General features: G+C 42.5%; 9 protein-coding genes across 11 annotated transcripts; 2 read left to right on the top strand and 7 right to left on the bottom strand.

Annotated features, from left to right (window-relative positions):
* Positions 1–5,337: 5,337 nt before the first annotated feature.
* Positions 5,338–6,519, bottom strand: LOC127771038 (pEARLI1-like lipid transfer protein 3). Its single transcript, XM_052296842.1, has one exon. The coding sequence runs from the start codon at positions 6,446–6,448 to the stop codon at positions 5,840–5,842; it is 609 nt and encodes a 202-aa protein (XP_052152802.1). The 5' UTR covers positions 6,449–6,519; the 3' UTR covers positions 5,338–5,839.
* A 3,336-nt stretch (positions 6,520–9,855) lies between these two features.
* Positions 9,856–13,105, top strand: LOC127771037 (uncharacterized). Its single transcript, XM_052296841.1, has 3 exons — positions 9,856–10,708; positions 10,807–11,853; positions 12,671–13,105. Exons 1-3 carry the CDS (start codon positions 10,627–10,629, stop codon positions 12,700–12,702), a joined length of 1,161 nt encoding a protein of 386 aa, XP_052152801.1. The 5' UTR covers positions 9,856–10,626; the 3' UTR covers positions 12,703–13,105.
* Positions 13,106–13,112: 7 nt separating this feature from the next.
* Positions 13,113–20,196, bottom strand: LOC127771036 (ent-kaurene synthase-like 2). Its single transcript, XM_052296840.1, has 13 exons — positions 19,927–20,196; positions 19,072–19,452; positions 18,234–18,390; positions 15,867–16,087; positions 15,661–15,781; positions 15,473–15,570; positions 15,068–15,282; positions 14,875–14,987; positions 14,621–14,716; positions 14,316–14,531; positions 14,073–14,214; positions 13,733–13,978; positions 13,113–13,454 (listed from the first exon to the last, which is right to left on the bottom strand). Exons 1-13 carry the CDS (start codon positions 20,063–20,065, stop codon positions 13,146–13,148), a joined length of 2,454 nt encoding a protein of 817 aa, XP_052152800.1. The 5' UTR covers positions 20,066–20,196; the 3' UTR covers positions 13,113–13,145.
* A 2,876-nt stretch (positions 20,197–23,072) lies between these two features.
* Positions 23,073–27,627, bottom strand: LOC127770560 (ent-kaur-16-ene synthase, chloroplastic). 2 transcript variants are annotated; one of them, XM_052296323.1, is made up of 14 exons: positions 27,252–27,627; positions 27,009–27,067; positions 26,614–26,899; positions 26,324–26,504; positions 25,799–26,016; positions 25,592–25,712; positions 25,427–25,524; positions 25,090–25,304; positions 24,898–25,010; positions 24,723–24,818; positions 24,419–24,634; positions 24,170–24,308; positions 23,833–24,078; positions 23,073–23,560 (listed from the first exon to the last, which is right to left on the bottom strand). In XM_052296323.1, the coding sequence occupies exons 1-14, from the start codon at positions 27,364–27,366 to the stop codon at positions 23,225–23,227; spliced, it is 2,439 nt and encodes an 812-aa protein (XP_052152283.1). In that variant the 5' UTR covers positions 27,367–27,627; the 3' UTR covers positions 23,073–23,224. The 2 variants fall into 2 exon arrangements, with proteins under 2 accessions (XP_052152283.1, XP_052152284.1); XM_052296324.1 differs by having other exon boundaries at positions 26,324–26,498.
* A 2,258-nt stretch (positions 27,628–29,885) lies between these two features.
* Positions 29,886–36,025, bottom strand: LOC127770559 (ent-kaurene synthase-like 3). The gene is made up of 14 exons (XM_052296322.1): positions 35,867–36,025; positions 35,546–35,604; positions 35,127–35,454; positions 34,430–34,610; positions 32,826–33,043; positions 32,604–32,715; positions 32,420–32,517; positions 32,054–32,271; positions 31,839–31,951; positions 31,669–31,764; positions 31,367–31,582; positions 31,132–31,270; positions 30,742–30,987; positions 29,886–30,385 (listed from the first exon to the last, which is right to left on the bottom strand). Exons 1-14 carry the CDS (start codon positions 35,997–35,999, stop codon positions 30,041–30,043), a joined length of 2,502 nt encoding a protein of 833 aa, XP_052152282.1. The 5' UTR covers positions 36,000–36,025; the 3' UTR covers positions 29,886–30,040.
* Positions 36,026–40,798: 4,773 nt separating this feature from the next.
* On the top strand, positions 40,799–47,223 carry LOC127770251 (uncharacterized). Its single transcript, XM_052295914.1, has 15 exons — positions 40,799–40,916; positions 41,021–41,131; positions 41,667–41,781; positions 41,946–42,799; positions 42,910–43,041; positions 43,502–43,585; positions 43,667–43,784; positions 44,013–44,336; positions 44,535–44,599; positions 45,370–45,541; positions 45,849–45,953; positions 46,034–46,135; positions 46,231–46,401; positions 46,634–46,765; positions 46,863–47,223. Coding segments are annotated over exons 1-15 (2,652 nt in total). The 5' UTR covers positions 40,799–40,914; the 3' UTR covers positions 47,028–47,223.
* Positions 47,224–47,324: 101 nt separating this feature from the next.
* Positions 47,325–50,928, bottom strand: LOC127770252 (vacuolar-sorting receptor 7-like). 2 transcript variants are annotated; one of them, XM_052295915.1, is made up of 12 exons: positions 49,799–50,928; positions 49,624–49,712; positions 49,452–49,521; positions 49,262–49,345; positions 49,087–49,163; positions 48,903–48,984; positions 48,686–48,768; positions 48,323–48,386; positions 48,090–48,221; positions 47,879–47,982; positions 47,637–47,755; positions 47,325–47,512 (listed from the first exon to the last, which is right to left on the bottom strand). In XM_052295915.1, exons 1-11 carry the CDS (start codon positions 50,805–50,807, stop codon positions 47,645–47,647), a joined length of 1,905 nt encoding a protein of 634 aa, XP_052151875.1. In that variant the 5' UTR covers positions 50,808–50,928; the 3' UTR covers positions 47,325–47,512; positions 47,637–47,644. The 2 variants fall into 2 exon arrangements, with proteins under 2 accessions (XP_052151875.1, XP_052151876.1); XM_052295916.1 differs by having other exon boundaries at positions 47,641–47,755.
* A 2,007-nt stretch (positions 50,929–52,935) lies between these two features.
* Positions 52,936–54,565, bottom strand: LOC127770253 (uncharacterized). Its single transcript, XM_052295918.1, has 2 exons — positions 54,259–54,565; positions 52,936–53,245 (listed from the first exon to the last, which is right to left on the bottom strand). Exons 1-2 carry the CDS (start codon positions 54,467–54,469, stop codon positions 53,097–53,099), a joined length of 360 nt encoding a protein of 119 aa, XP_052151878.1. The 5' UTR covers positions 54,470–54,565; the 3' UTR covers positions 52,936–53,096.
* Positions 54,566–55,238: 673 nt separating this feature from the next.
* Positions 55,239–59,229, bottom strand: LOC127771772 (protein ECERIFERUM 26-like). Its single transcript, XM_052297706.1, has 2 exons — positions 58,655–59,229; positions 55,239–56,377 (listed from the first exon to the last, which is right to left on the bottom strand). Exons 1-2 carry the CDS (start codon positions 59,117–59,119, stop codon positions 55,523–55,525), a joined length of 1,320 nt encoding a protein of 439 aa, XP_052153666.1. The 5' UTR covers positions 59,120–59,229; the 3' UTR covers positions 55,239–55,522.
* Positions 59,230–60,948: the final 1,719 nt, after the last annotated feature.

Genomic DNA, 60,948 nt, shown 5'->3' with positions numbered 1-60,948 from the left:
TATATTTTCATAATAAATTTCTCTTGGGTTGAAAATGTTAATACTTTTTTCTATAAACTTGGCTAAACTTAAAGCAGTTTGACTTTGACAACTCAAAACGTCTTATAAGCTGAAACGAAGAGAGTAGTAGATTAATTAACCACTTATAAACACACCACTATAGTTTCAGCCCTGAGACATTTGACCTGGAATTCCTGGAATTCTGGAACATATAGAGATAGCTTGCCCCGGCCCCATGAATTTCCATGTCATGTACCAATTGTACATATAGTAGCGTGAAAGAAATAGAGGCGATTATTCGCATGGACGAACGAAGAATTAAACCAGATATATTTATACCTACGAACGGTACTATATATAGCACGATACATATTCGTGCAGTTATGAACGATATTTTTTTTGCACGCCGCGAGCTAGGGTGCCCCTTGAAAAGAGAAGAGAGACACGGATGCCAGTGGTAACTCGATTATTTCACCAAAATCCTAGCTACTGAAAACACATCCGTATATATGTGTAATGTTTATGGACACCAAAATTTAATTGCTTGATGGATAGGTGAGTCATGTATATATGAAGACGTGTGCACCCATAATTTTATTGTGGCGTGACCCCGTGCTTCCTCATTAAAAATAATATTGTACGTTTAATTATCTTCTACTTCCTCTCCATAAAAAAAAAAAACTCAACCTAGAAGCATCCCCTTCTAAGACAATGAATATGTACTACATTTTTTATATTCGTTATCTTATGAGCTCCTTCTAGATTGAATGTTTTAAAAACTGAAGAAGTACTCTTTAATAGATTGGCGCAAAAGTCTTCCGCGTACACGCGGGATTAATAGGAAAAGAACCATATTATTAGTCGTGCATTCCAAAATGTGTGGACCATGCAGGTTTGTATTGCCGGGAGGGATTCTCCTGTACGTACGTACGTGTGGGGCATAAGTAGTACATGATCAGTTCATCATGCATGTACGAGCACCTGTACAAGTACACATACTGTATAATGCATGGGAATCTACTTTCCGATCAATGCATGTACGTACGTACCGGTCTTAATTTGATTGATTGGAGAAGAAGTTAATTACTAATTACTCCCTACATCTACTTTTGATACTAGTCATATTTCATCTTGTCACACAGATCAAGAATAAATAATTTTACTTATCATCCATTTAAACATGCTACTAGTTATTCCTCGTAAACAAGCGATTCATTAATATTTACATTTCTTGATGCCCATGTAGCCAATCTTGTGTTGAATAATAGAGAGTCGCTCATTAAATCCGAAAAAATCATTAAAATGATAGGTGGTTGGATTGAAATATGCCTATCAAAAATAAATTTTTCAGATTTGACAATATGCGATCAAAAGTAGATTGAGAGAGTATTCAGCTAGAGCACACTAAATATTTATAACTAATATAAGTATTTTTAAAGTACTATTTATCCCATTGATCAATTCATATTAATTTTTTTATCTTACCTTTAATCATCCTTTTTTTAATTAAGATGAATTTTACTACAGAACATCCAAATTTTGGTAATTTACTGGAGAACCCCGTACAGGAGACGTATGCACAGGGAGTATATATTCTCACAGCTAGTACGGTATTATCATATCAATTCCACACCATGGTGCTTTTTATATTTTTTTTCTTAATAACCGTATAAAAAAAATCCTAGCCTATGCACTCTTAATAGAGTAAATTTTTCGCCGGGCCTTAATAGAGTAAATTTTACAACAAAACAAAATAGATACTTTGACTAAACTATCACAAAACTACATATTTAATAGAATATATCTACATATGTAGCATGCATCACAATTATCATGAAAATATATAGAGAAGGTACAATATCACAAAATTTCAGCTCTAGCACTAGTTACCATAAAAATATAACTTTAGTAATTCCGGAAGAATATTAGTGCAAGGAACTAAACACGAAAACAAGTCCTACTACCTCCATCCCAAATAGTTGGTTTTCTATCCATCTAGCTTCTCCCATTCAAATTTTGTACCCTCAAACAACCATTTTACTTCTAACCATACATCATACATCATTTAATTAGAATTAATAACAAGTATTTTAGGACAAAGGGAGTAGCTATGTTGAGAATTCTAATAATAAATCTATAGTTTTGTGCTACTATGCTTTAAGTCTACCATTTCGTGATAAATTTAATGATATATCTATAATTTTATAATATATAGACCTTTAAATATATATATATGTAGTTTCGTATTAGTTTAATCAAATTATATATAGTTTTACGAAATTTACTAATAAAAGTATTCCTAGGCTAGCTCTACATCATGCGACATATATACAAATAATATGCTTCCGATGATTAGACAGATGGATATACCAAACCATCCGTTAGTCAACTTGCAAGCGATCGATCAGTACATGCATGATTAATTACTGATGAACTGGTACGCGCGCAATGCATCCGATCCCCTGGCCTGGCTAGCAAGGGAACGACGTGCATGCGTATGCGCTTATAGCCCAATAGTCCATGATAGCCGATATATCGATCGATCGACACATGCACGTAACGTAACGTAACGTATGGCTTCTGCTGCCGGCGCCTCCTATTAGACCCTATGCATGCCGCCACCGTCCGTGTCCAGTGGTGAGCCAGGTAATTTACACACCGCTGTACACGGAGCACCACACTCACAACCCGTATATGTGCCCCCTAATACACACTCCAAGAGACGAATATCAGCGGCACATCCCTGATCTCGCTAAAATCCCGTTGAAAGCTCGCCTACATGTCCATAATATTCGTGGGTACAGGATTTCAACTCTAGTGGGTGGAGTTATATGTTAGAAGTATAATATGTTAGTTAGAGATAAGAGTTAAATATAAATATAGAGATAAAATATATCCTAGAGATAGACTCCTAGAGATAAGATAGAGTCCTAGAGATAGAATCCTAGAGATAAATCTACTCTTACTTGTATTGTACTCCAAGTCTCTATCCCCTATGTACTCCTATATATATCCTATGAGAGGGTCGATCCAATATATCAGAAAACATCAGAATACAACATATTAGATTTTTCAAATGGTATCTCCCTGGGGCAACGCCATTAGCTAGCCTCTTCAATCATTAGCCGAAGAAGCAAGTGCCTAATCAGCCGCCAATTCCATTAATTAGCATTAGATTAGATTAGTTTCTTCATTAGCCACATAAAAGCGATCCTCCTGAGCGGAAGCAACCATTGTCCATCAAGCTGTATAGCCAATTCAAGCGTCATATCGAGCAGCAAGAATCAGAGAGGCATCTAGTGCGTGCACACATCAGTAGCAGGCAAGCAGCAGTACGGTGCACCGAGCCCGAGGAGAATTCACATGCATGAATTTGTGGCGGCCGGCGACCGGTGGCCGCCGAGATCGACTCCCTCCGCGGCAACAACACATGTCTTCGGATCTACAACGGACAATACTCATCATCAGTTGTACGACTACATCGACTCCTATGGTCTTCATCAACATGGTAACATGCCGCCGCCAACTCGTCTACGAAGATGGACATCTCGCGTGCTCTGACAGATTAATCTGCAAGACGCTTTATCGATGATATCGACCGCGTCCTCTACGACGGCAACGACCACAACACCGACGACGGCATCGATCACGTCATCTACGATGACAATGACTGCATCAATCCGGCATCACCATTGTGATGACCGCTACATGGTGCGGAAGGACCAACCGAAGTGGTGGCCTCATCGCCAACGACGTCCTCTGACATATGCAAGACGTCTCCAATGGCATCATCTGACATCTACAAGGTGCAAGATGCTAACAATTGCAGTTTCGTCTTCACACCATGGCGTAAATATTTTTTTTCGCCTTCAGCTATTTGCGACTACATCAACTACCATGACCACCATGACCACAACTACTACATGATCAGCTACATCGACGAACGTCTACAACAAAAATCATTGACGGAAACTCTAGTCAAAGTGTCCGTGTCATCGCTATCGTCCATGACACTCCCGCTATGACTGCGGGAGGGAATAGAGGAGAGTCAAGGGACGACACAGAAGGGGACGCAGGCACCAGGTGGAGGACCGTCCATCAGAGATGCAATCGATGATGGTGAGTTAAAGAAGATGAAGAAATAGAAGATTTTAAATCCAGTCGCAATCGTTAGCTTCGCTCCCGTTACGACTGAGGGGGAATGTGAGAAGTATAATATGTTTGTTAGAGATAAGAGTCAAATACAAATATAGAGATAAGATATATCCTAGAGATAGAATCCTAGAGATAAGATAGAGTCCTATAGATAGAATCCTAGAGATAAATTTACTCTTACTTGTATTGTACTCCAAGTCTCTATCCCCTATGTACTCATATATATACCCCATGAGAGGGTCGATCCAATATATTAGAAAACATTAGAATACAACATATTAGATTTTCCATATTATACACCCACGACTCCACCACTACACGACTATTGCTTCCTCTATAAATTCAAAGGGATTTATATAGAAAATTTAAAGACTTTTAAGGTGAATCAATATGAATGTAAAAAAGTTATGAATCAGTCGACCCTACACCTTATTACCCAGGCTCCGCCGGTAAGTGCCAAGCTATCATACCACGTACATTGACTGGTACCCAAGTCAATATTGCTCTCGGTTTTAGCTAAGATGATAACTTAATTAGTCAACGTGGTACACATGTGGATCCTACATGTTATTTTACCATTGAGTAGATTTAATTTTGACTTTTCATTTTTGCAAGGATATTATAACAAACCCACTTATAACTCTCTCTTTTTTTAAAAAAGAAAAGCCAAAAATTGTTCATAGCTTACCTGACCGGCTGAACACACATGATCTGAATGAAAAATCCACAAAATTAACTCCAAAATTTAGTTTTAAAATTTAAAATTTGATTATAAGCTTAAACATAAGCGAAATAATGGGGATGTTAAAGACCATCTCAGGCCTTGAGTTGTGCGGCCTCTTGTATTTTTTTCTTTATTAACTCTGCATGTGGCAACTATCAAAATTGAGTAGCAGAGTATCTCTGTTAATTAGTCTGATCCCTTCGATCAAGATTGAAATATCCACCTTTCTTTTGCGAAGGAAATATCCACTTTGTACATATACAACTTAGTGCATGCTCCTTTAATTTGGAAGCTGGAACCCGTGAAGTTTACAGGAAATTCACTTGAATTAGTTTAATTTTCATGAAATTGTCGTAAAATTCTTCCATTCCATCGTAGCCTTGAACTTGAAAGAAACCAGACCTGCTTTTTAATATTATGCACTCCTTTTGAACAATGGATGAAAAAACACATGGAAATAGGAAACATATTCTTTTAAGTACGTTTTATATATAGGAAAGTTGACAGGCTTTGTCAACCATACACATATACATGGTACATACACATCAAACTTTGTATTTCATAGCATACATATCACACACTCTTTATTTCATTATAAATCTCCCAAACCACAACAAACCTGCAAATACCACAAACTCCACATGTATGCATGACACATATATATTATGATATATATATATATATATATATATGTCACACAAATATTATTATACATCAATTAATGCACAATCCAAGGCTCCATATGCATGCCTCCATGTCTCCATGACACAAGTCGATCAGAGCTCATGTATATATGCTACATACGTTACTATATGTATTTTATATAATTTATGCATGTATATAGTATAGCCAGGCGATAAACTATACTCATGCAGGTATTAATAGCTTAATTAATTAATTAATCCATCCATGCACGCATGCATGCAGAGATGGTGTGTGTGATTAATTATTTGAGATGATTTATATGTACGGTGGATCAGTGGATGGGCACTGGAAGTCGGAGGGCACGTACTTGCCGCAGTCATTGACGAGCACGGAGATGGCGACGGGGAGGACGAGGCTGAGGCCGAGCGCCTTGGCCTTGATGGCGGTGCAGAGGCAGAGCGCGGCGTCGAGGTCGGCGACGCCGGACAGCAGCGGGCAGCAGGTGTCGCTGGCCTTGGCGCCGACCACCGCGTGCACCAGCCCGTTCAGCGCGTCCACGCACGCCAGCAGCTTCAGCGTGTCCACCGGGCACTTCCCCGTCGGCGTCGACGGCGCCGGCGCCGGCGTCGGCGGCGTCGTCGGAGTCGCGGGCGTCGCCGGCGTTGGCGGCGGCGTCGCAGGCGTCGGAGTCCACGGAGTCGGCGTCGGCGGCGTCGGCGTTGCAGGCGGCGGAGTCCACGGAGTCGGCGGCGTCGTTGGGGTCGCGGGCGTCGGCGTCGGCGGTGGCGGCTGGCACGGTGGCGGAGGCGGCTTCGTCGTCGGGCAGTTGGAGCCGCACCACGTCGCGGCGGCCGGCGCGAGCTGAGCGGACAGGGCGAGCGCGGCGAGGAGGAGGGCAATGCGGCCGTTCTTGGCGGCGGCCATGGCGAGAGATCGAGAGCTCTCTTGATGTCTTTGGGCTTGGCTAGCTGATGCGAGCTGGGAAGGAGACGAGGTGGGGGTGTGGATTTATAGGCCACCGATCGATCGATGGTGGCGAGAGGCCGTCACTGATGGAGCTAGCTAGAGCTTGGCGTGTCACGTCGATCGCCGTGGCGAAGATAGATTGTGGCTGGCATCGATCGAGTCGGCGTTGCTGCTGAAATTCAACCAAAAAGTCTCATCTCGGCGGCCATTCTTAGGGGTGTAAGTAGCCCGCGAAACCCACTTATAGGTTAAAATAAGCCGCGAACCCATTTATTTTGACCTATAAATGGGTTCGCGGCTGACCCACTTACACCGCCCATGCATGTGAGTATATGCACCACAGCACCAGCTCCATATCGCATTGAACTTGCATGTTTGTGGAGTGATATATCACATGCATGTTAATACATCTTCTCAGAATTTTTAATTTTTTTTATAATCATTTGAGTGACATGCAAACAACGAGGGAACATCCCCTCGAGGGGTAAAAACAGTTTCCCTCGAGTCTTATAGTCAAAAAGAGCAAAGCTCTTTTCTTCCTTTTACCTGATCGCACGAGTGTGTTTGGCTGTGAGCAGCGGCAAACGCTGGAGCAAAACTAATACTCCGTCCGTCCCGAAGTATAAGAGATTTTGAAGGAACGTGACATATTCTAGTGCTATGAATTTTGATAGACTCTTTATCCAAATTCATAGTACTAGGATGTGTGTTATATCCCTACAAAATCCCTTCTATTATGGGATGGAGGGGGTACTACACTACCTCTATTATTTTTTAATGTGTGATGCTGTCAACTTTTGACATCACATGATGTTTTGATCATTCATCTTATTAAAAAAATATATAAATATTATTTATTTTATTGTGACTTGTTTTATTATCAAATAAACTATAATCTTAACTTATAATTTTATTATAATTTTACATATTTATGCTAATCTTTTCAATAATTACTCCCCCATTTTTTAATATATGACGCTATTATCTTTTTATACGTTAATTTGGTCATTCGTCTTATTTAAAATTTTAAATAAAATAAATAGTTAAACATTGATTAAAAAGTCAACGGTACTATCATATATTAAAAACGAAGTTACATGACATGAAATGCATGCATATGCGACATATATAACTTCTACATACAAATATAATATGCTATTGATGATTAGATAGATATACCAAACGGTCATCCGTTGATCAAGTTGCAAGCGATCAGTCCATGCATGATAAACTGGTACGCGCGCTTGCTGCTTTCATCCCCCTGGCTAGCAAGGAAACGACGTGCATGCGTATGCGCTTTATGGCCCAATAGTCCATAATATCGTCGCCAAGAATGTTTGGTCGCTGACGAATTAAACCGGCCGATCGATCGGGACATGCAACGTAACGTATGCCTCCTGTTGCTGCCGCCTCCGATATATTAGATCTTGTACAGCTGTAGTTTCTCCCAAAAACTTCATCTTCCCCGAGCAATTCAGATTTTGAATTTGATTTTAAGAAATAAACTAGAAACTCTAGAAGCTGACAAACCTAGTTTCTCTATATTCTCAAAAGTTAAATACCAACTAACTTCGCATAAGGTGGATTATTCTTACACTAAAGACTTCTAAGGTGAATCTGAATAGATTCATATATAAATTTTAAAGACCTCTAAGGTGAATGTATAAAATTAAGCTATGGGGTCAGCCCACTCTACTTACGTACCCATGTCCCATGGCTAACTCCGCCAGTGCATTGCCCAGGCACCAAGCAGCCATACGTACATGGACACTGTTCATGCATGAAACGATATGGTCTTATCCAAAGTATCGAACGGCTGTTGTCTGTACGTGGTGTACGTGTAGCGTGCATATTAATTAACATATGCCTGTACCAATTAAGGTGTGATAGCTAGCGCGTAAGTTAATTAGTCAGCGAAGACCGGCGATGGATCGGAACAAAAAGTGCAGGCGTGATGGATGGGCGTCTGAAAAAAAGAAAAGTCTGTTTTGGTCATTTGTAAAAATCTGTTTTCTAGTAGTAGTAGTCCCGATGCGACGGATGGCCACTCGATCGAGATGCCCCTAGCAAAATATACGGTCAAAACTACGTATGTATTCGAAATTTGAAAACGTTAGGTTAAGAAATAGATGTCTGAAATTTGTTCACATTATTACGAGTAAAATTTTTACTAGTAAGTCTATTACTCATGAGTAAAAATTTTACTCATCCATTTTTCGATCTCCGACATCTATTTTTTATCCAATGATAGTTTATAGGTGGAAACTACATATATGGCTACATATTTTTTTCCGTCTACAGTAGCCAGACAGGCAGGCAGCCTCCGTGCAGTGCAATTACTGTTCAGTTCAGTTATCTCCGCTCGCTGATGTAACAGCAGCCGCTGCACTGCAAAGCAAGCGCGCACACAAAAACCGGTCGGTGAAACGCGACCCACACGGGCCGTGGATTACCGGGGTCCCGAGCATAATCAACGGCCTTTGGGCCGATTTAATGGCGTCCCGAGCGAAATCCGCGGCCGTTTTGTACGGACGCATGGCGATGGCGCCGGCCCAAGTAGCCGCGGCCGGTGTGGGTTGTCACAGCAGGCCGCAGGCGGCGTTCTGCACGGCCCACTTCAGTTTCCAGGCGAAATCTACGGCCTTTTGCACTGAAGCGGGACTCCGGCGACAGCCCATGGAGAACGTTTCTTGTTTCCCTACCCGACAAAATGCTCAATTATATCACAATTAATTAATTTTTAACTATTATAAACTTAAAAAATAAATTTGTTTGATTTTTCTTAAAAAAACTTGTGTGTACAAACTATTTTTTTTAAAAAACACACACCTTGAGAAACGTGTTTGCGATAATATAGCAGCTAGTAGCAAAAAAGAATTTATTTTGCTACTAGGTACATCTTAATCAAACTGGAGTTTTTTTTATGTAAGGACATGCTTGTAGTTCTGACAGCGGTTGATCTTTCCTCCTCAGTAGCCTATTAGGTACATCTTAATCAAACTGTACGCCTTTAACAGGTGATTGATTTACGATTGCTATTGACAAATTAACCAGCAGACACAGGATGATCACGAATGCCTAAGCTTATCATCCCCCCCCCCCCCCCCCCCCCCCACCCTCAAAAAAAAAAAAAAAACTCAGAAAGCGTCTGTAGACTGTAGGGGATTGGAATACTGATCAAGCCTGAAACCCCACGGCAAGTGTCTCATTAAAATGCACAAACGAAAAGGCAAAGGTGGCCAAGCCATCCATCCAAAACATTGGTCAACCTAAGCTCAGATGAACCCTACGTCTCTGATAAGCCAATCAGTAAACAAGAAAACCACCCTGACCCCTGGCATGATCGATCACACACGTTGCCATCACCAACTTTTCACAGAGCTAAGCTAGCTTAATTAGCTCGCATCTCATGTTATCCTAATCGACCTTCCATCTCAGCATGCAGATGCTACAACACGACACAGCATCGATCGTCGCCACACCACTGCATCGATCTGTTGTTCATGCATGCTTTCCTTGAGCTTAAAGCAAGCTACTAACCCAGAAGCTAACCAAAGTCCAAACACGTCGTCGTCCACACATTCTCCCATCTATATCCCTCTATCTCTCTCTCAGTTTTGCTCTAGTGGCAAGCAAGCATAGATACCAAAATTAAACAACAAGAAATTAAAGGCAAGACGTCCAAACCAAAAAGAAACACAAAGAAAGACACACTGATAGCACAGCACACACTCCAACTAATTAATCTCTCCAAGTGAAGTGAGAGAGTGATGGAGATAATCACTAGTACTGGTACTGAAAAGCTACTAGAAACCGCGCGACGACGTTTTCTGCACAAAGCGAAGGGGGATCGATCGATCGGCCGCGCGAGAGAAGAACAAGATCATCACCTCCACTCCACTCCACTGCCACTTCACTGATCGAGCTCACCTTTTCCTCTTTCTGCTGCTGCCGCCGACCTTTTCTCCCGCACCCCCCCCCCCCCCCCCTGTGCCTTTGAGATCATGGCCAATCCACACTTGTTGTTCTTTCCCTTCGTCGTCGTCGTCGCGGCCTCTGCTATAACAACCTCCTCTTCCTCCTCCTCCTCCTGCATCAGTGGCTACTGGCCCCAGTGCAGCTGCAGCTAGCTAGACATGGCTCGCAAGAACAGAGATGCGAGAGTAGCAGTGTGGTTGATGATGGTGTTCTTGCTACTGTCCGGATCATATCAGTGTGGTAGGTTCATAGCTAGGTTGTAATGTCAGTGATTAGTTTGGTTTTTGATGTGCATTTGATTGTGTGGTTGTTGTTGATGAATCTTGTTGATGGAGCAGAGGCGAGAGCTCTGATGAGGCGAAGCAGGAGGAACACGCTGCTGAACGCGCTGTACAAGCTCAACTTCATCAGGACGGTGGAGCCGATGCAGCTGCCTTCTTCGTCTCCTTCTCCGGCGAAGCCGGACGGCGACGCGGCGAGCCTCGCCGACGCCACCGGCGACGGCTCGAGCTCGCCGTACTGCGTCAACCCTCCGAACGCGCCCCCGTCGTCCTCCACCCCGACAACGACACCGACGCCGACACCTCCCTTCGCCTCGACGCCGTTCGCCCCGGACGACCAGCCCCCGCCGCTGCCCCCCATCGGCGGCTTCACGCCACCGTCGTTCGAGCCGAGCCCGCCTGCGTCGTCCACGCCCGGCTTCACCCCGAGCACGCCTGGGTCTGCCCCACCGAGCCCGATCTTCGTCCTGCCCAGCCCTCCCGAGACCGGACCCGGCGGCGGCGGTTTAGGTGGCGGCAGCGGCGGCGAGGGCGGCGGCGGTGTAGGTGGCGGCAGTGGAGGCGAGGGCGGTGGTGGTGGCGGCGTAGGTGGTGGCAATGGCGGCGAGGGCGGCGGTGGTGTAGGCGGCGGCAGTGGAGGCGAGGGCGGTGGCGGTGGTGGTGTAGGTGGTGGACCTGGCGGCGGCGGCAGTGGCGGCGAGGGTGGTGGCGGTGGCGGCAGTAGCGGTGGAGGCGGGAGCAATGGTGGAGGCGGGAGCAGCGGAGGAGGCGGGAACAGCGGCGGCGGGGGAGGAGGGGGAGGGTTCTTGCCGCCGATAGTGTACCCGCCGCCGCTGGCGCCGCCGGCGGCGCCGGGGGCGGGGGAGGCGCTGTGGTGCGTGGCGAAGCCGACGGTGCCGGACCCGATAATGCAGGAGGCGATGGACTACGCGTGCGGGTCGGGGGCGGAGTGCGGGTCGATCCAGCCGAGCGGGGCGTGCTACACGCCCGACACCGTGCTCGCCCACGCCTCCTACGCCTTCAACAGCTACTGGCAGATGACCAAGGCCGCCGGTGGCACCTGCGACTTCGGCGGCACCGCCACCATCGTCACCCGTGACCCAAGTAAATAATAACAACACCATTTTTTTATTATTTACCCTCTCCTTCTCCTTCTCCTTCTTTTTCTTCGTATTCTTTCTTCTCGGCCCAAAATGTAACAATTTAGGATTAGGATCAGATAAAACATATTTTACTCCATCCAACACTACGCTGCATATTTTGGGATGAAGGGAGTAGTACGTGCTGATGATTATTTTTGCAAAAAAAATAAAAAAGATTTTTGGGGATTTACCCTCTCCTCCTCATTTTTCTTCTTCTCATCGCATTCCATGAAACATATAGGAATCTAGTATAAGATGAAATATATTCTAATACTTTATCCGATACTATGTTGTATATTTTGGGATAAAAGGAGTAGTATGGGCTGATGAATCTTTTTGCAAAACGAAAAAAAAAGATTTTTGGGGACTAATAACATTTATTATTACCATCTCCTTCTCAACGTATTCTTTCTTCACAACCCAAAATATTAGGATATATTTTTTTATGACGGGAAATTGATGTAGTTGGATTTGTGTTATTTAGGAATGTTATGTGTTGATGATTTTTTTTTGCAAAAACAAAATGTTTTTTTATTAAATCTTTTGTATAGTACTTTATAGTGTTTACTGCTTTAGTTAGTGCAATCTGCTAGCTAGAACAGAGAAGAAAAGGACACTTGCCACTGAACATATTGCACTGAATCAGGTGCTCTGCATTCAGATGCTCTGTCCACTGTCCTGGCTAAATTTCAGTTTTTGAAACTACCTACTTGCTGAGTTTTTGTTGCAACTATGAAGTCAGTTTCTCTCTCTTATGCTGTTTTTGATGAACTCTGCAGGCTATGAAAAGTGCCAATTCGACCTACTATGAAGGAGTTGCCCTGCAGAGATGCAGCAGAACAGGCTGCATTGCATGTGCATGCAGATCGATGTGCAAACATTCTTTGCAAGTTTGTTGGGCAGTCATTCCATTTGCCTCTAGGCCACATAGCACTGCAGATTTTGTAACTAGCTGTTTAGCATGATTTTGATCATTATTACACGACTAATACTTGTGCAAAAAGGTGATTCCTTCACATGTGGAGTATTATACTAGCACTAGTCACTCCTCTCTCGCCTTTTTCCTCTTTAGCTTTTTCAAGCTCTCTTTGCCCAATTATTTGAGACATAATATGCTAACTTGATATTCACGCCAACACAACGAATCTCTACATAATATATGCTAACTTGACATTATCTTTGATGTCAAGATCAATTCTTTCCTTTTAGGATTACAGAAGTTTGACTGCATTTCCAGCCTCTGTCGTTAGTTAGTCACACAGAACAAGACAGATTCAGCGGCTCGTGGATCACCGCGTCCACCGCGCCGGCCTTCGCCGTCGGCGAGCTGAACCCGTCGCCGCCGGAGTAGAAGAAGTGGCAGACCTTGCACATGCTCCAGAACAGCTCCCTGCATGGCCTTGGAACGGCGCCTCCTCTGCTGACGACCAGCTTCAGCAACTCTCTCCTGCATTTCTCGATGGGTCTCTGAATCTGCTTCACAGCCTCTTCCATGGAGACAGAGCCTCCACTGTGGAGGGCAAGCAGAGAGACGCTGTTCAGCTTGCCCTGGCTGCCCTCTCTCTGCAGCATGAGACAGTGTGAAACACTCAAATTCATCGTGGGAACTTCAGAATTCAGAAAGATCGAATTGACGCACAAGTTCAGAAGTTCTAGTACAAACTTCAGAAAGTGCACAACTCTTCAGAAAGACACTGTTTTCATTGTTTAAAAATCAATGCTGAAAAAACAAGCTTCGGAGAAAAACCTTTAAAATAAACTACAAAGTTAAAATTTAAAATTTAAAATTTGGCAGTGGCTTAGAAACTCGACAGAACAGCTAGTAGTTCTGTAGTCTGTACCTCGTAGGATTGGACATCATTCAGGAGACGGCCACATTTGCTCATTAGCCGGAACAACTCGCTGCATTCTTGGCTTCTTATGACAGAATCAGGGATCTTTGGTCCAACAAGATACAATGCTGGGAGCACAACGGGTCCCAGTGCAAATGTCACAACTGCATTTTCCATGTATTCCTCTGCTGTTGGCACATACCGGCTCTGCCTCCACTCTACCTCTGTCATCATAGACCTCAGCAATTCTTGCCACTATACACAGATTAACAGAGGCCACTATATTTAGCTTGTCAGTTCTCACTTCTGAAAAAAAATAATTCCAAAGTATGTCAGAGATGATGCTTACTATTTCTACAAGGTGTTTGGTGACATCACGGCCTTGTACTACAGAGGCCATTGATCCAAGCTGGTTAGTTGAAGTATAAATTGCAGAGAACACAATCTCTACTTGTTCAGAGTAGTACTCAGTTTTGTCATTCTTGTCCCACCTAGATATGAATATCACAAGCGTTATCAGGGCTGAAATTTTTGTTAGCCTGAGGAACTAGAATTGGTTAAGACATTAATTTGTTTTAAGGATTAATTTTACTTCTCAACTAATGCGACGAGGTTTTCCAGTTCTTCTTTTGATCCTCCAACGTCGAAGAAGTCGTCGACGACCGTTGTCAGCACGCCATTTTTGGCCCACAAAATGCGAACATCTGACAGTTCAGGAGTGAAAATGGTAGCAGCAGCAGAGAAATAGAAGTAGTCCAACTTCTGCCGTGCGAATTGCAGCTGATCCAACCTGCTCTCTTTCACCCAGCTGCAGCAAAAAATTGTAACGAAATTATCTGCAAGTTTGTTGGTTTACATAGGAAATAAAAAAGAGCAATAAATGTCAGATGTACATACCTGTTGAGTTGCTGCAGCTCTTCTTGGAAAATAAACTGAGAGCTACTAAAATCTCTCACACCCAAGGCCATGATTTCTTCATTGGAATGACATGGCCTGTTTAGTTTCAGAAATATTTAATTATTCATGACAAATTGATTTCTGGTTGGTCGATTTTTCGGCCGACCCGGCAAAAAAATATATATTGATTTCTGGTGTCTGAATAGGTCAGGTTTGATGGAACTGGCTTGTTTCATCAAAGGAAAAAAACTTACAAGTACGCTGTTTCTAGCATCTGACTGCTTGTAATGTCAAAATGTTCGATATTTCTTTTATGGTCTAGACGATCCAACATGGTATAGAAGGGAAATTCAAGAGCATATTCAACCTGAAAATACAAAATAATAATTATAATAATATCGTTATGGATAAATAATGGAGATGAGAAATTCACACTTGACAACTTACCTCTTCAGAGAGTGGATTTCTTTTCATTGCACTGGATAACAATTGTTCCTTCAATAAGCAACCTGTCCAGGAGCCTATATTATCTAGGATCACCTCCTTTTCTGCGATACTGACTTTTGAAGCCTTATGTAATTCTAATAAAGATTTTGTATCATTCAGATATCCTTGAAGTGAATTGTGGAAACTTGAAGGTTCAGAAAAATGAGATAGCTCATCTGCACCACATTTTTTAAAATGCAATACATTAGCTTGGTACAAGGAACTGACACTAAAGATCAAAGGGCTACCTCCCGTTATCTTCTCAAGAATCATAAAATCGAGCTAGCAATTGATTTTTTTTATGATTCTTAAGTAGGTAAAAGAAAGTACCGAGTTATCCTTTTAGGTTCTAGCAACATAAAGTACCTGAAGAAACATCATATCCATTCATACGCAACATACGAAATGCCATCCCACATGTTTGCATGTCAAGCACAATTTCCTCATCCCTCTGTTTCCAGCAACTGCAACCAAATTTAGTCATTTACCTGAACTGCTAATTAACCACGGTCTCCAAACAACTAATCTTATTATCTTAAGGTAGTACTTAGTACCTGTAGGTCATGTCCAGTATGCTCTTTATCTCACCAACAAAATGCCTAGATATTCCCATCTTTTCAAGCACATCCACCATGTAGAGCTGAGACTGAATATTTGCAGGATAGGCCGCTGGCACTGCAAATTTTAACTGACATTAATTAGGCATTCAGCAAATGTTTATATTTCGTATCCTATTAAACCATTGACAAAGTGCAGTTACCTGCACTTCCAAATTTGTCCAGAAGCATGTCTAAGTACTGGAGAGCTTTGGCATCATAGTTGTGGACTAATGCAGCTGCAGTTGTGTAAGGGGAGTTGAACAGTGAGCCATTCTTTCTTTGGAATTTCATCACTTCATTCCAGTTCTGAATATTGCCTAATCCTTCTGAGACATAAGCCGTATATTCTGTTCTTCCACCGTGGCAGATCACCCCAGCATCTCTGAATTAATTTACACAGCAAGATTGTTATTGTAATGATCAAGTTGATATAGTTTTGATACTCCTCCCCCCTTTCATATTATAAGAAGTTTCGATTTTTTTTCTAAGCCAAATTTTCTTAAGTTTAATTTAATCATATTTATAGAAAACATAACAACATCTATAACACTAAATCAAATTAGTTTCATTAAATCTAACATTTAATATATATATTTTGATACTATACTTATTTTGTACTGTACTTTTTTATAGATTTAATCAAAATTTAAAATACTCCCTCGTTCTATTTTAAGTGTAGTTGTGGGTTTCTCTATCCAACGTTTCATCGTCCGTCTTATTTAAAAAAACTATGAAAAAACTAAAAAAAAAGTCGCGCATAAAGTACTATTTATATTTTATCATCTAATAACAATAAAAATATTAATCATAAAAACATTTCAAATAAGACAGACGGTCAAATGTTGAACACAGAAATACACGACTGCACTTAAAATAGAACGGATGGAGTAATGATTTAGAAAAAAAATCAAAGCAATATAAAGTGGAAGGAGTACTTATAGTAGTTTTCTTTTTCTGTAGATGATTTTGACCTCTTAATTAATTTCGAAGATGCGACTTGACGGCTGCGTTCTTTCAAAGGAGATTGGGAAGATTGTGACTCGTTTTCCGCGCGCACGCTTCCCAAACTACTAAACGATGTGTTTTTTTCAAAAAAAAATTATAGGAAAGTTGCTTTAAAAAATCATATTAGTCCATTTTTAAAATTTAAAATAGTTAATACTCAATTAATCATACGCTAATGGCTCATCTCGTTTTGCGTATCTTCCCAATCTTCTCTATCTCCCCTTTCTCAAACTACTGCGTTTTCCTTTTCTCTATATGGTTTTTGACCTCTTAATTAATTTGGGAAATGTGACTTTGACGGCTACTTTTTTTAATCTTGATATTAATAAATAGTCTACCATGTCGTCAATGTATTTTTTTCCCCCAGAGCATGCATGAGCTGGTGGATGTCACTGTCACAGAACATATATAGCATACACACCTATATTATCATAGTTTATTATAGCCTTTTTACTGCATTTGGAAAATAAAAGTGTTTAAAAGGACGTCTTCTCGAAGTATTAGAGCCCATCTTTGGAAGGTAGCTAGCAAGCTCCATACATCGTACCAGAAAATTAAAAAAATGGGGACCGAAATGTAGTTCTCTCACGTGTAAATTAATCTGTTGAGATCCTTGTCCTGACTCATGAAGTTGAAGGAGATAAATAAGTATTCCCTCCCATCATAAAAAAATAACATTTATAATAAGACTTACTAGTAGTTTAAAAAATTTAAAAACTTTAACTAAAACAATTTCTCAAATAATGTTTGCTTTGAAAAGTAGTAACACACAAGTCTATTAGATTCCATAAACTTAATTTAATATAGAATTAGTTCGATGGTATCTCGCCCTAAACACCAAATATTGGTAGTTAGAGAGAGTAATAAAAAAAATAAATAACACAGTTTCTTTTTCAAGAACATCTAGAGCCAGACCAGCCCAACGAAAAATGCAGGAGCTTGCCAGTGTACCGAAAGTGTTTTTTCTTCACTAGTGAGGATATTCCTCACAACTCACAAGATGCATGGATCACTAAAATACAAATTCAAGTTGATTTAATTATTCTAACGGGTCATATGTGTATGTCGTGCTTAATTATATTATAAAATTTTTAACCTTTAAATTGATTTTTTTCTCAAAATACAAAGTACAAATATTGTAAGCGCTCGTATACAACGCAGTTTAACTTTTTAAATTGATATTTTTTTCTCGAAACACAAAATATAAACGCAGGCGCCTTGCGTATACTCACCCTCACATCACCAAACACTTACTCACCCCCACATCACGATGAACTTAGCTTAGGAGCTGATTAGAGAGAGATGCTCAGTTCGCTTTTTAAATTGAATTTGAAAACAGTAAAAACGTGTAATATGTGTGACACCCTCTCCAATCAAGAATCAGAATCCATCTTCGATGGGTAGCAAATTAAACAATTTAATCAACTTGTTTCTGAAGCTCGACCGTACCGTACGTTACCCTGAAAAATACAAACAGTAACGCGGGAACGAAATGCTGTTCTTTCACATGCAAATCAATTAACCTGTCGCGGACGTCAGCTTGGCTGACGGCAGGAACCTCCAAACCCATCTCCATCGCCATCCGGAGCATCGCTGCGAAACTGACGACGGAACCAGACGCCGGAGCAGCCGTCTGATCGTCCATGGCGACCGACATGTTCCTCCCGATAAACTGCAGCCCTGCATTTACCAGCAAACTATGTATGTTATCTAAATTTGATAAGATATAGCTAGGTTAATATGCTTGCGGAGTGATATATCACACATATTAATCTATCCTATAAAAAAAATTATACATATTTAGATGATGTGAAAAAAAAACAGAGATAGGACATAGGAGACATCCACTCGTGAATTAAAGGTCTGTTTGGTAGAGTTTCCAACTTCTAAAATTTACCTTTAGGAGTTAGGTCTAGAGTGTAGTTGTGGAGTAGCCTAGCTAAAATCAGCTCCATCTCTTCATTTTATGAGAGTGCTCCACCTAGCTTCGCTCCCATTTTAGGAGGAGCTGAAACTGTTTAGTTAAGCTTCAGCTCCAAACAGGCTCTAAGAATCCATTCTCCATTTTAACCGTGCATCAATACATGTGTACTCCCTTCGTCCCATAAAAAAACAACCTAGTATCGGATACGACATATCCTAATACTATGAATCTGGACATATATGTCTAGATTCATCGTACTACTGTACTAAGTACTAATATGTCACTTTCGGTCTTAGATTTGTTTTTAATAGGACGAAGTGAGTATATGCGATCCCAGCAGCAGCTCAATCAGTCACTGATCATTTGCGATCATCGATAGATCTGATCAGAGATTGGTCGATCAGATGACTGAGAATTCTAACGAGCTACTACTATACCTCTCCTGACGTGCTCACTGCCGGCGTCCCATCGCGCGAGCGCGAGGACGCAGGCGAGGGTGGACGAGAGGTCGCGCTCGGTGACGATCTCCGGCGAGGAGCCGAGCTGCTGGTGCGCCGCCGCCGCGTGGCGCCATGACCCGTCGCCCCGCTGGTTCCGCTGGATCCACGCGACGCACTGCGGGAACCGCGGGCCGCCGCCGCAGCCGCCGCCGCGGCGGAGGGCCGGCACCATGGCCACCCACGCCATGTCGTACGGCGACGGCGGCGCTAATTGGAGGCGCTCCCGTACTGCTGATCTGGCCGCCGTCGTCGCCGCCGCTCCTCCTTCCTCGCTGCTGCTGCTGCTGCAGTGCCGCATGGCCTCGATCGCCATGAATGCTGTAATTTGGAAGATATGTGATATAAATCGTTGAAATATTTATGTGGAACATGGTTCAAACAATGCAATTATATATGCAACTTATATATATTAGGTATTTATTAGCGGCATTGTCCTCGTATCGATCCGAAAGAAAATCCCAAATGCAACCAGTCTTTCTTTGGATGTTAATATTTACACAAATTTTCTTTCGAAATTTTATCTCGATCGGTAGAATTAACATGGATTTGTATTGCTCTTAAATGAAAATGAAGTACAGTAAGTTATCTTTTGGGCCCACGTCTTTCTTTGGTAGGCAGTCCTGACCATTAGTAAAGTTTATAGAAAATATAGATGGAATTAAAAAAAACTACCTTATTGTACTAATAAATAAATAAATATTTATCTTTTATATTACATAATGAAATTAATATATGGCCGACCTTACACATCTGTATATTTACAGTAAGCATAAAATGATGAACATAATGTACCTTTAGTAACCTTAGGACGACGAATAAGAGTCCTATTAGTTTGTTTGGGCTGGGACAACAATCCAAAAGGCGACCGATCGATCGCGGAAGGTTTGCAGGCTACGACGCTACCATACGCCGGGAACAAGCACGGCAGCATCGTATATATCACTCCTTGCCACGTTAATTAAACGAAAAGAGGGTTTAAAATGAAGAAGTAATAAATGGGCGATCAAGAGTAATTGATCTGTGATCAGAATTTGGAAAAAGATAGCTAGGGAGAGTGTAGTGTATGTGTGTGTGCGTGTCAAATGGATCATAACAAACCTAGGAGGGAATTGAATTGTATTGTGGAGGGGAAGAGGGGTATATATAGCATGATTTATAGTACTTCAATATATATTGAAAACCTGTTTCTTTTGGTGATGTGATTGAACACTTAAATATATGATCGTATGGATCTGCTCTCCATGATACCCAACTCAACAGTATCAAAAGCGCGCACATGTTTTGACGGAAGGTAGAATAACGAATGCTAGCTATTTGATATTGCATAATATTTTCTTTTGACTTTTCCTGTCTTGAAAACATATTAAGCGATTTTAAATGAAAAGGTTATCAACTAAGAAGTTGCGAATCTCGTGAAGATCTAAAATTTTCATATGGAGTTTGTCTCCATGCATTTGAAGTTGTTTGAAAAACTAAAAAAAAATCGAAGTAGATTAGAGAACTTAAGTTCTATAACGTGTATTTATCATCGCCAAGCTCTATAATTTCGATATAAAGTTTGTTTAAAAAACAAGATTTGGAGGGAGATATGTCCCTCCAAACATTTTTAAGAAGAAATCATGAGCGTGTTGCGAGGGAGAGACGGCCCTCCAAACTTTTTTAAGAAGAAATTATAAGCGTGTTGAGGATTAAACATGGGACCTTTGAGTTGAAACCACACACCCCTTGCCACTGCACTATTAAGTGCATCTCTGTAAAGTTTGTTTTCATCAGACTTCATATGAAAAATTTTATTATTTTTCTTGAAAAACTATAATTTGAGTACCAATACCGGCCGGCTCGATATTCTCTGGACAGTAGTTCGCACCTAGTCTAGGCGACGTACCCGTCAACAGTGAGACGTCTGTGGTGACTTCGTCAATCTCTAGGATTTGCTGGCCCAGTCTTCGAAGATGCTCATAGGGGTAGAGTTTACGTGCGTGCGTTCGTAGGGGTGAGTGTGCGTGCATTGTAAGTGTCTGCGTTGTACTGTGTAATTTTCAAAAATAATCTAGCCCGTTGAGTATGAATACACGTTTTTCTTATGAACCAGGAATGATGTATCTCTACCTGTTCTAGGCCTCAACCGAACCAATGGTTGTGTTTAGTTCAGCGCAAAGTTTGCATTTAGGTTGAAATTAGAGATGATGTGATTGAAAAGTTATGTGTGTATGATAGGTTGATGTGATGGAAAATAACTAAAGTTTGTATTCAAACTTTGAATCTAAACACAGCCGATATTGTTTACTCTGGTTTAAACAGTAAATTAAAGCGAACCAACAATGATATAGTATCGTTGCCGATTCACACCGAACCAACAGTGATGTGATGTGCCGGCAGGGATTTTTTTTTTTTTTTGGGTAGCTAGTGAGATACATCCTCCTCTCTATAGTTACTACTGGCAAACACAAAATGTATGTTGTTCTGAGAGTTATGTCCGTTGTCTCTAGTTGACCGTTACAAGAGGACATCTCATTATGTTCTTTTTTTTCCCCTCAAATCTGATCAACTTTTTTACTCATTTTGTTACAAGCACTAAAGTTTAATCCCTAGATCCAAACACCACCTAACACTTGCACTTAATTAGCTTGTTGCACATCAAAGTGCCTTTTTTTCCTTTCCTAATAATAATATAATAAGTACTATATTCTTCCCACTAAGGGAATGCATTCATATGTTACTTTTATATGGAGTATTTTCCAAAACACATCAAGTCTTATCCACGTCGGTGAGATTCAGTCCATTGTGCATGAGGACTACTCGTTTATAGCGTGATCATATATACTAAACTACTAAAAATAGCATGTCACTCATCAGGCGCACATAAGACGTCGTTTGTTCAGCATTCGCGCTGCCATTTCGTTTTATTTATTACAAAAAGGGACATAGTGGAGTAGACAAGGATGTTTTGTTTCAGCTCACTTCAGTTTTTCTTCTTTTAACTAATGCTATAGTGATATATCCGTGCGTTGGGATATAAAGAAACATAGATGAATGAATTTATTGGGTTTAGTTTAACGTGGGTATACCTATTGGGTAAGGTGGTTTTTCAAGACTGTGTTTTTTTTTTTGTGTGGGATAGTACGATGGTGGTGGACTTCGCATTTCAATAGAGAAATATATACTCCCTCCATACTCATAAAGGAAGTCGTTTAGTACAATGTTTAAGTCAAACCTTAGGAATATAAATCATGAATAACTCTCAAGTTGTTGAGTTTGAAAATATAAAAATTATATGAATAGATTTGTCTTGAAAAATACTTTCATAAAAATATACATATATCACTTTTCAATAAATATTTTTATAGAAAAAAGAAGTCAAAGTTGTGTTTTGAAGACCGTGTCGTTATCATAAACGACTTCCTTTACGACTACGGAGGGAGTACTCGGTTTTGCATGTGCCAATGCATTATAAAACTATAGTCTATAGGTTGCAATAAGGCTGTCTACAGTCTAGAGTCCAAACTACTGCCAAATTAATGTACTTTTAAAAAAAAAACAATGAAAAAAGTCATGCCAACCATCACATACATCATTATCTCGTGCAAGATTGGTATTAGCACGTAGATGGGGCTGAATGTAGCAAGCAATCTTTTCAATTGTAAAATACCGTAGAAGAAAATTTGTGAAATAGCATGCACGCCACGTGATCACAAAATTATCAGAAAGAGTAATTTTATTTTTTTAAAAAAAATGTATTTGACGGTAGTTAAGAATTATTGGATGAGACATTTCCTAGTACTACAAATCTAAACAGACTGTCTATCCAAATTTTTAGTACTAGAAAATATCCATCCGATCTTAGATTTTTATATTCTGGGACAAAAGGAGTGTATAATTTGGTGCTTCTGATTATGTCAGGTACCAATATATACCAACATTTGCATTAAAAAAATTGGTAAGAGTGTAAAATTTATTATACTTAAAGCACACAGCAGCTATAATCGTGGGTACTAGGATTTAAACCCTTATCGTAAAGAAAAAGAAAAGAAATATCAACCTGTATAAAGCTCGTTGCTGATATCCCTGATAAAACAGAACGGAGAAGCACTCAATTGCCCGACAAAATAGAGCCATATGGATCACTCACTTTGAGTTTAAGTGGCTCCTTGACGACTGCATTCACTGCACTAACCATTTCCTTCGGCGAGCTAAACCCATCAGTCCGAGAGTAGAACATGTGAACAATCTTGCACATCTTCCAGAACAGCTGCTTGCATGGCCTAGGAACAGCACCCTGTTCTCCAAGGACCAATCTTAACAAGTTCCTCCTGGAAGTGTCTATGGATTTCTGGGCTTTCATTTTAGCCTCGTCTATGGAGATAGAACCACCACTGTGATGAACAAGCAGTGAGACACTGTTCAGCTTTCCCTCCAGGCTCTCCCTCTGCAGCAATAGAGAAATTATTTGTTAGAATAAGTTTGCAAGCTTTGGGTAGTTGGGTCGAACTGTAGCCACGTCCTAATCCTTCAACAGAAAAATAAAAGTGTTCATAATTAGTATCACATTTATACAGATTAGTCAACAAATTTGTGGGCAGAGAATGAGATAGCTGCAATCATATAACATCAAGTAAAACCGAAAATTTTATTTACATGCTAAATCTTGTAGAAATATGAGAATACAAGGAGGTTTGTCACAGAAAGGGATCCAGGTACCTCAAAGCCTTGGCTGTCATTCAGGAGACGCCCACAAGTGCTCATCAGTCTAAATAATTCATTGTACTCATGATCCCTGACGACATCCTCTTGGAGCTTCGGTCCTACGAAATACAGAGTCGGGAGCACAATAGGTCCCAGTGCAAATGAGACACCAGCATTTGCCATATATTCTTCCATTGTCGGCACATATTTTGTCCTCTGCCATTCAGCTTCGGTCATCATAGACCTCATCAGACATAACCACTGCAGATGAGTTTGAGCTTATCACTAAACACTATGCAACAGAGCAATATGCACCACAGAATCAATAGATCAACCATGAGATGGGACTCACTATTTCTGTTAGGTGTTTTGTAACATCACGGCCTTGTAATGCAGAAGCCTTTGCTCCAAGCTGGTTCACTGTAGTATAAATAGCAGAAAAAACTATTCTTACTTGTTCTGAGTAGAACTCCTCTTGATGTCCATCCCACCTAGACAGCCATTTGCAAATCAGAGAAGATGAATTAGCTGTGCATAACCAGCGCCACTTACAAAAGACCAGACAAATAGATCGAATAGAATGAATTAGGATTGTACGTACTTCTCAACTAAAGCAATGAGGTTTTCTAGTTCTTCTTTTGATCCCCCAAGATCAAAGAAGTCATCAACAACAGTTGTCAGTACACCATTTTTAGCCCATGCAATGCGGGCTTCAGACAATTCACGGGGGAATATGGTAGCAGCAGCAGAAAGGTAGCAATATGTCAACTTCTGGCGTGCAAATGGCAGCTGATCGAGCTTTTCATCTTTCACCCAACTGTCGCAAACAAAATTTTGCAATTTATCCAAGGTAGTACAATAAAGGAGCATAACATGACAGATTGACAGCAGGCTGGATTACCTACCACTCAAGATAATTAAGTTCATCCTGGTATATAGATTGAGAACTACTGAAATCTTCAACAGCCAAAGCTAGAATATCTTGATTGGCATGAGGAAGCCTGAGTAAGCAACATAGTGGAATTGGTGCCTAACATATATATTACTCAGATTGGCAGACCTTTTCAATGAAAACCTTACAAGTATTCCATCTTTAACATCTGGGAATCCTTTGCATCAAAACGTTCAATGTTCCTCTTGTGATCTAGACGGTCCAGTGTGGTGTAGAAGGGAAACTTAAGAGCATACTTCATCTGAAATCACAAAAGGCATATACTTAAACACAAAATGAACTTCCGAATGAAATGGAAATTCAAAACTTCATGCAAGCACCTCTTCAAAGATTGGAGCTTTTTTCACCCCATTAGAGCACACACTTTCCATCAATAAGCTACCTGACCAAGAGCCTATGCTATCTAAGATTGATTCATTTTCTGATATACTGACTTTTGAAGCCTTGTATAATTCGAGTAGAGATTTCTTATCATTTAAATATCCTTGAAGTGATTCACGGAAACTGGAAGCTTCAGCAACAGGAGATAACTCGACTGCACCGCATTTAAATTAGCATGTTAAATAAAAAATAATTCAGCATGTTAAATGAAAACCAAAGGTAGAATATAGTTCGAAACCAACAAAAAAAATATTCCTTTCAAGCCTTAGAACACACCTGAGGAAACATGATACCCATTCATCCTTAACAGGCGAAAAGCCATTGCACATGTTGTTATGTCCAGCATAATTTCCTCATCTCTTTCTAACCATGAACTGCAAACTAGCTAAAATTAAGTTTGAACTATTAAAGATAGATAAAATACTTACTCAAAGTCATTACACGTATGTTGTGTCTAGGATGCTCTTTATCTCACTGACAAAATACTGAGAAATTCCCATCTTTTCAAGTGCATCCACCCATGAAAGCTGACAATATATGTTTAGTGGATACACTGTTGGTACTGCAATGAACCAAATGTATTACTATGTATTTAGGAGCAGTCTACACTGTAGAGAGTTCTTGACAAGAAAATGCGTGCAGACTCACCTGCACTGCCAAATTTACTAACCAGACAATTTAAGTACTGGAGGGCTTTATCGTTATAGTGGTTGACTAATGTGGCAGCAGTTGTGGAAGGACAGTTGAAAAATGATCCATTCTTCCTCTGGAACATCATAATCTCATCCCACTCCAACAGGTTTCCTAATCCTTCTGTGACATAAGCCATATATGCCTTTCTTCCATAAGAATGGTCTCCAGCCTCTCTGCATTTAATCATATCAGATTTTCAGTGCGTTACTCATAGGCACTATTAAAACCGAGATTGATCATTTCCTCCAAATATAGGATCTTGGAAAAAAAGAGAGGAGAAGGTCATTATATTCCTTCCTTCAAAAAGAATGCAGGGGGAACTAGGGAATAAAACTAAGCTGACAGTTATTTTTAGAACGCCTGATGGTAAAACTTCATCCACACAATCAACCCTTGCATACTAACTTTACATACTCGTAACAACAGTAATACAAATACTAATGACATACAATATCCATGTTCGTGTTAGAATTAACAGACCTTTCCAGTTCTATCTCCCGGAGGTGAAGAAGTCTATCAACATCCGTCTGTCTGACAGGGAATTCTAAATCCATCCCCATGGCAAGGCTAAGCATACCAGGAAAAGTGATGTTGAAACCAACAGGAGCAGCAATCTGCTCATCCATGGCAATGGAGAAATTCCTTCCAATAAAATCTAGTCCTGACAGTACCATTTTCATAGCGTTAAGACATTCCAAGCCTTAAATGTGTAGATACATACAGAGTCAATTAAAACAAACATCGACAGGTAAATGCACAGTCGTTTGTACCTCTCCTGATGTGCTCCTGCCCAACATTCCATCTCTTGAGTGCAAGAACACACGCCAACGTAGACGACAGAACATCTCTTGTGACCGCCAGGCCGAATCCTCTTGTACCCCAAGATCCATCATCCTGCTGGTTTTGTAATATCCACTCCACGCATTGTGGGAAACACGGATGCTGACGGGAACCCCGCAGTGGCACCATGGCCACCCACGCCGTGTCGTACGAAGACGTAGATAACTCCAATGTCTGGAGCTGGTCCCTTGTCCTTGCCTGGAGCTCCTTCCTGTGCTGCATTCCATCACAATAATTAACTCAATCAGGGACACAGAGCATCAGGTTTCAGATATAATAATAATAATAATCAGCACACTGTCACATTGGTTCATACTATTACTACCATGTCTTGCAGGCTTGATGCATTTCCCCCTCCTACTCCCAATCTCTTCTCAATATATACTGATTGGTAAAGAAAAGAATGTCAGTGAGAGAGATCGATAAGATATAAAAATACAATAAACAGTAAACACATTTCTCTGTAGAATTGAACAGTGTCGACCATGGCTGCAATTTCAGATATCCCTTTGATAACAAAAAAAGACACGAGGCACCAAGAACACGCGAGTAATCGAGCATACTGTACCTCTGGTGACCCCACGACGAGGCGCCATCACGCGGGGTGGAGCTCCGTGGAACTGCCCGCCGGGGCAGCGACAGCAGCAGGAGGAGGAGGAACTCGGCAGCAGCAGCATCATCATCGGCAGGAGGAGGAGGAGGAGATGACACGGCACAACGAGGCGAAAAAGCCACCGCAGATTCCCCCAGCTTCCGCTTGCTATTGGCGGGCAAAACGGCGAGCGATAGGAAACGCACCTTTTTCGCGGCCGCCCGCCGACGGTGGAGGCCGGAGGGGGGAGGGGGGGTCTAGGACGACCGCGGCGGCGCAGGGCCGGAGAGGGGCGGCGCGCCGGCGAGGGCGAGGGCGAGGGCGAGGGGAGTGCGTGTGTGGGGCTCCGAGGTGTGGCCTTCGTGTCGCGCGCACGTGAGGGGAAAAAAAGAAGAAGAAAGGGTGTACTTTTTCCGAATCTCAAAGCACTTTTGGACGGACGGGCGGGTGGGGTGGCGCGAGCGGCGATGTGGATGGAACATTCGACGGTGTCGGTTGCTGGAGATCCTCCCCTCCCGGTGTTTGTCCTGCTACTGCGGAGTAATAATATAATAATAATATAAGACTTCCTATGTTTCATAAAAAAAAAATATAGTATTGAATGTCTATATATACTGTAGTACTATGAATCTATGCATACATCTGTTCAGATTTGTTGTATTAGAATGTGTCACATCTAATCCTAGATTTGTTTCTTTTGGAATGGAGGGAGTAAGATGGAGCATAGCAGACTTCCTCGAGCCGGCAGCGATGGTCATCCGTCCGTGAAATCGGTGGCTTGGCGCCCTCCTTGGGCAAACCAGGATTTTTAAAATATAGAAATATGAACAACACGATCATGTTTAGCACGGCTTCAGATCCCAGATCTACGATAGATTTGAACTTTCTATGTTAAACTATAGTGTTTTAAGAATGTACTGTAAATTTTATCTAAAACATGAACAAAATGATTCATCCAAATATTTATCAACATAATCGTGAACTCACATTCATGGATTTGTAGAACTAGGAAAACTCAGTTCCAAGAAATCTTGGATCCAAAGATATACCAAATAGGACCTATATATGATTGAATATGTTAGTTTAGTTCTTCGTGTGTACTCGTAAGGGTTAACAGGATCGGGTGTGTGTTAATAATGATGAGTGTGCACATGTATACAGGCATCCGCATTTGAGTATGTATCATGTTTCGTAAAAAAAAATGCCCTAGTACTCCAAATCTTTTAGATTGAGAAAATACAGAAAAAAAACTACATGAATGGCAATTCGTATGGAGCACAAAAAAATACAAGAAATCAAGAAAAGAAGAGATAGACACGGTAGATTTTTTTTTTCAAAAGGTTGGACCTCATGTTAAAATTCATATTCATTAGATATAAAATTCATATTGAACGGCATGGGGACGTAAACGCATTGTGCAAATCGTGAGGATGGACGTGATCAAACCATAAAGTGGGAAGTGCTTGCGCTTTTTGTTCTGCATGTTTCACTTTGCACAATAATAGAAGAAAAAAAAACCCAAAATAGCATGACTACACTATAAATCCTATCGTGTTCCTTTTGTTCTTCATATTGATTATGCACGTTCTAATGGGTTTGTCTAGGGAAACCTAATAATTGGTATTAAAGCGAGGTTCAAGGCTTGGACTTGATATCCTGCACTAGAGAGCGTATTCATGGCTTGTGTGCACACGCAGTTTCCATGCCGATGGTCTTTGTCACCACCAGGTGCACTCCTAGAGGCTGTGGCGGCCGTGCCTCGGGCAACAACAAGAGTGACCGCAGGCTGGTCATACACCGAGTGGTCAAGGAGGTTGGAGCCTCAACCAATTACCCGCTACTAAAGAAGTTGAACTACAACAATTGGTTTGTTGATGAAGATTAAGCTGCAAAGCGTCGCTGCCTATGGGTTCTATCAAGTAGGGTGGTGTTAAGCTCCATAATGATAGGATAGTGTTGGACGTTCTGCAGCGCTGTCCCACCCTGAGATGATCTCGATGTTGGCGACCCTGGTGTTGGCGTTGAGATCATCTTTGGTGGGACGACGCTGTAGATGGCGTCCAACGCCATCATATCTCGTGGAGCTCGATGCGGCCCAACTCGATGATACCCTACATGCAACACGCTTTGTAGCTTAATCTTCATCAACAAAGACATTATTGTAGTCCGACTTCGCTAGTAACAGATAATTGGAGAGCCTCTCGCCTACTTGACCACGTGGTGTATAACTAGCCCATCTGCCTATGGGCACTCTAGCTGTTATCCGAGGGGCGGCTGCCGGAGCCTCTAGGAGAACGCCCGATCGGTGACGAGGACCGCTAGCATGGCGAGTATGTGTACCCATGAGGCATTAACACGCTCTCAAGTACATGTTATTGAGTCCAAGCCTTGAATCCCACTTTGGTACCATTTGTCAGGTTTCCCTGGACAAATGATCGGTGAGAACCTGAGCTAGAACACGGACACTCAAGATAGAAAGCGTTTCCCCGGTTTGATCACTCACGCCGCGGTTTGATCCGCTTCCATCCCCACGATCCTCACGCTGCGGGCACTAGGCGTCCAAACAGAATTAACTAACTAATGACTACATGCGTACGGAGACTTAAAATATTTCCGTTATCTCATAAAAGAAAGAGCAGGAGATACACTTGATAGTGCAGTAGAAAGGGGTATGTGGTTTCAACCCCGAGGTCCTGTGTTCAATCTCCAACACGTTCACAGTTTCTTCATCCACGATCACATCTCTAGTTCAATTTCCTCACGAGTCACGAAGCAGGAATGATATATATGGGTTCTTGGCTTGCGACGACGGCGGCGAGATCGAGTGGGTCGCGGATCACCGCGTCCACGGCGGCGGACTTCGCCGTCGGCGAGCTGAAGCCGTCGCCGCGGGAGTAGAAGAAATAGCAGACCTTGCACATCTTCCAGAACAGCTCCTTGCACGGCCCGGGGACGGCGCTGCCTCTCCTGAGCACCAGCCCCAGCAGCTCTCTCCTGCATCTCTCGATCGGCTTCATGATCTCTCTTCTAGCCTCTTCGATGGACACTGAACCGCCGCTCTGAATGACAAGCAGCGACACGCTGTTCACCTTCCCCTCGCCATCCTCCCTCTGCATCAGCAGCAGCAGCAAAAAAACAAGAAAAAAATGTGAGGTCAATTAGTAAGCTTTAGGCCATGTTTCGAGGAGCTTGAGATTCAGACAACCAGCTAATGATTAACCGGTCGGTGAGAATCTGAAAAGGCTGGGTTTCTTAACTTTTAGCTTTTAGTTATATAACTACAGATTTACAGATTGAATCTCAGTGAAAATTTGGACCGTTTGGAAGAGCTGGAGATTCTGAAAGAAACTGCTGTATGTAGAAGCTTCCAAACAGGTCCTAAATACTGGATCATAATCGCAGGCAAATGGCTGGTTATGTCGTTAATCTTCTTGAATTGGGGGTTATGGCAGATGAATGTATGTACCTCGTATGTCTGGACATCATTCAGGAGACGACCACATGTGCTCATCAGTCTGAACAACTCGTTGTACTCTGAATCTCTGACGACAGATTCAGGGATCTTTGGTCCGACAAGATACAATGCTGGGAGCACAATTGGGCCCAATGCAAATGTCATGGCCGCATTTTCCATGTACTCCTCTGATCTAGGCACGTAGTTGCTGATCCGCCATTCTACCTCGGTCATCATGGACCTAAGCAAATCTAGCCACTGCAGAAGAAAATTGAATTGCTCTAACACTCAAAACTGAAATTTTCTTTTCAGCAAAGGAGTTGCTGTTTGGTGATAGTTTACCTTGTCATAAATACTAGAAACTGAAAATTTTGGCAAAAGAAATTGCAGATAAAAACTTACTATTTCTATTAGGTGTTTGGTCACATCACGGCCTTGTACAGCAGAAGCCTTTGCTCCAAGCTGATTAACTGAATTGTAGATAGCAAAAAATACAATCTCTACTTGTTCAGAGTAGAACTCTTTGTGATGTTCATCCCACCTGTGACAACCATTGGCGAATGGGCAAAAATTAAATTAAGACTAAGAAAATGGTATTTAAAAAGTAGGCTAAAATCATGGATGCAAAGGATTGTACATCTCTACTAGTGAAATGAGGTTTTCCAATTCTTCTCTTGATCCTCCAACGTCAAAGAAATCGTCGACGACAGTTGTAAGCACCCCGTTTATAGCCCACCAAATGCGAGCATCAGACATTTCTGGATCAAAAACCGTTCCAGCAGCAGAGAGATAGAAATAAGCAGATTTCTGCCGTGCAAACTTCAGCTCATGAAGTCTGTTCTCTTTCACCCAACTGTTGCATCAAAATTTGAAATTTGCAGAAATAAGCTGAATGTTACTGGTTTGTACATGAAAAGAGAGCATAACTGTCAGATTTACCTGTCTATACGCTCAAGTTCATCCTGGTAAATAAATTGAGTAGTACTGAAATTTCTGGCACCCAAAGCTACAAGATCTTGAGCGGTTTGACACGGCCTGTTTCAGCAATACATTTGAGAATGTTGTACTAAAGTACACTAGATTACCTTTTTGTGAAACAGAAAGCTTACAGGTATGTTGTTTTGAGCATATGATAGCTCATCGCGGCAAAATGTTCGATGTTCCTTTTATGGACTAGACGATCCAATGTTGCGTAGAACGGACAGTCAAGAGCATGTTCCACCTTCAAATACAAAATCATGGTATCAAAAACATGTGAGAAGAACTTAGCTCTTGTAGACACAATCACACAATATCAAAGGAGTATTTATGTTCTTGAAACCACCTCTTCAAATATTGATGAAGTTCTTTGCAACGCACCAGAGCTAAGCTGTTCCTTCAGTAACCGACCTGACCAAGAGCCTATTCTATCTAGAATAAACTCATTATCTGCAACACGGACTTCTGAAGCCTTGTATAGTTCTAGTAATGTTCTTGTGTCGCTCAAATATCCTTGATGTGAACTATGGAAATCAGAAACTTCAGCAATATGACACAGGTCATCTGCACCAAAATTTTCATATGGATCATGTCAACTAGAGTAAAATAATAATAATTAAAATATAGTAAAAAAATGTGTCAAAACGATTGAAGATAACCTAAGAATTAAACACGGTTAACGAGGAAAAAAAATCCAGAATTAGAAAAATACCAGAAGAAACATCATATCCATTCATCCGAAGAATACGAAATGCCATTGCACATGTTTTGATGTCCAGCATAACTTCCTCATCTCTCTGTAACCAACAACTGTAAACTGGCTGTTGTCAATTACATGAGCTAAGAAAAAAAAAAACAGACAACTGATCCTTGCTCAAGGTTACTTGGGTTGGTACCTGTATGTCATTTCCAGTATACTCTTGATCTCACCATCAAAATGCCGAGATATTCCCATATTTTCAAGCGCATCAACCATGGAAAGTTGGCGATGTATATTTTTCGGATACACTGCACTCGGTTTCAAACATAAATGAAAAAAAAATGGCATTAGTTACTAATAGTATGCACTTTAGGAAGAAATTCTTGGCAACTTGGAATGGAGAAGTGTTAAAACCAACCTGCAGTGCCAAATTTGTTCAGAAGCAAATTTAAGTATCGATGAGCTTTAGCATCATAATTATGGACTAACACCGCAGCTGTTATGGAAAGGGAGTTGAACAATGATCCGTTCTTCCTCTGGAAATTCATAACTTCATTCCAGTCTTGGGCATTCCCTAATCCTTCTGACACATATGCCATATATGTGTTTCTCCCACGATAGTTCTCCTCATATTCTCTTTAAATCAAAATAGGAATTTCAGTCAGTTACTTAGAGATGCTATTAAAAATTTCGAAGTTTGGGATTTCTAGACTAGTTTGGTGAAATAAGGTAGCCCATTTTACTAACAATTATGGTTATGAAAGAGGAGTATTTACGAGAGGAAGACTACTGTATTTAGTTTAGATCATGAGGATAAAAATTGCCAATCTCATTCAGGAAAAAGAAAGAAATGCCAAAATAAAACACAAATTGTTGTGGCGTTTATTTCTCGGAGATGAAGTATCCCGTGGATATCGTTTTGTCAGATATAAGAAATTCCAAACCCATCATAGTCACAAATAGACAATAATGGTAATATGGCCCACTTCCCTAAATATTAGAGAGATGCTCCGGTGCAATATACTTAAAGTATTCTACTCCGAGTAGAATTAATCTAGACCGTTTATTTTAAAGGGCAGGTAAGTAATCTCCTAATATCGTGACGAGAGTGGTGGCCGTGACGTTCTGTGTGACTCTGACGGCGCGCCATGGCGCGACGGCCATGGCGGCGTTCCAGATCTGCGCCCAGGTCTGGCTCACCACGTCGCTCCTTGCCGACAGCCTTGCCGTCGCCGGCCAGGTGAGCTAGCTAGCTAGCTACCTACCTACCTAACTTAGCCTACATTCCAATGATATATGCATGGCTGCTTAATTAACTTTGCTTAAATTGATCAATCAACCTCAGGCCTTGCTTGCCAGCGCGTTTGCAAAGAAGGATCACTACAAGGTGGTGGTGACCACCGCCCGCGTGCTGCAGCTCGCCGTCGTCCTCGGTGTCGGGTTGACGGCCTTCCTCGCCACCGGCATGTGGTTCGGCGCCGACGTTTTCACCAGCGACGCCGCCGTCATCAGGACCATCCACAAAGGCGTTCCGGTACGATGGTCATCATAAGCAAGAACAGATTAATCTTCAGAGATTAGTAAACATTTTTCTCATGAACATATCTGACGATTGTCTCCAAATCGATCAGTTCGTCGCTGGCACGCAGACGATAAACACGCTGGCCTTCGTCTTCGACAGCGAATGGAGGGGAATGGCGTCGATTAGGATAGGATAGGGAGAGGGTGAACAGTTAGATAATGACAGATTACAATAATACCCCTACGCGAATTATTATCTCTGGACAAATATAGCCCTCCATATTTCTACTCCAATAAAATCTGGTGGGAGTAGAACTAGATCTCAACCCTACGATTAAATACGATCAACGGCACGGATTAATTTCTACTCCAAGTAGAAAGCACTGGAGCGAGACTCTAAATATTATGATTACTGAAAAAGGAAACAGCCTACAACAAGAAAAGTGCTACAATATGTGCACCAAAATCCAAAATGACAAAATAAAATATAATTTTGTGGACCTTTTCAATTCCGTTTCCTGGAGATGAAGTACTCTTTCGACGTCGGTTTGTCCAATAGGAACCTCCAAACCCATCTCAATTACAGAGCTAAGCATACCAGGAAAAGTAATTTTGAATCCAATAGGAGCAGCCAGCTGCTCATCAATAGCAATGGAGAAATTCCTTCCAATAAAATGCAGTCCTGTTATCATCACCACCTTTTGTCAAACATTTCCAAAACTTGATCATAAAAACCAAATTAAGATACTCCCTCCGTCCTAAAATATAAGCATTTTTGGACTTCGACACAGTCTTCGAGATACTACTTTACTAACAATATCTATAAAAATAAAATGTTTTAAATAAAAAGAGTTACATATTATGATATTTTGATTAATGATAAATTTAATAACATCAATTTTACATGATTGATCTTTTTTTGCTATTAATGGTCAAAGTTAAAAATAGTTAACTTGGCACTATGCTAAAAACGCTTATATTTTGGAATGGAGGGAGTACTAAACAAAAGAACTTGCAGGTAAAAATGCACAACTTTATCTTAAAAAAAGGTACACGCATAAAAAGAATTGTCACTCACAGTCGTTCAATCTACAAACTTTGTAGTAGTCGGCTGTAGCTTCTTTGAAGTAAATACCAAGATGATTTCCATTATCTTAAAAAAAAGATATATAAAAAATTGCATATATATGGTTGTTACCTCTCCTGATGTGCTCCCAGCCGATAGTCCATCTCTTGAGTGCAAGAACACAAGCCAGTGTGGACAAGAGAGCATCCTTGGTGATTGAGTCCAGCTGGTTGAGGTCCCAAGAACCATTGCTCTGCTGGTTCTGTAGTATCCACTCAACGCATTGTGGGAAGCATGGGAGCTGAGATGATGATCCGGGCAGAGGCACCATGGCCACCCATGCCGTGTTGTAGGGAGACGGCAACATCTCGAATTTGTGAAGCTGCTGCTGCTTCTTCTTCTTCCTCATTGCATCCTCTCTTGCTTTCCTCTGGTGCATGACGACGTTCACTAATTCTAACTGAAACATGAGCCTGATCTTGTCAGATTCTGAGTTTCAGACATAACAGGGGAAAAAAAGAAGATCAAAAGATCACCAGGGAAACTCATACCATGTTGTTTGGCAAGCTTGCTGCATTTCCTCCTGCCTCCAAACTCTTCTCAGCGTATGCTGTTGGTAGAAAGAAAAAAAAAAAGAGGAATTATAATAAGAACAAGATAGGTGTCATCGTTCACCAATAAGTGAAACGAGTTGCTATACGGCTGAAGGATTATGTACGGATTATTTGTGGCACTCTTCCATAAGTACGATTTTTTTTCAGAAACTTTCTACATCAGCATTACTTAAATATAACTTGTTTTAAGCTACTACATCTTTTAACAACTTTGTAATATGTTAGACTGAATTTATCTCTGTAAACAATCATCTGTACCTGTAGCGACGGCATGCTGCGGGGCTCTGACCAACTGGGTCGCCGGTGACATTCTGTGGGAGGACTTGCCGCCGGAGAAGCAGCAAGCATCGGGTGGGAGAGATATCTGCACGGCCCTGGCTTCCAACGCCATGGATGATGATAATGGCCTCGTTAGTGATTCAGCCGAAGCTGTGTGTGATGGACAAAGGTGGTGATGCCGTTTATTTATAGAAGCATGCAATGCAACCAAGCAACAGAGGAAAGCCTAGGATTCGACAAGTTTCCTGTTGTTGGCATGGGACACATGTACAGGAGAAAAACCTCTGTTTTCGTACAGTACGGGGTTGTCTACAAGATTTGGGGGCTACTAGAAGAATGTCCATTTCACATACTTTTTTTAGATGCTAGGAGATGTCATGCTGTATTACTACCGCGAAGACATCAGTATGGTATCTCACATAGAAAAATCATCATACAGCTACTACTTCTCTGGCTTAATAATTTTTTCAATCGTCTTTTTAGCCTAAAGGATGAAAGAAAATCAGAGTTTCTACTGTTATAAAAAAGATACTGAAAGATATTACATTTTCTAGCATTAATTTGTAGTACTGTAAAAATGCATATATCAAGAAATTTTATGGTACTTGAGAAAATATCTTGAGGGACATAAATTTTATACTAAAAAATTTTGACACCTCGAGATACCTAATATCTGAAGGTATTAAATTTTGACGCGCTCGTTAGTACGAATCAATTCTCAGTGTTTAATTTTGACGCACTCGTTAATACAAAATCAATTCTACCATCCGTTACAAAACGGGAGAGAGAGTCAACCAATCAACAGAGACTCTCTACTAGCTCCATTTTTAAATTGAGACATCTTCACTTAGATTTTTAAGGTGGTATTATTACCCATAACACTTAATGTGGGCCAATGAAATTATTTAGGATTTAATTAGGCTTAGCCCATTAATCTAACATCTTTTAACCAATATTTTCATTTTAGACCAGATGATCTTACCTACTCCCTCCATACTCATAAAGGAAGTCGTTTAGGACAGCGACACGGTCTCCAAAACACAACTTTAACTTCTTGTTTCTATAAAAATATTTATTGAAAAATGATATATGTATACTTTTATAAAAGTATTTTTTTAAGACAAATCTATTCATATAATTTTTACATTTTCAAACTCAACAACTTGAGAGTTATTCATGATTTACATTCCCAAGGTTTGACTTAAACATTGTCCTAAATGACTTCCTTTACGAGTACGGAGGGAGTATGTGGTACTTTGAACCACCGTTAACTCTTTTATCCAATATAACCTGTCACATGTCAAAAACAAAATGATCTACATACAATTATAGGAGTGTTTTTTTAGAAGGGAACAATTATTATAGGAGTTCATTATACCTCGAGGCACTGTTTGATGATAAGAGCATCTCCTTTTGACATATCAGAACAAATCCTGAGCAGTCACCTGTTCGCGCTCTCCACGTTCTTCTCAGAATTTGTGACTGCTCATCAGAATTCCCCGCACGAGTTTGGCGTGCTTAGCGCGGGGGCGCTTGTGGTCTCCGGCTCGCCGCCGGTCGTCGCCTGGGTTGGTGATGCTTTTGCTTGCTTGCTTGCAGCCATTTCCCGGGGCACCGAGTGGGGCTTCTCGCGTGGTCTCGCCTCGAGTACCTCGTGCTCGCCCCCCGCCGCTGTCGAGGACGGCGACGGCGCCCGTGAGCGCGGTGCCGGGCGGCGTCGTTACCCCACCTCCCCTCCTTCTTCTTAATGCTATTTCTCTCTAATCTGGTTATAGATCACATCATCTTAATTATATTTATCATCTTTATCTTTCTATTCTGTTATAAAATCATATCACTTCCGTTTCGTGTTTGGATGGTTATTATTTCCTTTTCTTTTCTGATAGAGCAAGATCACCTTAATTTTATCTTTTAACGATCAATCCATATATGATTTAAATTATTATATACCACATTATCTTATTGTTTTTAGCTTTTTCTCAATAGTCGATCAGAAATGAAAACTATACAAAGTGCAACTATCATACATATTGTTTCTACTAATATCGTACAAAACTTCTGCAGCAACACGTGGGGTAGGGATAAAAACGGAGCGGATAGTTTTCGTCCGCTCCGAACAAAAACGGATACGGATACATTTTGGATCGGATAGCTTGGATTCGGATACAAATACGGATATGGTATCGGGGTTTTCGTCGAATACGGACAATAATTCGGACATCCGGTGATCAGTTCTATTCGGGATAGGAATAATTAACTATTTTCCACTCTTACGAGTGGTGCTAAATTATTTGCCACTGGACCCATATGTCATAGACAGCGAGTGGCAAATAATTAATTGACACATCTTAAAAGTGGCAAGAAGTTAAATGTCCCTTGGATATCTGCAGAAGCCATGAGACATAGCTCATTTCTTTCTAACTCTATGACCTTCAATATACCTTTATAGATTTTAATAGTAGTTTATCTCTTAACACTAGTCCATACTATTATTTAAATTTTAAAAAGATATTTATAAAAATGAGCTAATTATATATGTTGATATTTGTTTCTATTAGAACTTGACTTGGTTTTCATGTTCCGAGAAAAATTTGTTTCCATATCCGTGCCTGATCATATTCGATTCTTATTCGTATTCGAGATAATCCGTATTATTTTTCGTATTCGTTTTTGTATCCGGTAAAAAATATGAAAACGAATATGGTATGAGCATTATCCGTCCATATCCGCTTTGTTTTCATCTAGTTTTTTATTTTTAATTTCATTTATTAAAATATTTTCACAAATAATTTTTATTTTTAAAGTATTACAAATCTGTCGAGGAGTGATGCTCTCTAGCGGGTGGTCGTGAGACCCCCCTTTGTGAGTTCGGCCAAGGGATATGGCGCGATGATCAAGAGCGCACTTCCGCTTGTGGTCTAACTACTAGATCGCTCACGAGTCTATGTGGAAGACAAGGGATCATACAGGTTCGGGCCGCTGGGAAGCGTAACACCCTACTCCTGTGCGTGGGATTATGATGAGTTCTTGCGAGAGGTCTTGAGCTCCTGGGGAAACCTAACTATTCTTCTTCTAGGGCTCAAGCTATTGAGAGTCGTCCCATTTCTTGGTGGGCGAGGTCCTCCTTTTATAGTTCAAGGGATACCACATGCACCGTCTATGCGTACCCCTCCATGGGAGGGGGACCCACCTAACCTGGATCAGACCGCCATCCGTGCCTTCAACCGGAAGCAAGGTGGTTGTGCGTCTCTAGGTGGGGCCCAACGCCGTCTTCCGCCTGACACGGGGGACACTCCTGTTCATTCTCTTTTAAATGTATGGAGACTTTGGCGGGCTCACCATGCGCGAGGGGGCGCTCTCGGCAGTGTGCCGATGGGACGGGGCATACTTGCCCCCACTCCGCTTGACACTGGGCAGGACGTGGGGGCACTGCCACCAGTCCAATCACCTGTGACTGGTCACAGACCGGTCGAGCCCGATTGACGTGGGTCAATCGGGCGGTGCCGCACGCCCGCCCACGCCGCATTAAATGCAGCGTGGGACGGTTGGGGCGCCGCGCATTGAAAGCGGTGAGCGGCGCTCTTGCTCCGCCCACTCTCCCTGCCACGTGATGGCCGGCCAGGGGCCTCGGGGCAGCACGTGCTGAGGGCCCGAGGGGCGTGACATGGCACCCCGAGGCCCCTTGGCCACCTCAGTGTTACCTGATCACCCCCCGAGGGGGCGGGGGAAGGCCAGGCCGCGCGGCCACGTGGCCAGATGGGAAGGTGACTTCCCTCTACTGTGCGTATCCCCGGTGCCATATCACCGACAAAATCTATACCCCTAACAGCTTAGCGAAGAAGGACCGGCTACTGCAGGTGGCCCCCTTTATGTCCTTACATAAGAGTGTAAGAAGGTGCCTGCAAAATGGCCCCTTGCCGTAGAGGGCTTCCAAAGGGACCGCCTGTAGTGGTGGAGCTACAACACAATCGCTGGGTCAGCCAACCCCGACGGGAAATTTAACTATTTGCCACTCTTCTGACATGGCAATTAACGATTTGCTACACCTTATCAATGACATGTGGGCTTTTACGTGTCTATGACATGTGGGCCTAGTGACAAATCGTTAAGCACCACTCGTAAGAGTGGCAAATAGTTAAAAGCCCCAACCCCGACAACCTCATGTGAAATCCATGGTTATATTGTTTAGGCAACAAACATAACACTAGGAGTTAAGCAATATTACTGTATTACGACACTACTGGCACCAGTGAATCAATTTTCTAACATGTAATGCTATTTTACATGTGACCCCCTTATCACACTCCTAGAGATTTTAGAAAGTTGCAAGGGATCGCTTGTAGAATGTGGGATGCTCCGTGAGATAGTTAGCATACACTAATTGCTGTGTGCCACGCCATTAAAAAAAAATTCTTTGAAGGGTGTTTTGTAAAATATCTCTCGCAAAGAGTGCTCAAATATACTAGATGATGCCTCGCGCTTTGCTGCAGGATATATGTTAGATAATGGAGAAATGCTGAAATGATTTAGATTGAAATATTATAAAAATTATTTGAGAATGATGATTTAGCATGTGCATGTTTAGTTTTAGAATAAAATAAATTGTAGATATAATTACTATATGCTCGTATGTTGAGCTTTGTATGCTTAATGTATTGATGTGACATGCTTGCATGTCGAGCTTTAGTCATTTAGTGGACATTACCTTTATACAAAGAAGAGATATGTAATACTTCAAAATAAAAACAATTTTTGAAATTAAATAAAAACTAAAAATGAGAAAATTTCTCCTCTCGCCGGCCGCGACGAGGCCCATTTGCTGGCTGATCTAGCCCATGTACGGCCCATTTACTGTCGGGAGCCCAGTATCCTCATCGTCGCGCAAGCGCAAGCGCAAGAGCAACCCTTGTTTGCGGAGTTTGGGAGGCTTCGACCGCCGCCGCCTCTGCACTTCTTCTTCCTCCGACCTCGTCGCCGCCGCAGAAGCCGGGGGGGGGGGGGGGGGGGGGGACTTCGCCGGCATCGGCATGTGGGGGAATCCTCTCTATTGAGTCCACTGCTGCGTGTCTTGCTGTTTTTGTTTTCTCGGTGGCTGATTTGGCGGCGGTTGCGGTTGTGGTTGTGGTGGTGCAGGTCGTCGCGGCTGTGCGTGAAGAACCTGCCCAAGGGCGCCGACGAGGGGCGGCTGCGGGAGGTGTTCTCGCGGAAGGGGGAGGTCACCGACGCCAAGGTCATCCGCACCAAGTAAGTAATAATCGAGAGGAAGCTGCTCGTTTAGAGGCTGAGGTCGTTGCTGCTACTGCTTCCATGGCAGCTTGGTGGCTGTCTTAGTGGTTCGTGTAACTGCAGAGGACCAGCAAAATAAATGCTTCTTTTTGTTCTTTTTGCTGGATGTATATATTCCTACATAACGATAGGATGAGCATTTGCTAGTTTATACAAAAGATTGTGCTCTTTTTTTTTTCTTTTTTTTTCTTTTTTTTTTTTTTTGCGATGATGGGCAAGAGAATCAAAGTCTCACTATCCTGCATTGTTCTGTTCAGTTGTGGGTTGGATTTCAAAATTGGACCTTGATCTCGAAAAAGTTTGGCCCTTTAGGTCAGGAAACCTCGAGTTTGATTGTCACCTCTGGCTATGATGCTAGGCTTTCGAAGATAGGATGTACCTGATTTACACCATTAACACATGCAACATGTGCTGCTGCTTGAATAAAATATTTTCAGTGGTTATAGATGTAGTGCGAGCAAGGCATAAAGTTCGATGTCTTTCTTTTGGGTAGGGATGGAAAGAGCAGGCAATTTGCATTCGTTGGTTTCAGAACTAACGAGGAGGCGGAGGAAGCACTCAAGTATTTCAACAACACATACATCGACACTTGTAAGATCACCTGCGAGGTACTTCCCGTATTCCTCAACTATTTTTAGTTTTTTCCCTCATTGGACTGCTATCCACTTGATGAATTGCCTATAGAAGATTGAATATGACTATGGTGGGTTAATGTAAGGAAATAAGCATTTCCTTACCTTACGGACTTAACAGTTCCTCCGGTGTGTGTCAGGTTGCTCGTAAGATTGGTGATCCTGAAGCTCCTCGCCCTTGGAGCCGTCATTCTTTAAAGAAGCCTGAATATAATAGCAAAGACAAGACTAAGACTGGAGATGTTAGTGCACCACTCAAAAGTTCCAAGGGCCAAAAAGTATCTGATGATGTGGGAGGTTCTAAAGGCAGTGCCGCTAGTGATCCCAAGTTCCAAGAGTTTCTTGAGGTTATGCAGCCCCGCTCAAAAGCAAAGATGTGGGCTAATGATACGATGGGTACCCTTGATGCTTCTGCCAAGGATAGCATGGTAGTTAGTGAAAAGCCTGAGAAACCTCAGAAGAATGTTCCAGTTTCTGAGAATGACTCATCTTCTGGAGATTCTTCTGATGAGGAAATGGCGAATGATCAGTCAGAATCTGATGATTCCTCCTCAGAAGAGGCTTCAGAAGAGCTAAAAATAGAAAGTAAACAAGGCAAAGATATGACAGATATGGACTTCTTTAAGAGTAAAATCAAGAAAAATTGGTCAGATTCAGAATCTGACGAAGATTCTGGTGATCAATCGGACCACAGCACTGATGATGAAGACTCATCTGATGAATCACACGATGCAGATGAAAAGGATGAAATAGCTCATCAGAAGGATAGTCTGAACTTGAAAAAAAATGTAGATAAGGAAATGACTCTGGAAGGCTCTACTGTGCAAGAGGCGGGAAACTCTGACAACGAAGAGGTTGAAAATCTTGACAGCCAACTAAAAGAAGATGACAATCAAGAAAAGGAAGATGAAGAAGCTGCTTTAATTACTGACGAGAAGAAGTTGGCACTGGAGACTGGCCGTATATTTTTCTGCAATCTTCCATATGCAACTACGTATGTTATTGCTTGTCCTTTCTGAGATCAGTGTTTGTGTGTCATATGGAATAATCGAAGCTATGGCTGCCTGATTATTCTTAAAAGAGTATTTTTGTGTATGATTTCAGTGAATGTGATTTAGTGGAGCTGTGTAGCCAATATGGTGATGTTGATCAAGCACGTATTGTCGTTGATAAAACCACAAAGCTATCAACTGGAAGAGGTTATGTGCTCTTTAGCCTTCCAGACTCAGCAGTCAGGTAAATTTGGTCAGCAAGTTTATGATTTCAAATGTAGATGAACTTATTGTTGTTTAGCTTACTGCTGATAATTTAATCCATTACTGTTGGCCACTCTTATAAATGAGACGCATATTGTTCAGTAGCAGTTTATACTCACACCCTGTATTCTGCTAGCCCTCTTTGTACTTGGTTGTACAGAATTATTAGGAAGGAATGAAATTAGAAGGAAAAAAGAGGTTAACAATGTCTTGTATTTGCCTCAAACCGTTGGCATTTATAATCCAATGCTTAATTGTGATGGACTAAATCTGGAACAGTGTAACACTGATTTAGCTCACAAAAAAAAAAACACTTCTGCAAACTTCAGGAATCAGAACATAATTTAAATGATTGAATAGAACAAAAAAGTATCACAAAATATTGAGACTATCCTTGATTCTTATGTGTTTGGCTTGGCTAATATTTTTTTGCCTTGTAGGGCACTTGAATTGGACAACTCAAGTTTTCAGGGGCGACTTTTGCGTGTTAAGGCTGCTAAGCCACTAAATAATAAAAAGATTGAGTAAGAAAAGAAGTTTCCCTTGTGGCCATTCTTCTCTTCAATTAATTATTCAATAATTAAAATTTGTTTTAAAATTTTCAGATCTAGTTACGAAGAGAAGAAAATGAGTCTCAAACAACAAAAGTTGGATCAGAGGAAAGCTTCTGAAATCAGTGGGGATACGAGAGCTTGGAACAGCTTTTATATGCGCCAAGATACTGTATGTTAATGTTTGATACCTTGATGTGGATTTACTGCATTTTGCTTGTGTTCAACGTTTTTTCATTGACATGGTTTGTACTTAGCTACTAATTTTACCCTATACTGCATTCAAATATTTCCTTGTATCCTTTTTAGGGTTAGGATAGTTTTGCTGAATTTTGAAAAAAAAAAAAAACAATCAAACTCTCGTGTATCATGCTAACCGATCAAACTCATTCACATTTAGGTTGCTGAAAACATAGCAAGGAAGAATGGAATCAGTAAAAGTGAATTACTTGATAGAGAAGCAGATGACCTTGCTGTTCGTATTGCTCTTGGTGAGACACATGTCATTGCAGAGACCAAGAAATATTTATCAAGGTCTGGAGTTAATGTTGCTGCATTGGAAGAGCTTGCTTCCAAAAGAAATGAGAAGTTTAAAAGAAGCAACCATGTGATATTGGTAAAGAACTTGCCATATAGTTCTTGTGAGGAAGATCTTGCCACAATGTTTCGCAAACATGGAAGCCTGGATAAAATCATCCTCCCTCCAACCAGAGTGTTTGCCTTGGTATGTAACTATCTCTGCTTATTTTGTTCAATTGTTCATTGGTCATTGGTCATTATATCATGACACTTTTGAGTGTTTGAGTGTCCTACATTACTGTCTGGAATGTTTCACTTTTGTATTTCTTTTGCTCTACAAATTACCAAGTGAACATTATTACCTGTATTGCGAATAATTTCACCCCTTGAGTTTGTATGTCAGGTAGTTTTTGTTGAAGCGACAGAAGCTCGGCATGCTTTCAAAAAGTTACTGTACACAAGATACAAGTAAGTATCTGCAATAGTGCTAGTCCACATCTAATACTCTTAATGACTAGTTTGAATACAGTTTTATTGAGCTTTTAGGATAAATCAATGTAGTAAATTTTCTGTTAAGATAGAATAATGCATGATAGTTAACATATTTTCTTTAAATAAATTAGGCAGCCATCGATATTTACTTCAAGAATGAGGGGTTTTCTTTAGTTTGTTTTCTCCATTCTTAATCGACTTTTCATATGCATGTGCCTGGTAATCTAAGTTAAAGTTTGCCTAGGAACTGAAAGAAAAAACCCATTATCGACGTTGATACAACTAGATCCTATTTGCACTGGCATGCATGTAGCAAGAGAGAGAGATGCATATTCATATCTGATACTTGTATTTTAGTAGCATGAGAGACGCATATTCATACTTGATGCTTGTATTTTAGTCTATTTGATCTGAGGGTGTTGTAATGCTTTCTAGTTATAGATCGATATGCTCTCTATGGAATTATTATTCTTATGGTTTATTTTTTTTATGTTTTATTATTCTGAAAGAAAAAACCCATTATCGACGTTGATACAACTAGATCCTATTTGCACTGGCATGCATGTAGCAAGAGAGAGAGATGCATATTCATATCTTATAGATCGATACCCTGTCATCCTTATGGTTTATTTTTTTTATGTTTTATTATTCTGAATTTTTGTGAATGTTATATAATTCTAGCTATTAGTGTGATTGTGAAATCTGCACATGTATATTTCCTAAGTTGGTGTTACTATTTACTGCAGGGATACTCCACTGTATTTGGAGTGGGCACCTGAAAATATTTTATCTCCCACCTCAGCACCTGTGGAAGATGATGAGAAGGATGTTGTTGGTGACAGGATTGTTACTAAAGCAATTGTAGAGCAAACTGTGGAAGGAGTGAGTGCTGAAGAGATTGATCCTGACAGGGTGGAGGTTTGGAACTTTCTCTTGACTTAAATCTATATTATAACCATCTCTTAACTGTCACTGACTCCCGTGTGGCCATGTCCAAGTTGGATTTTGGCATTTGTGTTCAACTGTTCATGTCTGAATAACACTCGGTGTTCCTTATATACTTGGACCGCTTTTACTGTATGATGCTAGAGGCTGTTTCGTGTTTTCTTGTGGTTGCACCTGCCTGCGAGTTTTTGTGGCTGCATGTGCAAGCCTTTAGATATCATCTATTTGCTTTAGGCCCAAATAATTACAAATCTTAGTAACACACAACTGTCCATTGCAGTCGCGATCTGTATTTGTCAAGAATTTGAATTTCAAGACATCGGATGAATCCTTGAAGCAGCATTTCAGCACAAAATTGAAGAGTGGAAGTCTTAAAAGTGCAACGGTATGGTTGCAATGCTTATGGGCATTGAATGGAGTTTTCCAGATCTCATTCTCAAACATCTTTGTTGGATATCTCTACAGGTTAAGAAGCACATTAAGAATGGCAAGAATGTTTCGATGGGATTTGGCTTTGTTGAGTTCGACTCAGTTGAAACTGCAACCAGTGTCTGCAAGGATCTACAGGTACCCCTCCCACCCTTCGTTTTCCTCTCTTCTCTCTTTTGCGCACCATGATCTCTGTTGATGTTCAGCCTGCTGTATGTTGTGTGTGTTAATAGGGAACGGTTTTGGATGGACATGCTTTGATCTTGCAACTGTGTCATGGGAGAAAAGATGGTCAGACTAAGAAAAATGAAAAGGATAAGAGTTCAACAAAACTCCTCGTGCGGAATGTAGCATTTGAAGCAACTGAAAAGGACTTGCGGCAATTATTTAGCCCATTTGGCCAGGTAATTGTCCTTTTGTGTCCAGGATAGTAGTCTGTGGAATAAAATTTAATATCACGCAACAATATATCATGAAAATAGTAAAACACTTATCATGTTCATGCTTTCTGTTCTCTTCGATAGACAAAAAGGAGTTAGCTGCTTTCAGGTTGATCAATGCTTATGTTTTCAGGTTGAGAACACAAGGAATTTTCTCTTGTTTGTACTTACGTGTATCAATGGAACATAATTTCAGATCAAAAGCCTCAGACTGCCTATGAAGTTTGGGAGTCACAGGGGTTTCGCATTTGTTGAATTCGTCACAAAGCAAGAGGCGCAGAACGCTCTCCAAGCACTTGCGAGCACTCATCTCTACGGGCGACATTTGGTAACGGATCAAACATTTCCTCTTCGAACTAACCTACCATATACTGCAGTGCAATGCGATGAAATTTGTATTTTGACCTTCCTGCGGTTGCATTCAGGTGATCGAGCGAGCTAAGGAAGGAGAGACTCTTGAAGAACTACGAGCGAGGACCGCTGCTCAGTTTGTTGATGAACAGAGTGGTTTCCAGAGGCTATCCAAGAAGAGAAAGCAAACCAGCCTTGTGGACGAAGGCTCTGTTAAGTTTTCAAGGATAGTAGAATAGTGTTGTGTGTGGAACGCGAGGTAACAAAATTTTGATCGTGTTGTAGTAGTATTATTGTAGAATGATAATCATTCGTATAAGGTAATGCAATGCAAGTGCGTCCTAGATACCACTTAGAAGTTCAACTGATTCAGTTGTTAATGAAGTGATGCCACAAATCAGGCGTTCAAGATTCAAAGTTATTAGGAAGATTGTTGATCTATTATTCACAATATATTCTAACAAATCTGCATTACAGCAGCTATACTTGTCTAGTCTGCACTTTGCGGTGCACCGGCTTGACATAGACTTATCCCGTTCTTCTACCAGAAACTCTGAACCTATTTGGTTCAGTTCTCTACAAAAGCACCAAGCAGAAACTGCAAGAACCCCTGTCATCAAGTATGATGTCTGAACTTCGCCATGTACATCGCGGCATTCGTCGCTGTCATGTGTCTTGGCGTCTCAAAACGAATGGACATTGCCAAAATGTTCAACCTCTGCAACTGCAAGCATGGAAAGAATCAGAGAAGGAACTATAATCACAGACAAATAATGCTGAAACATATGAGTTCAGTAACTACTTGGCCACAATTTCTGTTCAGAGTTCAGACAGGAAGTTGTTAGTACCTGCCTAGCTAAGCATGCTCAACCTGGGCCTCCTCTCTCAGCGGCAGCCTCTCGCCGTTCTGGCCCTCGAGAGGCATGTACTGCGACATGATCGCCATCACCTCTGAATCCATGTACCTCTGCACACGAACAAGAACAAGAGCAAAATCAGTAACAACGCCAGCAATGGATATGATCTTTGGAAGAAGAACATTTTCTGACAAAAATGTTCAGATGACGCTGTCTGATCATATCCAGCGTACCCTGAGCCTGTACTTGTAGAACACGTATCCGGCGACGCCGGCGCCGGCGAGGCAGGACAGCACCAGCGTCGTCACCAGCCACCCAAACGCCGACATGTTCTTCGCTGCAATGCAACCAAAAAAACACAAACCCATTCTCAAAATCTCGAGCGACGAGATGAGGAAGATGACGATGTCGAGGCTGGATTGATCTCCATTGACGAAGAATTACCAATGCAGGTGTCTTCAGCCTTGATGTACATCAGGTTGTTGCCATGGCAGCTGCAGTCGAACGAACCCCATGTGTTCTTGCAGGAGCAGTGAGGGCAGGAGCACGCCAGCTTCTCGCTGCACTCGTCGACGTCTGCAATGGCGAAGAACGGATCAAGAACAAGATCTGACGACGACAACCTGATGCAATTCTGACCAAGAAATTTGCAGGAGAGTGACAAGTGATTTCATCACCTTCGCAATGGAGCCCGTCGCCCTTGAACCCAGGTGGGCACTTGCACCCACTCAAGTCTGAATCCTGCATTTGCAAACAGCTCAAAACATCAGATGAGTCTGAAGCTAGCAGGTGACAGTGACAGACACCATGGCCCGTGTCTGATCGGTTGAGCTACGGCTTAGAAATGAATGAACCAACCAAAAATAGTTCCTGAGTAAAACTTATATATTTGTGTTGTTCACGATTTAAAAGCCAAATGCTTAAAAGCATACTCAGAATTCAAAATTCGGTTGCGGCGGATAGGCCAACAAGCATTTTTTGGTCACACCCAATGTGGTTTAGAAGAAGATCACAGAGGTGGCATGTTTTTATCATAGTACCGAGCAAGCAGAGAACGTCTTGCCGTCTCTCGTCCCCTTCCAGCAGCCACCGTTGTTCATCGCGCACCGCCCTGGTCCGACCGCTGAAAAGATTGCAGTGGAGCAGAAACATCAGTAGGAAATTCAGCCACGTTCAGGTGCAAGATGAGCTGAAATGAAATGATCCTCTGAAGAACACTGAATTGAAGGTGAAACATTAGCAGTAGTCTAGTACAACCTTTGCAGTGGGTGTAGCCGTCTCCTTGGTACTGAACACCATCAACTACAGGGCACTGGCAAATTCTTCCCCTGAAAGTGTCCTGCCAAATAATCAAGTGAGTCAATACAAGTTTTATCTACTTGAATTGATTTGTATCACAGTAATTTCTTGTGATCTTCAAAGAATTTTGGGAATGGGGTACCTTGCAGGCAGTGATGTTGGTCTTCTCGTCTCGCCAGCAGCCGCCATTGTTGTTCAGGCACTCGTCAGTCTCCATTTCTGCCATGATTAGTGGATATCATGAATTCATGATCAATGATTAGTACTTGGATCAAGTGATTGATCAAGTGTGATTTCAGCTGGTGAGGATTGCAAACCTGGTGTCAGGCAGACATCAGGCTCAGTGGACTCCTTGAATCCAGCACAAATCGCCTTGAGAACCGAAGTGCTCTCCAATTTGCCTGTAAAATCAACAGCAAACAATCTGTTTCAGAGAGAAACAAACACCAAATCTTCGATCGAACAATGATCTTAGCCACAATTCAGTGTGATCTTGATCGTTCTTACCCCGGTACTGCACATTGTTGATCACCAGCGTCGGCAAGATCGTCACATCCCCTCTGGTGCCATGTCCAACCTGCATCAAGAACAGCAATGGCGAAGGTGTTCGTCAGTACACCGAAAATTTCAAAATCCTACTACATTTTTCAGCATCAAGCTGGTCAGTTGGTCACCGAACCTGAACAATCTGCTCCGTCTTGAGCACGTCGTTCTCGACGTCGGCGTCGGGATCCCCCATGCACTCGTCGATCAAATCCATCGGCAAACCTGTCCATCGCCATGAACTCCACTGTGTCAGCGGCGGCGGCGGCGAGAAGAAGGGTAAGCCGGCGAGGCGGCGGCGGCTAACTCACCGAGCGACTTGGCGACGTCGTCGGCGCAGCGGCGGGTGTAGTGGTCGCCCTTCATGGAGCAGCGGAGGTGGTAGTCGGCGACGTAGTCCCACCAGAGCCAGGAGGCGTTGCGCGCGTTGGCGACGCGGTGGACGCAGAGCTGCCTGAGGTTCTCGAGCACGACGTCGCGGCCGGAGTAGCCGGCGGCGAGGTCGCCGTCGGGGTCGGGGGCGCAGTAGCGGCCGCGGTTGACGCACTGCGCCTTGCACTGCGTCGTCTCCAGGAACGCGTCGGGGCAGAACCAGGTGATGTAGTGCGGCGTGAACAGCGCGTAGCCGCGCTTCTCCAGCAGCTGCGCGTGGCCGCGGAACGCGCCGACGAACGCCGCCTGCTCGTCGCACCGCGGCCCGCACTCGTCGTTGCTGTTCGTCCAGAGCTCGTACTCGACGCGCTCGTCCGGGTGCGGCATCGACTCGCGCCAGTCCAGCCGCACCACCACCTCGTCGTCGGCGGCGGAGGCGGCGGCGCGGAGGGCGTCGCCGAACTGCTTGGTGACGAGCGCCGACGGGACGGTGATGTTGGCGAGGAACGCCATGTCGGGGGTCTCCTCCTCGGGGCTGTCCATCGTGAGCAGCGGCTCGTCGACGCCGTCCGCCACCAGCACGGCCGCCGCGCCGGCGAGCTGCGCGTGCCACGTCTTGAGCGCGAAGTAGCAGCCGCCGCGGTCGACGAGGAGCACGACGGGGCGGCGCGACCGCGACCTGAGCGCCTTCGCCGCCGCCTCGCCGAACGGCCTGCACCCGTCGGCCAGCCTCGCGTCCGCCGGGTACACAACCACGCCGGTGAGCGTGCCACCGTAGTCCGGCACGCCGTAGTTGGCGATCGCCGCCTCGTGCCGCCCCCGCAGCGACCGCGGCGACAGCACCTTCACGCTGTTCTTCTCCACCACGAACCTCGCCGTCGCCACGGCCACGCTCACCGCGGCCACCGCGAGACACAGCGCGGCGGCGAGCCTCCTCGCCATTGCCATGCTTCTTGATCTCCTTCTCTCTCTCTCCTCCTCTGCGACCTCGAGCTCTCGCGCTCGCGATCTCTGATCTTTGTAGGTTGGTTAGCGCGGGAGACGTAGTGGAGAAGACATGGATGGTAGAGAGGCCCGGAGAGGAGACTTGAAATTCAAGTCCACGAAAACGAAAACGAATTTATCTTACGATGAACAGTGGTATTGAGGTGGCGTTCTTTTATCTGAAGATGAAGATGAAGATTAGGATTAAGTTTTTTTACGCAAAACAATGTGGTATTAACGTATGATTGATTGAGTTTTTATTATTACAAACTTGAAAAATATATTAATATAATATTTTAGAGCAACTTTCATATAAAAAGTTTTCGCACAAAACGCACGTTTAGCAGTTTTAAAATCGTGTCACAAAAATCTTAATCTTCATCCAACTTTTATTGGAGAAAAAAAAGACCTAAATATTAAATTTGCATTTTAACCATCCCATTCAGAGGGGGGAAGGAGTAATATTTTTGACAAAATGGAGGCGTAGACTTGAAATCGAGGTCATAAACATCGTAAAAGATAAATAAATAACTCAAGTTTGAATTGTTCTTCTACGCGATATGTCGCTGTTACATTGTGCACTGGTTTGTCCTAAGCCCTGACCGATCTCCAAGTCTTTTTGGAAAATGTCCATCCTAATAATTTAAAGGCAATTGCAAATTTACCACTACTTTGAATCGTTATTGCAAAACTGCCATTAGAAAATTACAAAAATACCACTAGAACTATCATTCGAGTGGCATCCTTGCAATATTGAAAAAACCGGTGGCAAATTTGCAAATGCCCCAATAATTTAAACATAACGAGATTGTCCCATCGCTTCCTTTGCACACCATGATATGATAATTATGCCCCTGCAAAAAAAAAAGCACTACTTCCTCTATCCTATATTAAGTGCAGTTGTGGTTTTCTATGTCCAACGTTTAACAGTTCGTCTTAATTTTTTTATGATTAGTATTTTTCTTGTTATTAAATGATAAAACATGAATAGTGATTTATGTGTATTTATTTTTTAAATTTTTTTTAATAATTTTAAATAAGACGAACGGTTAAAGTTGGATAAAAAAACTATAACTGTACTTGAAAAGGGACCGAGAGAGAGTAGTATGTCTGGCTTGCTGATGCAACTTCTTTTCTTCTTCTTCTTCTTTTTGTATGTCTGAACATTTCTTCGGTGATGTGCGAGTTGTGCAAATGTTGGGGAGGTGTAACAAACATGCAGCCCTGGGTCAGTCAGCGGGTGGGGATAATGATGGCAACTGAGCGTGTGGGTTGGGGACTAAGACGTGCAAGGATCGATTCAACGCCAGAGTTCTTCGTGTACCATGATACGAGTCGTGCAATAATTTAACAGGTACCAAATTCATAATGATCAAATGACATTTTTAGCAGCCAAGGCAGCTTGTTCGTGCCGGGTTCAACGAATTTAAGAATCGATACAGTATCATGAAAAATTAGCTATTGAAATACGATACCAAAAAAAATTCAGTTCATGTTCTTCAGTTTGGAGGTTATTTTCTGAATTCTGATCGGATTTCATGTTAAGTCAACTACTGTTATTTAGTGCACATGAGTGCATGGAAATTGCCAGGAATTATGTGTTGACTTGATCATGTTACAAAACCTCATATGCACAACAGCATCTGACAGTTCATATGCTACCTAACGGCTCAACATGCCACTGCTGTCAAACTGTCAAAGAACGGAACATGCGTTCTTGGAGACTTGGCATTCTTTAATGAAGATATCGTAGGAACGGGGAATAAGGCTGGCACCGGAGTACTGGATCAAAGAAATTTGCACTTCAATCCAACAGATAGGTACAAGTTCTGTACATGAGATGTAGTAAACCAAGAACATCCCCCATCCCCAAGCGCCCACCAACATTGGGGCAAAATGATCCAAATTATGAAATGATGAATCATTAAGAAATCAACAAGATGCAAGGTGAAATTAACATCATGCCCTTTTGTTATCACTAAGAATAGTTCGGAAAGAGCAGATGCAAAGACTCACCAGGAAATGAATATATATAGCTCATCACAGATGCTTAAAAAAAGATCATATCAGTAATACGGATGAAGCTCCTGAATAGGGTGTCACTGGCTCACTGCTTTCGCTGATTTCAATACGGTATCCACCCAGAATGGATGGTTAACACTTAGGTGCACAACAACACAAGAGATTACCATTACATGCATTGTTCAAACTAACCAAAATTGATGGTTCTCATAACAGAGTAAGCTTTGACACCTACTTTTTACTAAACCTCCCCTTCTTCCTAGCTTTTCTTTTATCTTTCTTGATCTTCAAGTGAAGTTGTACCTTCTTCTTGCTAATGCTACCAATTGGCTTCAAGAAGGACTTGGACTTGTTATTTCCTTCATCCGCCATCTCAACGTCTGTTTTGTTGATACAAAGAGAGCATGCCATCAGTCAAGAAACAAGGTGAAGTGAAAATGTAAAAACCGACTCTAATATATCTGTCTCTGAATCAGGTGTTTTGATGGTGGAAAATCAGAAGGATCCATACTAACAAACCAAGCTTATTTAGTAAGTACAACATACTTGATCAACAAGGCAGCAATAGAAACAAATTGATGAAAAAGTCGTTTCTGTTAGATATATGAGAATGAGTCCAAAATTGCATCTACCGGTTAGGTTTTGTGTTTACTAACAGGTGCAAATTTCATGTGAAGCAAAACAGTGTCTGATTTGTATGTTCCATTACCTAAATTTGTTTGAAACTTATACCCTTCCATTACCTATTAATAATTTCATAACAGGACATCACACAAATGTTACTATTGGTCACTTCCCTGATACAAGTACTCAAATTGCAAACCAAGAGGAAGTGACTCCAAACAGATGTACAGCAACCTAATAATAAAAGAACTTAACAGCATCTTCAGTCCAAACATAACACACATATAGGCAAGCGATTCAGAAAGGAAGCTTTCATTTGTTTCACCAATAGTTTTCAAAGACGCACAACAGAACAGTTATCGGCTCATGCTCCTTGCAGCTAAATTTACTCAAATTGGCATCCAACAACATGCTTTTTTCCAGGTTTCCAGACGAGACATCAACATAGCACCAACGCATTGTCAATCGGAGCAAATTCCACCGCTGATACACTCCAAGAACTATCATGATAGTCATGTACTAACTGAGCAAAGCAATAAAGTGGAAGGTCAGCTCAATCCACCGATCGCAGCTACAGCTATAACCTTGTGTGCACCAGGACCATCGTGAGATGAAATCTGCAGTATTCTCTACCTGAAGGATTGATACTCAAACAAGCATCCCAAACATAACAGATAAGGCGCAGAGCGATTCTGTCCGCCTCCTACATGAAAACTAGGGCCACAGCTACCCCCACAACAACGAACCACTGAGACGAGAGAAGGCTCACCCATGGCCGATGCCGAGCTGGAGGCGGCGCGGGAGCCGCCGGAATCCTTGGACGGCGGCGGAGGCGCGCGGACCGGCAGCGCGGGCGCCTCGAGCGCGGCGGCCTGCGCGGCGAGTTTGGCCGCCTCCTTCTTGTCGTAGAAGGGCTGCGCGATCTCCCGCCGCAGCGTGCGCAGCCGCTTCTCCCGCTTCGACCGCAGCGACTTCGCCATCTCGCCGCCCGCCGCCGCCGCAGAGGTGGGGGGAAGAAGGGAGCGCTCGAGCTAGGGTTTTGGGGGGTCAGCGAAGCGAAAGAGGAGGAGACCTAGCCACCCTCGCAAATTGGTTTTGTAGCGGCCGCCGCGTTGCTAACTTGGCCCGGGCTTTAGTATTGCTGGTTCCAAATTGGGCCAGCCCAATGGAAGACTACTCTTTGAGCCTTGTTTTGATGGGCCTAAATCTCGGCCCATCTACCTGGATGGGCCAAGATTGTGACCCATCTAAACGGGGCCTTTTGCAAATAATAAAAGGTGTCTAATAATTTTCCGAAAAATGTGTAAAATTCAAGCATATTTGTGGAGCCCAAAAGCTAGGGCACTTGGTCACGACGGCACACTGTCACAGGCGTCCATGTCCGACCAGTTGGCAGGCGTTAGTACATGGTTTGCAACTTTGCATTGCCTCCATGGCAGGTCAGTTATTAGGAGTACGTGTTTTCTGCAGGCAATATTAATCACGTACTGGTAGTCTACATTGATTTCGATTTATCGACCCACAGCCATAATTGAATGAATACTCAGGAATAACGTCATCAGACGGAGGACATGCATGTGCAAAAACTGTTTCTGCCAGATAAAATACTGTGTGCAATTCACCAGAGTATTAAATTACCGTATGCAATACTACTAGCAGTAGCAAATGCTTGATCTGAATTCTACCGGTATAAATCTCATCTGAATTCAACCGTAGTAACAATGCTTGATCCCAGTGAATTACCCAGTCTAAAAAATAATAATGCTTGATCTGAATTACCGTACGCCCAAAAGTACTTACAATAATGTATTCTGAATTTCTGACAAGTATACTGTGGTATATAACACTGCATTTCCATTCTGGCACTCGAACAACTTATTACGGTACATCATGATACAGTACAGACTTCGTAAATTCCAGAGAAAAAAGAGGCGCCAAGATTGTCCTACGCTCGTCGAAATTTCATACCAGCCGGATCGCCGGTCGCCGGCGCCGCGTGTTAAGACGACGCGCGGCACGGCGGCGCTCCGGGCTCAGGCGTCTTGCAGCAGCAGGAGCGTGCTCCCGAGCGCGGCGCGGAGGCTGTCGACCTCGTCCCTGGGGATCACCACCGTGACGACGCGGCCGCGGCCGCCGGCGTCCGGCTGCACCAGCACGGCGCCCTCCTCGCCGACGCCGTCGAGGCCGTACTCCACGTGGACGGGCCGCTGCCCCTTCAGCTCCAGCTCGTAGGGCGCCACCTGCTCCATGTCGACGAACGTCAGGTTGGCGCCGCCGTAGACGACGACGTCGCCCGGGAACGCGGCGACCGCGCCGGTCTCGTCGACGACCTTGTCCCCGGCCAGCATCGCCGCCAGCTCGGCGACGTCGGTCTTCGCCGGCGACGAGGCCGCCTCCACGTACCCGACCCTCTGCTCGTTCGCCAGCGACTTGCCGCTCCTGGCGGCCATGTCCGTCCTCACCACGGTCACCGTGGTCACCTCCTTGGACGCCGCCGCCCTGATCTTCGCCACCGCCTGCCATAGGAGCGCCGAGACGAGCTCGAACGTGCCCGCCGCATGGCGTCCCGCCGCGGATTGCAGCTTCTTGAGCGCCGGCTCGGTGACGCGGAAGGAGTACCACGCCATGGCGCGGCCGGCGGGGACGAGCCAGTGGTCCTCGATGGGGCCGACCGGCTTGACGGAGCGCAGCGGCGCGGCGGCGGCGGCGGCGGCGGCGGGCGCGCGGTCCAGCGGCTTGTTCGCCGGCTCGAGGACGGTGCCCGCGGGCTTCTTGCCGCTCAGTATCTGCGCCCACGTGTTGAAGCAGGCGGTCGCCGACGCCACGTCGCCGATGAGGTGCGCCCAGCTGAAGCCGAGCGCCATGCCGCCGCATTTGAAGCTCGTGACCTGCAATGCACGGCGCGAGCCGGTCCAAACCCAAGAAAATCATTAATTGTTACCACTTTTGCATCAATACAAGATTACAGCAAGAACACTTAAGTTTGTTTTCTTTTCATAAAAAAAGTTTGTCTTTGTTCAGAAATTGAAGAATTGGGGTGCAGCTATTTGGGATCAAAATTAGACGATCAGGTCAGAACTGTGACTTGTGAGCTGTGCTGCAAATCGACAGTGGACCACGAGACCTCGACATCATAATAATGAAGCAACGGCCTCTACGGTGATCTATATATTAGAGCAAGAATAATAGTAGAACTCATTTCCTACTATTAGCCTATCTTAAAGCCAACATATATAATGGATTAGCTATAAGGTTGGCTACAACTATCTTCTCCTCTCCCTATCTCTCACCTATGCATTTAATGTATTTGCCTAGGAGTTTGTGTTAAGCTAGCTCTTATATGAGAGCCAAAATTCTTGATTTTTTGTTATTTCTCTCCTCCACATAAGTTTATAGTAGGCTTATAGCTCACTATTATACTTGCTCTTAAACCTAATTCTGTTTGTAAACACCTCTTTAGTAGTAAATCATAGTATTCTTTTAGATCAACTCTTCAATTATCATTCTTCGCTCCTTAAGACTGAAGTGCCACTTACATAATGTCCATTTCAATAATTTCATTGAACTCTCGTGGGAGTGATGGCTCATACTGTAAAACATTTTCAGTCTTTTAATTGACAAGAAAATATAGGCAAAAAGTCAAAAAGACATAGTATTAATAAAGAGTAAATTTCATAAAACTACACATTTTGTGGTCTAAATTGCAGAAAACCACACACATTTTGACATTTAGCACTTAAGTACATATATTTTGGTTGTGTAGTTTTACAAAATCACACTACCGATGAATGGATTTACCCGCGAGATGACGTGGTTGTTTCACCTAGGACGAGGACATGGCATTCTATTACCAGCCATCACACGAGAAATTGTCTACATTAAAACTGGTATAGAATCAATTCAGTTGTCTGCTGTATCTTTTTCTTTCTTTCATTTGATACTGTATGATACTACGAGTACTACTATAGTACAGTACTACTACTGTGCTGAATCTTTCTAAATGTTGGTGGGGTTGTGTTACTCCAGAAAAAGGGCTGGGTCTGTCAATGGTCAATTAATCCAGCAGAGAAGCCATGGTACACAAATACTGTAGTCTGTAGAGACATGTTGGCAGATTCAGAGAGCACTTTTTTCATACCATCACTCTAGATTCAGAGATCTGGTGAAGGTGGAGCAATGAATGATTTTATCAGACTGTATAGCCTCTCTGCAGTGGAGTAAAATTGTTACTTTTGTTACTTTTATTACAAGCCCCAATTGATCTCTACATGTTCTAGCACCGGTCGGTATCATCATCTCTACTGTTACTCATTTCATAAGATTGATTTGATCATCTCAACTCTTCAGTTATCAATAAAAAACATGGTCATTTCCCAGGATATCTGAATAAACACCTGGCCATTTCCAAAGGCAAAAGAAAAAAAGGAGAAACAGTTCACCCTCAAAACCGCATCACTAGCTTTGTGTGAACCTGTACCGCTAAGAATTCAAGAACAATCCCACCGGCTCACGGCACAATACACGGCCACCGCGTGAAAAACCTCCATGCCCAGCCCTGTGCGTACTGAACTGAGGTGTTTCACTGCAGGATAATTGCCTAACCACCCTCACACTAGCTACCTGATCCGGACAGCAAGTGCAGCTAATCCTTCTAGTAGGTGCCATGAATCTTGTGATGGTTTCTCAAATCAACGGTTACACTAGTGCTACTCATTCCGTCCCAAAATAAACCAACTAGTGTGTCCAGATTCATCGTATTAGGATGTGTTACATTTCGTTACGAGATTGATTTATTTTGAAATTGAGAGAATAGTTTCGACAGTAGTCGCAGCTTGCTGGCAATGTCTGCCAAGTTGGTCAGCCACTGATTAGGTTGCCAGTTCAGCTAGCATAAATACGGTGAGTACTGGAGTAGAAGTAGTAAATGTTAACAGCTGCAGCAACAGCTGCGAACCATACTGAAAGCTACTCCCGCCAATTCAAAGAACCAGTTATAACCAACCAACCAACCAATCCAAAGCTAGCTAAGCTAATTACTCATATTTGCACTGAACTTTTTAACAATTAATCAAAGAATCCCCATAGACTCTGCAACTAATCTATACTATTAGTTTAATTTTCAAACGCAGATTGCTCTGAACTTCTGTGTGTTTGGATGTGTGTACCTGGATGTAGAGGAGCGGCGAGAAGAAGAGCTCGGGGCCGAGCACCTTGTCGTAGCAGAGTTGGCGGAGGCGGTCGGGGGATTCGTCGCGGAGCCAGTCGTCGAGGGCGCGGTCGCACCTGGCCTCGACGATGCGGACGCCGCAGTCGTTGCACTTGATGTAGGGGCGGGGCGCCGCGGCGGCGTCGGCGGCGTCGTCCTCGGCGCGGCGGATGCGGCCGGCGACGGGGAAGTAGGCGTCGAGCCAGGGGAACATGGGGTCCTTGAGCGACTTGATGGTGATCCCGCGCACGGCGTCGCCCGCGGGGTAGTAGTACGCGCCGCGGAGGTAGTGCAGCTTGTAGGCCAGGTCGGCGTCGGCGAGGTCGTAGTTGGCCTCCCCCGTCACCGAGCTCGGCACCACCGTAGACAGCCGGTGCCCGTGCACCGCCGCCGCCGCCGGTGTCTCCTGCCCCTCGAGCACCATGGCAAGGGAATCGCGCTTGCAAGAATGGCGCTTGGTTGTGTTCGGAATTTTGGACGAACACCTGTGTGTGTGAGGAGAGGGATATATACGCGAACGCGAGCAAGAAGAGTACAGGTTGGGGGGGTTTAAATACGAGTTAGTTGGGAGGTGAAGTGAAGGGGCGAAACGCTGGACGGGTGAGCTCCCTGGACCATGGATATGTCAATGTTTGCGGAGAGAATCTATGCCACTAGAATTTGACTTTTTTCCTTATATGCTATTTAAAATTGGCTTTTCTCTTATATGCCACTAGTTCAAGTTTTTCCATTTTTTTATGCGACTCACATCACTATAGCGTTAGTTGACTGTTAGTCAAAGGTTAGTTTTTTTCGTAAATGACCAATATGCCCTCTCAACTAAAAAATGTGTAAACTTAAAAAAATCATAATTAATTTATTTTAAATCCTTTTTGAGTGAACAAAATTTTGTTAGAACCAATGAAAAATGCTCTTTATATTAAAAATATGGTTGGAACACTGCATGTTTCATGGTTACATTGAAAGTTTGTTTGTGATGGTAATGGCTAAAATTGCATGTGATGCAGAAAAAAAATCAATTTTTATATGTTGTATCCAGTAGCTATATTAGTACTAAAATATCTATTATTGGTTGTATACTAATTCTGAAAGGCAAATGCGTCTTTTTACAATGAAGTTAACGGCCAACTGACGGTGGACTGACGTCAATGGTATAAAAGGGAGGAGAAACTTGAACCGGTGGCATAAAAGGAAGAAGCCATTTTGAAGTGGCATATAAGGGAGCCGGTTAATTTAGAGTGGCATATAAGGGATTCACCCATGTTTGTGTGCATTGTTTGTTGATGTTCTTTTTTTTGGGGGGGGGGGGGGGGGTTGATGTTCTTTTTTTTGGGGGGGGGGGGGGTGTTTGTTGATGTTATTAGAGGAAGTTTAATAGTATAGCCAACTGCTAGCTCTAAATCATCTGTAGTGAATTCATACAATAGTTGCTTACTATACTATTAGTATCTGGTCCCACTTGTCATACACACATTACACCTTGGAGTTTGTGCTGCAGCTGGCTACAGATCTGTAGCCCGCTGCTCTTCTCTCTCTTCCTTTATCTCTTTAAAATATGTTTATAGCTGGCTTATAGTCTGTTATTGTACCTGCTCTTATTCTGTCGTCGGTCGCATGTGTGTGGCTTGGTACTCCTATTCACTGTTGTGGCTTGAACCTTTAGTATTGTAGATTGATCCTCAATTTATGTTGAGTAAATTTTAAAAAGCTATAACTAGTTTATCAAAACTATCGGTTTGATTAACTAGTTTGAGGGTCATCTCTGGTCCCTCGCTGGTGCTGCATCGTTGGGGGATCTATTGGGAGATTAGGCGGCTGCCACCCCCTCCTGCTAGATAGGAGTTGCATATTTTTAGTTTATTAGTTTATCTCTTTCTCCTTATCGGAATCCTCTCCATGTAACCGATAATGATCAGTTAAAGTCTGGTCGTTTGTGTTGTGTGACAAAAACTCTTTTTCATCTAATATACTGACATACAATCATTTTTGAGTGTTCGCGAAAAACTATCAACTTGTACAACAATCATACTTGATATTGTAAAACTGTATCTTTTGGCTATCTTGTAAAATTGTGCCGTCCCACTTGTCCTGTACATTTGTAATACTATTGTTTTAAGTTGAGCTCATATGTTATATCCATATAGTGGATAAGTGTCAGATTTTTTATAAATCATTTGTCATTGATGTAGTTGTGTGAAATACAAAGCTAAAGTTAAAGCAAAGTGGTACTTTTGTTTAAATAATTGTATTTTT

This window comes from Oryza glaberrima, chromosome 4, assembly GCF_000147395.1.
Source record: "Oryza glaberrima chromosome 4, OglaRS2, whole genome shotgun sequence".
Classification (NCBI taxonomy): Eukaryota; Viridiplantae; Streptophyta; class Magnoliopsida; order Poales; family Poaceae; genus Oryza; species Oryza glaberrima.
The sequence above is the reverse complement of the archived record's forward strand: the minus strand, read 5'-3'. Positions and strand labels throughout refer to the sequence as shown.

Excerpts from the sequence above, each read along its gene's own strand:
- LOC127770560 (XM_052296323.1), bottom strand. The coding sequence starts at position 27,366 with ATGATGATGCTGCTGCTGCCGAGTTCCTCCTCCTCCTGCTGCTGTCGC. Across the intron at positions 25,525-25,591 it reads ATCCTAGACACAACATACGT|TTCATGGTTAGAAAGAGATG; the intron begins GTAATGACTTTG and ends GCTAGTTTGCAG. Across the intron at positions 23,561-23,832 it reads ATGACAGCCAAGGCTTTGAG|AGGGAGAGCCTGGAGGGAAA; the intron begins GTACCTGGATCC and ends CTATTGCTGCAG.
- LOC127771038 (XM_052296842.1), bottom strand. The coding sequence starts at position 6,448 with ATGGCCGCCGCCAAGAACGGCCGCATTGCCCTCCTCCTCGCCGCGCTC.
- LOC127770252 (XM_052295915.1), bottom strand. The coding sequence starts at position 50,807 with ATGGCAATGGCGAGGAGGCTCGCCGCCGCGCTGTGTCTCGCGGTGGCC. Across the intron at positions 49,713-49,798 it reads CGACGTCGCCAAGTCGCTCG|GTTTGCCGATGGATTTGATC; the intron begins GTGAGTTAGCCG and ends GGCGATGGACAG. Across the intron at positions 49,164-49,261 it reads TGATGTCTGCCTGACACCAG|AAATGGAGACTGACGAGTGC; the intron begins GTTTGCAATCCT and ends TAATCATGGCAG.
- LOC127770251 (XM_052295914.1), top strand. Across the intron at positions 42,800-42,909 it reads AATCTTCCATATGCAACTAC|TGAATGTGATTTAGTGGAGC; the intron begins GTATGTTATTGC and ends GTATGATTTCAG. Across the intron at positions 43,042-43,501 it reads CTTCCAGACTCAGCAGTCAG|GGCACTTGAATTGGACAACT; the intron begins GTAAATTTGGTC and ends TTTGCCTTGTAG.
- LOC127771772 (XM_052297706.1), bottom strand. The coding sequence starts at position 59,119 with ATGGTGCTCGAGGGGCAGGAGACACCGGCGGCGGCGGCGGTGCACGGG. Across the intron at positions 56,378-58,654 it reads CGCCGCTCCTCTACATCCAG|GTCACGAGCTTCAAATGCGG; the intron begins GTACACACATCC and ends CGTGCATTGCAG.
- LOC127770253 (XM_052295918.1), bottom strand. The coding sequence starts at position 54,469 with ATGGCGAAGTCGCTGCGGTCGAAGCGGGAGAAGCGGCTGCGCACGCTG. Across the intron at positions 53,246-54,258 it reads CAGCTCGGCATCGGCCATGG|ACGTTGAGATGGCGGATGAA; the intron begins GTGAGCCTTCTC and ends TCAACAAAACAG.
- LOC127770559 (XM_052296322.1), bottom strand. The coding sequence starts at position 35,999 with ATGGCGTTGGAAGCCAGGGCCGTGCAGATATCTCTCCCACCCGATGCT. Across the intron at positions 31,583-31,668 it reads GAACTTGAGCGTATAGACAG|TTGGGTGAAAGAGAACAGAC; the intron begins GTAAATCTGACA and ends TTGATGCAACAG. Across the intron at positions 30,988-31,131 it reads CCAAACACCTAATAGAAATA|TGGCTAGATTTGCTTAGGTC; the intron begins GTAAGTTTTTAT and ends TTTCTTCTGCAG.
- LOC127771036 (XM_052296840.1), bottom strand. The coding sequence starts at position 20,065 with ATGCTGCCGTGCTTGTTCCCGGCGTATGGTAGCGTCGTAGCCTGCAAA. Across the intron at positions 15,283-15,472 it reads TGGATATGATGTTTCTTCAG|ATGAGCTATCTCATTTTTCT; the intron begins GTACTTTATGTT and ends AATGTGGTGCAG. Across the intron at positions 14,988-15,067 it reads GAAATCCACTCTCTGAAGAG|GTTGAATATGCTCTTGAATT; the intron begins GTAAGTTGTCAA and ends TTGTATTTTCAG.
- LOC127771037 (XM_052296841.1), top strand. The coding sequence starts at position 10,627 with ATGGCTCGCAAGAACAGAGATGCGAGAGTAGCAGTGTGGTTGATGATG. Across the intron at positions 10,709-10,806 it reads GTCCGGATCATATCAGTGTG|AGGCGAGAGCTCTGATGAGG; the intron begins GTAGGTTCATAG and ends TTGATGGAGCAG. Across the intron at positions 11,854-12,670 it reads CATCGTCACCCGTGACCCAA|GCTATGAAAAGTGCCAATTC; the intron begins GTAAATAATAAC and ends TGAACTCTGCAG.